This window comes from Acipenser ruthenus, chromosome 9 (genome assembly GCF_902713425.1).
Source record: "Acipenser ruthenus chromosome 9, fAciRut3.2 maternal haplotype, whole genome shotgun sequence".
Lineage (NCBI taxonomy): Eukaryota > Metazoa > Chordata > Actinopteri > Acipenseriformes > Acipenseridae > Acipenser > Acipenser ruthenus.
In genome coordinates, this window is record NC_081197.1 from 27873811 (window position 1) to 27945899 (window position 72089).

Genomic DNA, 72089 nt, shown 5'->3' on the forward strand with positions numbered 1-72089 from the left:
TGATTTGTGCCATCCTCGTGCCTAAATACAAATCTACATTTTTAAATACACGTGAAACACAGACCCGTTTATATCCCGTGGCCACATTGCCACAGTTTTGTTTTTATAAATTTGACTATTTTGTCCTGTAAAGTGCTTTGAGATACACCTGTATGAAGGCCGCTATATAAGTAAACTTTGATTTTGATTTGATTTGATGGATTTATTGATCGATTTATTAAGTGTTACATAGAAGAGGACAACACAGCTTTGTACAACAACACATCACAGAATTCAATAAAATGAATAAATGACAACTTACTCATGTATTATCTTTCTCTGAAATCAGTACTCTTCTGTCTTATAATGATTTAATTTACCTTGTTAAAAATCACATTTTACATCAATTATCTAGCAATGAAGTGCTTCTGTAATACAACTGCAATCTGATGTTTAAAAATCATTCCCCAGCAAAATGCTCCAATAAAATCAACAGGGTTAATCTTACTAGTAGAAATAGATAAATGACATTCTATTGATAGACTGGGTGAGCTGTACTGTCGGTCTGCCAGTGTTAGAGTCATCTGAATATTACTGATCCAATATTGGGCAGTGAGTGAAAAGTATACCCACATGAGCTTTGGAACATTTAACAAGGTCAATATATAGGCAGATTACTAAAAACATAAATACAGTGTATTAGATTAGATTCTACTTACATTGTCTTGTCTTGTAGTTATTGGGTTTCTAGTACCAATATTCCTAGTACCAATGAAAAATCTTTCACTGCCTTTTAATGGACTCCAATTTTGATTATTATTATTATTATTAGTAGTAGTAGTAGTAGTAGTAGTCGTAGTAGTCATAGTAGTCGTAGTATTAGTAGTCCTATTTAAGGTACATAATAAAGCGAACTGCACCAGCTGTCAAAAGACAGCTGGAAATAAATTCTAATTAGCACCCTTGAGGGTGCTAAAAACAATGTACATGAACTAATTTTAACGAAAAAAACAGTAAAACGGACTGTAAATTAAATGTTAAGAATAAAAGGGGGGGGGGGTGGTACAGAGCACGCCCCCTAGAGCCCACTGGTCGACAAAAGCTGTCATGTCGCCAGCGGACTCCGCGTGGGCGTGCTCTAAATTAACCCGTGACCGGACCAGGGCCCTGAACATGGCCCCACAGTCAAAGAGACCCTCCCGGTGATCTTACGCTTCCTGGTCTTGTAAATTGCGAGTTTAGCAAGAGCCAGGAGCAGATTCACCAGGAGGTCTCTCTTCATGGTGGAGCCACGAACAGGGTGCCCAGAAATGAGGAGGATGGGGGAAAAATGCAGCCAGAACTGCAGTAGGAGGTTCCTTGAGAGCAAAAAGAACAGCTGCAGCCTGGCGCACAGAAAATCAATATGAGCCACCGACTCGGACTGACTGCAGAAAGGGCATGCGGCGTCCGAGTCGGTAAAGTGACGCAGGATCTAGTAGTAGTAGTAGTAGTAGTTGTTGTTGTTGTTGTTGTTGTTGTATTTACAGTCCAATAATAGATGTTTTAACAGATGAAGATTCATATATTTGGAATCTCACTTGATTAGTGAAATAAATTTAGTTTCTTGTATTTCTAGGTAAGATTTAACTGCAATAAAGGGTTATTTTTTTGTTTCTGATGAATATAATAGTACATGGCATGCTATATGAACACATACACATTTTATAAAGCTCATATTTTGGATCTGTCAGCAAAAGTGCATTTGACTTGTAAACCAGCATCATAATTAAGGCAGCATTATATGCAATCAACAACTCAAATATAAATTTACCATACCAGTGTAGTTTTAGTCTATCTTCCAGTACATTGATTATGGTTAAAAAAAAAAAAAAAAAAAAATACATTAAAAGGAAATTATGGGGAATCTACAAAACAATTTACATTTAATGTAGCAGTCATATCTGTAAAAATATGGCTTAAATATAGTTGTATTAATAATACATTTTTTAATTAAACGGCTGGAGGTGCATCTAGCAGGAAAGATTGAATCTCCACAAGATTTCACATAGTGCTGTGATTCATGGGCAGTAAATATGCAAAGCTTTATGCCCAAAAGGCAATCAGAGAACAAAGCTGATATGCATGTTGTTATCTGGGGGAATGAAATACCTTCAAGGACCAGAAATAATAATAATACATAACTGGAAGGACAGGAAGACAATGTACTCTTTTTTTGTGAATGTACTCTTTTTACAAATGGGTTATTCAGTGTTGGGCTGACTGTACACAATTTAATAATTAGAAAAGATATCAAGGGTTCAATATATATATTTATATTTTTATAAGCAGACATGAGTATTGACTGGCTTGCTGGAACATGATCCTAAAACAAGCAATAGCACCCTGATTAGAAGCCATTACTGTCTGGTAGGTGTTTGTATGGGGAAGGTTAAGCCAGAGCTGCAGACAAGGATGCAAACAATACATACTCTTTTCATTGACCTTCTCTTTATAACCTCAAATAATCCACTTTTCGTCTCACAGCTCTTGGTCCTCATTTTGGTCTGTGCTCAACTGAGCAAGTGTAACAACTCGGCCAGGATCCTGGCAAAGATGGCGGACAACATGACGCGCTCAAAATGCAGAATTCTTCTGCTGCTACCAACTGCTGTGTGTAGCAAGAAGTCATGCAAGCATTTATTGTGGCTCTTTCAGTCATTCCAATCCAATTGAGGGAAAGTCCTTAATTACTTGATTGAACACCTAGGTTTAATTGCAGAATTAAAAACTGTGGGGTCTATTTGAATTATCCAAACGAAGGAAGATCCTATTACTGACGTACTAAGCTACATAAACTTTTTTTCAGACTTCATTTCCCTTTATTTGTACTGTTATTAATGTTACTGTAGCGATGTTAATAAGTGTGTAAATAAATCACCCCAGGGAGAAAACTGAAGGTTAATTAATATATAGAGTGTCAGTATTTCAATGCGCTACTGTTTATATCTTTAAAATGGGCCCCCTTATTGGAAAAATAACCTGGACCACTCATGACTAAGAAATTATTTAGTTGTGCCATTTTTTAAGTGAAACTGTATATTGATTATTCAAACAGGGTTTTAGATATCATGAGAAAATCCTGGATATGTGTACAATGGTATCAGTCTGTGATAAAATGTGAACAACCAACATTAAACAATCTGTCTGTCTTTCTACCCATCTTACTTGATCTGACTTCTATATAGTTGACTTATGTACCAGCTTTACAGTATCTTCCTTGTTTGAAAGTGGTAAAAGACTTCACAATCATCAAATCACCTCACAATACACTATTTGTTCGCTATGAAACTGCATTGCAGGAATGTCATTTTTTAATGAAAAGACTGCATCAAAGCAGTCTTTGGTACTTTTTTTTTTTTAAAGTGTCTATAAAGATAGCAACACCATTATTATTTATTAAATTCCCTTCCATTAAATTGGATTGGTAACTTTATTGGCTGCATTTTGCTTTTAAGACAATCTGGAGTAAAACAGAATCAAGCCAACTGTATTATGCAACAGCAGTTAATGATTTTGACTACAGTGTTTGCAAAAGCAGTAATTTGTCCATGTCTACTGTTGACACCTTATTTAAATGATATTGGATACACATGTGTTACAGCCCTGTGATTGTATTTGGCTTATTGCCAAACCATGCAAATCAAATTAAACAATACCCAGATGAATCACTGTTTTATCTTCATAACCATAGCTAATATTGGTGGAATGTGGTCAGCTTGTTAAAGTAACTCATCAGTAATTGCTTTTTAATACTGTCAATGATGAGTCACATGCAGATAGTTTCTGTCAAGGATCCCTGAAGAGAATCCTCCAGAGGACAGAGGTAATTGCATCTTTAGAGTTCAAGTGACCTTTGGCCAGAGCCATAATGCCCTCTTTCCTTGTGATAAAACTTTCTGGACATCTGCCACCCAAGAATCCTGCTGCAGAACAACAGTGACGGAGCTGATGCGCCGCAGCACAGACTTTCCATTTCAGAGACATGGAAGCAAGTCTCCTGTTAGGCAGGTCAATGAGGCCTTCCAGTCTGAACCCACAAAGTCTTTACTGAGACAACGCTTCAGAGTTTGATTTAAGAGTTGTTGTTGTTTTCATTTCTATATCGAAGATCGTTTGTATAATTATCCCATATATATATATATATATATATATATATATATATATATATATATCTGGTGCTATAAACCATGAAATTGCATATATTATTGTTAACAATACTTACTATAAAGGTTCAGTATACAGTGTTCCCTCTATTTCACTATCTAACTTACACATACAAAAGTTTAATATAGAAAACAGTGAATTAGTGAAGGGCTCTCATACAGTATAGAACACAACAATCTACTGCCAACATGGCCTAACCACGTGTTAACAATTTTGTGAATGATCAAATCGTAAACTAACGAAAATGCACTGTATTTAACTACACTGTATGTTGCTTTGAATGTTAATCGTCTTTAAGATGTCCATTCAGTATAATCAACATTACTGTAATAGGAAACATGATGCTTTTGTCTAAAATCACAGTTTTTGTATTTAAAGATTATCCTTGCAGTTAAAAAAGTTAAATAATAAACAATTGGACATTACATTGATAAACGCACAAGCTGAAATGTTTGTCATGATCTATGTTATCTCTTTTATAAAGGGAATGCAAGAATAACTTTGCAGATATACAGAGCACCATGAGAGGGTCTGTATTTTCCCAGACAGTTTTCTTCATCCTCTGTTTATTGCTCTTAAAGTAAGGAATTCCTGGTAAAGTAAGTTTCATATAATTGTAAATAAGCGATAACATGAAATGTAAAGTAATTGTTTTGTTATTGGTAGTATTGCGCAAAGTTATCTTTTTTTATCATATCACATCACTATCATATTGTTTACTTCAGCTTTCATATACTTAAATAATACTTGATGTATTTCTATTTTCAATGCTGTTAGTGGTGGGAAATAAACACCCTGGTAAATATTGGAGAGTAATAAATTGTGTTGAACATTAATAAACTAATGCAATTACCAGCAAGGTCATCGAGTCAGCTAATTTAGAAATATCAGTACAGAGCTCTTGAGTAGGCCTCTGGAGGACCACAGTCACTTTATTACAGCAGGAGGGTCAGTAGAAAATGTTACATTATGATTGATCTTTTGATCTAATTGTGGAGCTCTGCCGTTCCTTTTTGTCCAAAAGTGCTTAGCAAGCAAGAGGTAGAACCAGCCCAAACGAATTGAGCACTGTTCCAACAAACCTCAGGGATTGTGGGTAATAACACAGTTAGTGTCGACATATGTGGTCTCAACTGTCTGTGGCTCAAAGATATCAATGTTTATGTGTAAAGCTACAATTTTCAGATTTTGTCAATTATGAATATCAAAAGTCTTGACGTTTAGCTAAGTTCTACAGCTATAGTTATTTTGTTGTTTTTTTGGTAGCCATTTACCATGGTTTTGTTTCAGGAATGTAAGGAAGATTTATTTTTGTACTGGTGTAAAGTATGTACAGAAAGTCATGTCTTTTAATGCAAAAATGTATTGTGTTGAAATATTCTATTCAACAGATACCAGGAACATACAATTATGTGCACTAGATATCAATATAGTCAATAATGTGAACTGCATATTACCAGTAATATTTTTTATCTCAGTTGTTAGATATATATCTCTTTTCTTTGCCATTCAAATATATCTACAGATACTTAAGGAATGTATGGTATATTTATTTTTTGTACTTGTGTAAAGCATGTACTGAAAGTCTTGTCTTTTAATGCAAAAAGGTAGTGTGTTGAAATATTCTATTCAACTGATATTATTATTTTATTATTATTTATTTCTTAGCAGACGCCCTTATCCAGGGCGACTTACAATTGTTACAAGATATCACATTATTTTTACATACAATGTCCCATTTTTACAGTTGGGTTTTTACTGGAGCAATCTAGGTAAAGTACCTTGCTCAAGGGTACAGCAGCAGTGTCTCCCCACCAGGGAATGAATGCACGACCCTCCGGTCAAGCGGCCAGAGCCCTAACCACTACACCACACTGCTGCCCCCTGGTATCAATCAAGTGACTGATACCAGGAACATACAATTATGTGCACTAGGTATCAATACAATCAATAATGTGAACTGCATATTACCAGTAGTATATTTTATCTTCATGTTTAAATAAATATATCTCTTGACAGCTCTAAAAATTAGAAGGCAGCATACCAATATAGGGAAGACACTGTTTTGACAGAGGTCAAGTCTTAATGTGCCCCAAATCACATAATTAAAGAGCAGCCATTAACCTTTGTTACAACCTGTCTCACCCTTTTAACTAATACATTACTTTAACAATGGTACATAAAGGATTCACAATTCTTGGTATGCAATGGAACCTAAGAATATCAGGATAATGGAATGGAATAGAAATCAGCAATCAACATGGAGGTCCCCATTGTTTCATGTTCTATGCAAGTCTGTTTATATAACTGAGTATTGTCTCATGTGAAACTGAAATTTAATGTTATTGAATTAAGAGATAATGGGCAGGATGAACAGGGCTAGAATTTTTGGGGATTCATTTTGGCGTCAAATGTATAAAAAGTGCCTTTAGAGGGGAAAAAAAAACAAACAGTTAATGCACATACAGTACAGAGGGTCCCCTTATTTGGCTAATAGTCACATAGTTCCTGAAAGGTTCAAATGTTTGTTTAAAGTCGAGAGTTCGAGGACAGCAGTATCATAAACCGGTACATGATTCTGTACAATTATCAGAATATATCTTTGCAGTCTCAAAAAAAGGTGTCAAGGATTGGCATTGAACTGCTGGCTCACCCTCTAAGAGGACATGGCTTCTAGCTTCTTGGGGGAATCATTTACCTGAAACTGACAATCAGATCACAACCAAAAGGTTTTTAAACCTGCGTTTTAAAGAACATCTTACAATCTATTTTTTTTTTTGACAAGAATAACACTACAGTATTATTATTTGTTATTTAGCAGACTCCTTTATCCAAGGCAACGTACAGAGACTAGGGTGTGTGAACTATGCATCAGCTGGAGAGTCACTTACAACAATGTCTTACCCGAAAGACGGAGCATGAGGAGGTCAAGTGACTTGCTCAGGGTCACACAGCGAGTCAGTGAGTGAGCCGGGATTTGAACTGGGGACCTCCCGGTTACAAGCCCTTTTCCTTAATCACTGGACCATATCGCCTCCTGTACATAATATGTATATACAGTACATAACATGTACAAATCAAGGCTACAATTTAACTTGGAAATCAAACAGAAAAGAAAGGAGTCTCATACTCTATCAAAACAGTTTCCCACTGAACCATGTAAAATGCAATTCATTGATCTGATACAGTGACTGAAAGCCTACCGTCAAGATCCTGAGATCATTTACCTTGTGATCTCACATTTCTATTCATTTTTCCCCACTGTCCTTAATGAGCCACCATAAAAGTCTAATATTTGCATTTATCAAACGTATAACACAGTTGATGAATTAATAAATACATACCAAGCATTGTCACAGGAAATGCACAGCACAGCTGCCAGAATAAACAAACACTGAATTTAAACTTTCCACAAAGTTTCTGAAAAATAAACAAATTACTGCAACCCTGAAAAGTTTTTGAAGACAGGAAGGATTTTTGATGCACTAGTTGATATACATGATATTAGCTGATTATTTTTGCCTACTTTTAAAATATATTATAAACAATGGCATGAAAATAAAATGTCTATCTGAATTATATATATATATATATATATATATATATATATATATATATATATATATATATATATATATGATTTCCATTACATGATAGTAGATGTTAAAATTTCATGCTGATTTGAACTCGGCTCTCGCTAAGATAAGCACCAACTAAGACGTAGGTTTACAGTAAACTAATGTGATCCATCTGTGTCTCCATCCATTTGAGTTTCCTTCCATATGATGATGTAGATATCCTTCTGCCTGGTGTTGATGACTGAAGTGTAATGCTGGCTCCAGGGATCAGCTTATTTTGCCTCCCTACTGCATCAGCACACACAACGGCTGTGATGCTGGCTACGGGGATCAACCACAATGCGGTCTCCCCAGCGCATCAGCATGACTACCGTCTGGATTGAGCTAAGTGGGGTACATCTCTGGGGTCTTCAAGTGGGCACCTTCCATCCTCTGTGTTTCGTCGACTAGCCCACAACACCTCAAGAGGGCTTGACGGTGATTCTGGTGTCCCAGCATCAACTCCCTCCTGCTGCTTCAGATAAGTTCTTCACTGCAATGCAGCTCTTAGCCACTGAATCCGACATCTCTGAGAAGCTGGCCACAAATCCTCGACAACCCACCTCCACTAGGAAAACCCAGACTCTCCATCCTCGCTGTTCCGCTTCAGCGGCTAGTTGAGCATACCGCAGTTTCTTCCTCTCATACGCCTCATCTAGAGCATCCTCCCATGGCACTGTTAACTCTACCAGGTGAACAAGGCGTGCTGATCCAGACCACAAGACAATGGTGGTTAGTGGTGGCAATCTCAGGTGGAAAAATAAGCCGTTGACCAACATCAGCCAGCATTTTCCAATCCAATGTAAGATATATGTTATATGTCATTTAATATGGGAAGTTCAAAAAGAACAGAATGTTGCATAACACCATGTGACAATTTTTTTTATTTTTTTTTGGTTCCTGGGTAGTAAGTGTTATTTCCTAATTGCTTATGACTCAAAAGTATAGAAAATGGCTATTATTCCCCACAAACTTTGCTTTTTTGACCAGGACAGTGATATTTTGAAATGTACCTATTTTCCAGAACATTCCAGATAGATTCAGTGCTGAGTAAACTTGGAGTAACTTCTAGAACTTTCTAGAACTTTCCAGTAATATAAATAGTAGTATAAATACAGGGGCCTTAAGCCCACCAGTTCAGTTAAGTGGATACATATCTGCATTTTTTTTTGATGGCATCAAGAGGCTGCAAGCATCCGGCAGACACATTTTGCTATGTCTGCGGCCAATTTATCAAGACAAGAGCGAAAAAGTACTCCGTGGAAGCATCTGCTAAGATGTGTGAGGCCTACAAGGCATATTTCGGCATGCCTGTCTGGGATCAAGACAAACCTTGGGCACCTCATTTCACCTGCGAGCACTGCAAAAAAACTCTGGAAGGTAAGATGGACAATTGTTGCTCGGAATTTTATGTTATAAAATTTGTTAAAATTTTTAAAATTGTAAAAGTTTTTAATTTTAAAATGTTTTACAATTTTCAATGTTACTGAAAAAATATATCATATATGAAAAATGTTGCGAGAATCTCTTACACATTAGTCATGGGTGAAATAAATGTTTTTTTGTAGGATGGTACAGAGGGGAAAAGAGAGCCATGAAGTTCGCTATCCCAAGAATTTGGCGGGAACCCACTGACCACTCAAGCAACTGCTACTTCTGCATGGTGGACCCTTCCAAACGTCGAACTGGCAAGAATGCACCTGCTATCACGTATCCGGACCTTCCTTCATCCATCGCCCCGGTGCCACACTGCCATGAGCTCCCCGTACCCACTCCTCCGGAGAGAGAGCAGCCGTCTTTAGAAGAGAGCAGCAAGTCAGAGAGTGAGGAAGACATTGTAGATCCAGATGACAATTTCAGAGGTGGAGCTGAGGAGAGAAACCCATACTACCCCAACCAAAAAGACCTCAACGACTTGATTAGAGATCTTGGTCTCACCAAGTCCAATGCCGAGCTTTTGACGTCTAGGCTCAAGCAGTGGAACTTGTTGGATGAAAGTGTGCAAGTCGCAGATCAGAGGAAGCGTCACCAACCTTTTTCCAGCTTCTTCACCCGTCAAGATGGGCTCTGCTTCTGCCACAATGTGACCAGTCTGTTCGAGGCAATCGGAATCGCCTGTAACCAGAATGAGTGGCGCCTCTTCATTGACAGCTCATCCAGGAGCCTCAAAGCCGTGCTGCTCCATAAAGATAACAAGTACCCGTCTCTTCCCCTGGCTCACTCGGTGCACCTCAAAGAGGATTACCTTGCTGGATGCCTTGAAGTATGATGAGTACGGCTGGGACCCCCGGAAGGTGCTGATGCCACCATTGCACATCAAATTGGGCCTTATGAAACAATTTGTCAGAGCTCTAGATAAGGAGTCGGCAGCCTTCAAGTACCTTCAAGACTTCTTCCCTAAGCTGTCTGAGGCAAAGGTCAAAGCCGGTGTCTTCGTCGGACCACAGATAAAGAAGATCCTGGAGTGCAATGAATTCCCCAAGAAGCTCACTAGTAAGGAGAAAGCGGCTTGGAACAGCTTTGTCGCAGTGGTTCGGGGCTTCCTGGGCAATCACAAGGCCAAAAACTATGTGGAGCTGGTTGAGACTCTGGTGAAGAACTACGGCACAATGGGCTGTAGGATGTCCCTCAAAGTCCATATCCTTGATGCTCATCTTGATAAATTCAAGGAGAACATGGGAGCGTACTCGGAGGAGCAAGGTGAGCGCTTCCACCAGGATATACTGGCCTTTGAACGCCGCTACCAAGGACAGTATAACGAGAACATGATGGGAGACTACATTTGGGGGCTGATTCGTGAAAGTGATTTACAGTATAATCGTAAATCTCGAAAAACTACTCACTTCTAAATCTTTTGTAGTCATTTTTGTATTACTTTAGTATAAATACATGTTAATTTGGATTCATATGTTGTTTTTTTCTGACTTTATGTGAACGAAAAGACACAAATTCGCCCGTTTTCTCATTGGAAATAGGTCAATTTCAAAATATCACTGTCCTGGTCACAAAAGCAAAGTTTGTGGGGAATAATAGCCATTTTCTATACTTTTGAGGCATAAGCAATTAGGAAATAACACTTACTACCCAGGAACAAAAATTGTGTTACATAGTGTAATTTACTGGAAGTAAAAAAAAAAAGTCAATGACTATTAGAACTGTTTAATTGTATACATTATTGTTATAGAGGGCTTTTAATTAATCTGGTTGTTAAAGCCTCTCTGGTAGGTATTTCCATACCTTTTTTGTTTGTTTGTTATAGATTGCAATAATTTGGCAGATCGCAGTAGACATGTTTCAATTCAAATTATTATAAAATACAATTGGGGCATCAAAAATGGTAAACAAATTAACAGTGTGGTATAGGGTCGATAGATTTTTTTAGAAACATTATGTAACATTTCTACAAATTGTTTACTTTTAAAATGTAAGAAAAAAAAAAGAATAGTTTATTGTAACCTTTAAGTGAGGTTCATGGGGCAGGAGCTAGGGCTCCTCCTGCCATTTCCGTCCCGCCAAAATGTCAATCTCCCTATTTAAACCCCAAGTCACGCCTTATTCTCTGTCTTGCCTTTTCATTATGCTCCGTGTACAGATCCAAGATTTAAAATGAATACAGCTTAGACCATGAATCAAAACAAATCCATTGCGTTATGAGTATTTGCTACTTTCGGTTTACAGACTAAAACATTTTGCGATCTAAAACCGCATTATTTAACTTACCAAACTAAACACTAAGAAAAATAAGTATACCTGTGCCCCCCTCTCACCCATCATCCCTCCAGCTAAGGTAGCTCATAAGAGTTGGGGAGAGACACCTGGCCCCCTTACATGTTTATTTATATTTTTCTTTTTACAGCATTCCAGTCACCCCCTCGAGGGAAGTGAAGCTCACTACTTGCCTTGCAAAGTTAGCAAGGAATACACTTGCAAGTCGGATAGACCTCTGGACTTCTCAATCTTTTTCAATTCTCCTGCTATCCTATTTTTTCATTTCCTCTTGAGGGGAGTGGCGCTCGCTTCCCAGCCTTGGAGGTCGGTCGGTCCGGCCTCACCTCCAAGAGGGTGGCTCTCCGTAAGCCAAGGGGAGACCCTGTCCTCTTTTCTAGTCACAAGCACTTTTCTCCAATTTCAGCTCCAGAGGAGCTTCCATCACACAGCCCTTGCTCCTCTCCTATGAAAAAAAAGTATAATCAAGAGATACATTGATGCAGGAATATAAAAAAAAGTAGCCATCTAAAACATTCTGTTTAATAAACTGCTAATTGGTAGTTTGTAGTAAAGCAACAGGAAATTCACTACATGGTGGATATTAAGTAATGGGATCATTGTTAAATTATTGCTTATTACTGTACTTATATTGAGTCTAAACTGAAATTTAGTATGACTGCAGGACTAAAATGCAGGTAAACAGACAAGGCATGCAAAACTACAGGTCCTAATTATTATATATAACATATTTTAGGTATAAACAAACTGCATACATTGCCTGATAGTGCATCTTACTGATACTTAAGGCTTGAAGAGGTCCTTTATTTTGGCAATGCTCCAAAACAGGTTAGAATATTAACACTCCAGCAGTTCTTACAAATAGATCAAACATGTTGCTTGCAACCGAAACATTAATATACCAAACCAGTTTAGTTATGATTTTTTTGTCGTTCTTTAAAAAAAGAAATCAATAGCCTTATCAAATTTTATAATGAGTATATTTTTCCCCAACAACACAATTGGAGTTCAGTATACCATTTTCATTACTTTTCTACATCTCATTGATTTTGATTTACATTTCAAACTGCGATTGAGTGTGAGAGAATCGGCTTATATTTACTGGAAGAAAAGTTACATTTTTAAAAGATGAGATGTCTATTGATTGAAAATATGTTTGCTGAAACCTTTCTTCCAGCTTTTTGTTGCATCGTGGGCTAAGACTCATGCTAAAAGTATTTTGGAAGGAAGCTTTGATAACGTCCCATGTACTTCATACCAAAAAGCGTTTAATGTTTAGGGGGAATATAATAGAGTCATGTCAGTTTTGTTGATTGATTTAATTGTTTACTGATCATGGTTGACATGCACAACACCTGAAATGTTAATAACATTTTGTTAAGTTCAGTTTAAAAAGGGTCAATATATATTGACATTTTTAAATTCAAGGTCTTGCATAAAAAGATTTACAGTAAAAAAAAAAAAGGTAAATCGGCTCTTCACAAAAGCAAAACATGTTTGTTTGTTAGTGTTTTCTAGTTATTTGATGTAGAATTCCTTTGGGTTGTATTTTATTCACCTATAAAAATATTGTTTCTAGCACCTCTATTTGTTTGTTGTTTTAAAATAAGCAAAAACAAACAAAATATACAGTAAACTGTATTTCAATAGATGTTTTACATTGCCAAATATTCTTGAATGTGTGGCACTACAATGTATATAATTTATCGTGATGACCCAAAATGGAAGTCTGCATTGGATTTCTAGTTCACAGCACAAAGCCACAACATTATCCCTTGAAGTGACCTGTTTCGACAAATAAAATAATAAATAATAATAATAAAATGGTCTCACTGTGCTGCAGGGACTGACCCTACAGGTTACCTTGCTCCATTTTGAGGTTTCTCCTCTAATCAGTACTTTCTGTTTTCTACATGTTAACCACTCCCTAATCCATGTACATGCATTTCCTTGAATCCCTACTGCGTTCAGTTTGAGAATTAATCTTTTATGCAGGACTTTGTCAAAAAACATGTAGAGAGCTTCAGTACTCCCAAGATTGTGTGCGTGTGCATGTGTTAGTATTGGGGGGCTTTTTAAGGCTTGAGAAGCTTAAGTATTTTGGGACCCCATTTATACAAATTTAAAGAACTATTTAAAACAGGAGTATGGGACATGGCAGAAATGCATTGGACAGGTAGAGAATACAGTGAGAATTGCATATGTGGTGTGTCAAATGGTTTGCACTTGGTTCTTAGCTACAGAAACTAAGAAAAATGAAGCAAAAAAGATTACTATAATGCTTTAATGCAACATCTGTTTTAAAAATGTAAAGTTCTTCAGTGAAATCTATATCTTTTTGTAAACCAATAAACATATTTATTATTAAATATTTTTTACAACATGTCCTTACTTGTTTCTATCTATTATATGTAAAGCATCATTGGGCCATATTAAAAGGTTAAGGTTCAACAGGGCTTTGGAAAAATGAAAATAAACTTTTAACTCTCTTTAAAACCGCTGGGGAGAAGAAAAAAAAAATAATAAAAAAGGTTTCCTAAAACGACCTTAACAAAACAATACAGTTTGTTAATATGACCCAGTGTGAAATTTCAGGACCAGAGTATGTATACAATTAATTTGTACCTATTGTTTGTACCTCAAGTATGAAAGGACCAGGTGGTTTTATTCACCTAACTACCTGCTGTGGAAGCCTCCACACCTCCAGCAGCCTTGACAACACTTCAACTCATCCTCTCATGCCGGCTCCAATAACTCAACAACTCTTTCAACAGGATTCTCTTCGAAAATCTCCCTTTCAACATAACAAAATATTTCTAACTAATGTACAGGATGCTCCTTAAATATCTTCTGTTTAAATATGTCCTTAATCTAGACTTATGAGGCCAATAAAATATAAATATTTCAATGTCTTTAGCCCCTGGTATTAATCAGAAAAATTAGTTTAGGATTATTTTTTTGTTACTGCTTCTTTACTGCTTAAAAAAAACCCAAAAAACAAAAAAACACACACACATCCAGACACAAACCCTATTCTATACAGTGGAAAACCAGGACACTACCCCCTGGGCCATTCAAACGCTTACAGCAACAACAAAACAGCAACCTAAAGCATAAGATATGAGCCAGACCCTTTAGTGATGTTCAGTTTGTGTGTCCCCATAGCCCTTTTCACTGGACAAATCGACAACCTATCATACCAAGTAATCCATAACATCAATCCCAAAATCAACTTGTTTATCACATATTTCATTGATGATGTTCATTAAAAAAATAAATGAATACAATTTAAAAAAAAATCTACAAACAATGACAATGTATCTATTTAAAATTAAACCTAAATACAGGTTTAAAAAAATCCAGAGAAATGTTCTGTTGTGTAATATTTAATCCAGAAAATGTGTGCTAAAATGGTCACAAGTAAATGTAATGGCTATAAACTATGATTTATGGAGCAAAATCAGATGCTGAAGAAATGATCTGGGGCCTAATCTGATTTATGGTTTTAATTTTGTTTGGTCTTGGAGTTACATGGGATTTGTGGTACAGTGGAGAGCAGTCGTATGAATAACGGTCCGCAATAAACTTAAAACACCTCTGTCAATAACAACATGTGTTTAAAAAATAAATACTTTATTATATGATGAGACATTTCTTTATTTGTATAACCAGAAACTACATCATGAACAAAATTACTATTAGTAATCCACAGATAGCAGTCATGTAAAAATGTACCAGGAACACATGATTTTTCTTTTATGCTTCAGTTTCAGCTGTTATTCTCTGACCAGTTAGAAAATGTGCTTACACTACAGTTCTACATTTATGCAGTTCTTTGTTTTTTGCAGACCTTGCTATAAAATACAACTATGCGTTAATAAGTTACATAAATAATTATCATTTAAGGTTCAACATAATTATAACATTCTAAAAAATTGCAATGCAGTAAATATATATATATATATATATATATATATATATTTAATTCTAAAAGCAGTGTGACCCTGAAATCGCTGTAATTGTCTGGGATTTAAAGTGAAGACCCAGACTGGTGTTTTGTTTTATATATATATTATTATTATTATTATTATTATTATTATTATTAAGCAGACACCTTTATCCAAAGCGAAATAAAAGTATATAAATTACAGGCAATAAAAATGCAAAGCAAACACATATATATATATATATATATATATATATATATATATATATATATATATATATATATATATATATATATACAATAAATATAAAAGAGAACAATACTAATCTCTCTATATATATCTATATATGTTTCAGAGAAGGTAGAACTGCAGTGTACAAAAAAGAAGGTTGATAAGAAGAAAAAAATATTTAAAAAATAAATTTAAAATAAAATACACAAAAAGTTAAAATTTAAAAAAAAATTCATTTCAGGACGTTTCAGGCAAAAGCCCATCTTCAGCTGTGTAGAAAGAAAAGTAACACAGTGCAGTATTTACTTTTTGTGTACATTATTTTTATTTTATTTTTGAAATATTTTTTCTTCATATATATATATATATATATATATATATATATATATATATATATATATATAACTACCACCGTCCGTGTGGTTTGTTTCCTTCCTGGGTATATTATTAAGCACAGTTCATTAAACCAAACAGTCCCGGTTCAATAGACAAAACAAAACACCAGTCTGGGTCTTCACTTTAAATCCCAGACAATTACAGCGATTTCAGGGTCACACTGCTTTTAGAACTAAATGGCGTTTCTGTACCTGAAATTAAGCAACCAGCCTCACTCAAATAAAACACAGTCCATGAAAAGAATGCGGTTGCTTAAAAGAACACGTAAAATAACAGTCCACAAAGCGCAGGCTTTAATTAATTCAGCGCGTGCACACTATACGCGCTGGTATAAAACTTTGCCTGTTTAAACGTATTCAGTTTGGCAACAATTAATACAGCTGTAGAAAATGGGTTGAACGCTGCATACAGCAGGCAAGTAAGCAGGTGAGTAACAGTCCATTTAATACGGTGACTTTCTTTTAAAACAGGTACAAACAGAACGCTGTCTTTCTTTTCAAAGAAACCAAGCACAAATGGATCCCGCAAGTCTGCGGTTTGGGTTACTCACTGAGATCTGTTTGGCGAGTGCACCAGCTTCACTTCATTCCAGGCTGCAGATGCGTTGCAGCTTCCTCCGGCCAGACCAAAATATAAGCCCTACTCGCTTTTTTATTTTGCAGTCACTCCACACAGGTACCTTCGGTTCTGGAATAAAGTAATCCTTTCTGGTCACCAACACCTTTTTAATCTCTGTTCCTGTACTTCTGCACAACGAAGCACGCTGCTCTTGTCTCTGTTCCACACCACTTAAACAGTGGCTGTACAATCTGTACTCAGCTAATGAAACGGACCGACAACACCACTCAGTCTTTCAAAACTGCTGCTACACAAAAAGTACCTTTCACAATTACCTCCCCCTTTTCTAATTGCTGACCTGCCTTTTAAAACCCCCTGGATTCCCGCGGACATGTCACCTGACTACTGACCTTCGGAATCATGGGAGTTGAAGTTTCTTTATTTATTATTTCGTTTTGCCAACGTAACGCCCGTCTTTCTAGTTTTGAGCTTTGGGGGAAGATATCAGCATCCCCACGTTCCTGATACCTTCCTCGTGCGCTCAACACTGACGGTCTGTTACAATATATACAGTGCCATGAAAAAGTATTTGCCCCCTGACTGATTTTCTGCATTTTTGCACATTTTTCACATTGTATTTGTTCAGATTTTTTGTGGGTTGTAGTAGTATATAGAGGGAGTCTGAGAGAAAAAATGACACCAAAGTTTGAAAACTGTGAAAAGGTTATTGCCCCCCCTAGTTAACTCAACCCAATTAAAGGGATAATTAGGGTCAGCTGTTTGAGTACTTTGGTTAACAACCAGGCCTGATTTGTGCCAGCCCTACCCAATATAAATCTGACTAACTTAGGCCCTTACCATCAGAGTGAAGTTGTCAGCACACAGGTTCTAGAGGCACATCATGCCACGAACAAAAGAAATTCCAAAAAGTTGTTGATGCCTATCAGTCTGGAAAGGGTTACAAAGCCATTTCTAAGGCTCTGGGGCTCCACCAAACCACAGTCAGAGCCATATTGTCCAAATGGAGAAAGTTTGGGACAGTAGTGAATCTTCCCAGGAGTGGCTGTCCTGCCAAAATCTGTCTAAGAGCAAGGCGTAAAATCGTCCAGGAAGTCACAAAGAACCCTAGAACAACATCCAGGGATCTGCAGGCCTCTCTTGCCTCGGCTATGGTCAGTGTTCATGACTCCACCATCAGAAAGACACTGGGCAGAAATGGGATTCATGGCAGAGTAGCAAGGCGGAAGCCATTGCTCACTAAGAGGAACATGAATGCTCATCTCAAGTTTGCCAAAAAGCACCTGGATGATCCTCAAGAGTTCTGGAACAATATTCTATGGACAGATGAGTCAAAAGTGGAACTTTTTGGCCGACATGGGCCCCGTTATGTCTCGTGAAAACCAAACACTGCATTCCACAGTAAGAACCTCATACCAACGGTCAAGCATGGTGGTGGTAGTGTCATGGTTTGGGGACGCCTTGCCATCATTGAAGGAACCATGAATTCTGCTCTGTATCAGAGAATTCTACAAGAGAATGTCAGGCCATCCGCCCCTGAGCTGAAGCTGAAGCGCAGCTGGGTAATGCAGCAAGACAATGATCTGAAACACACAAGCAAGTCTACATCAGAATGGTTGAAGAACAAGAAATTTAAAGTTTTGGAATGGCCTAGTCAAAGTCCAGACCTAAACCCCATTGAGATGTTGTGGCAGGACCTGAAACGAGCAGTTCACGCTCGAAAACCCACAAGTGTCACCGAGTTGAAGCAGTTCTGCATGGAGGAGTGGGCCAAAATTCCTCCACAGCACTGTGAGAGACTAATCAATAACTACAGGAAGCGTTTGGTTGCAGTTATTGCTGCTAAAGGTAGCGTAACCAGTTAGAGTCTAAGGGGGCGATTACTTTTCACACTGGGGCATTGGGTGTTGCATAACTTTCTTTAATAAATAAATGAAATATGTATCAAATTTTTGTGTTATTTGTTCACTTAGGGTCCCTTTTATCTAATATTTAGGTTTTTGGTTGAAGATCTGATAACATTCAGTGTAAAAAATATGCAAAAATGCAGAAAATCAGACAGGGGGCAAATACTTTTGCACGGCACTGTATATATATATATATATATATATATATATATATATATATATATATATATATATAGGAATTTAGAAATATCGGTTAAATAAGTTAGTTTTGAGAAGACAGTGGAAAGCAGTAAAAGACTGAACAGTCCTGAGGAGAACTGGTAGCTGATTCCAGGGTGACGAGGGAAGAGAAGGAGCGAGCACGGGAGGAAGGAGTGAAGAGAAGGCATAACAAGTGGGTCAGTAGAGGATGAGCAGAGAGGGCAAGAGGGAATATAAAGAGACACGAGGGATTGGAGATAGGAAGGGATATGCTTCAATCAGGGTATGTTCACACAGAGTCTGTTATGGGGGTTGGTTCTGCACTCAGTAAGATTTAGTTGGTTTGAAGTGTAGCATGAACAAAGTTTCCATGGCAAATTAACCAAATAAAGTTTGTTTGGCAGCTCCTGTGCTTTCCTCCAGCACCCACCATTCCTTGCTTCAATAGTGATAAAAAGACAATCCCCCAATCACTGTGAAAATTGTATGCCAGCCTCTGTTCTACTGATTGGCTGTGTATAATAGGTTGGGTGGGCTGCCAAACAAAATACTGTCTCTTGGTAACTGCAACATCACTGGGTGCCTGTTCCAAAGTAGTTGGCAAAGGAGACGTATACAATACATACAGACGATGATGCTGGGTAGCTGTTTGAAAGGGTTTGTCGAAACACATTTATGCCAGACCCCAGAAATGGGATGATTCAATAGTAACTACGGGAGTGAGTGCCCAAATTAGCAGGTTATGGTAGCGTTCAGATACAAGAGGGAACATCTTGTTTCAATAGACTAAATAGAGCTTATTGGTGCTGGGTACTATTGAAAACCTAATAATAACGTATACTATAAAGTATTTACTATCCGCTTGCCTAATATGAATGGATCACATTGCATTTACTCAAATAGTGTTTTTTTTTTTTTTCCACACAAATTAAAGAGCGCAATTCTAGTAGCAGCAATACAAAAATAAACGTTATCCTTAATACAGGTACATTACATGGCACTTAAACAAAAACATACCAAAAAAAACAAAAAATAAAAAAACAGAATAGGAATTGCATTAAAAACCGCTGTGAATTATGCTGTGCAAACATCTTAAAAGGTACTTTAACAGTAAAAAAAAAAAAAAATTGAAAATGTAAAACAGTTACAACTCATTATTTTGCCGAGTGGGTTGAATAAATGTTTTTCCCTTAATTTGACAATAAACATGCTACTTAGTTGAATATACGGTATGTATTAACATATTGGATTACTAAATTCTAATCTAAATTAGGCTTTATATACTGTTCCTTGTCATTTCCAATACTGCCTGTCACTTCTTGGACCAGCTTATATAGAAAGCAATTTTAAATACACCACACCTGAATGCCTTCACTTTGTATTCCACTTTTAGCCAGTGTGGAGCCAAGTGAAAAAGGGGATGTGTTAACAGAAGATGCCATGGAAAAAATTAAATTAATCATGTTCTCGCTGAAGTTGCTGTGGACTAGTTTGCTTATGTAGGGCCCCGATCAAATCAATTATTTAGAAAGGGGTTCTTTGGAGCTGGTGGGTTATGACATAGAAAGCATTGGAGAGTACTTTATCTTTGAGAGATACACGGAAATTGCATAAACAAAAAGCTTTCTGTTACATGCAAAAACAAAGCAGAGCATTTTAACAGTGGGGGTCTCTAGTTGGTCCTTACCTAAGAAATACCTTGATGCACTTTCCATTCTGTTGAAAGGAAAAAAGGTACTTTGTAAGTGTTGTAGATTTTTATTTTCCTTCATGTTTGTGCTCATGAGCAGGTAAAAAGCCTGGTCCCCATTTTTCATGGATCTGCAACACTGAAAGAAGTGTTCTCTGAAAGGCACAAGCATTGAAGCTACAGCCAAACCTCACACTATAAGGGGTTTATTTGCACTGCAGGACCAATGCAGGAATTTTATATGATTTACTTACAAAGCTTGAAAGATTACAACTTTAAAACGGTAAAAATAAAATAAATATGTAGTACATTACACAGGTTTCCCACTTGAAAGTGTTCCCCCCACAGATGCAGTCTCAAAATTTAAACTACACAATCAAATAATGAAGAGGGGGGAAAAAAAAAACACAGAAAGCAACAAGCAACGGAGGCTGCAGAGAAGCACAGTATTATGGAGTACCAGATAAGTATCAGTAGGTAAGTACAGTGAAATAAAATCAGTGTTGGTTCTTTTTTAGATGTAATACAGTACTAAACTAGCCAAGAACACTTTCCCTTAGGATGCCCACTGAAATTTTATCCCTGAAAAAATCCATTGGTAATCTATATATATGACTTGCATCTTCTAGTAAACCAGCTACATTCAGAGATGAACAATTAACCATCACCTGTTCTCCAATAGCACATTGCTCATTTATATAGCCGAACATACATGAGTCCATATAGTCATCGCTGCGCCGTCCGTCCATCAGCAGTTACCACTAACAATGTCACCACAATACCTTTAGTACATATATATATATATATATATATATATATATATACATATATATACATATATATATATATATATATATATATATATGTTTACATACAGTGCCTTGAAAAAGTCTTCACACCCTTGAACATTTTTCACATTCTACTGCCTAAAAATACAATTCAAAATGCATTAAAGTAGTAGTTTGTTTCACTGTTCTACACATCATCATCTACACTTTTAACGTGAAAGAACAATTATAGAAATATTCAAAAAGTAATTAAATAAAAAAAAAAGTCATAGCAAATCCAAATTAGCTCAGGTACAACAAATTGCCTTAACAAGGCACACAAGTTAAATAGAGCCCACCTGTGTTCAATCACAGTAGTTCAACTGATTTGAATACTCCTGGATGAAGAATCAAGCTGTTTCTGTTGTATGAAGTGAATTTAAAGCAAATGGCAAAACATGCTGAACAAGGAGCTGCCAAAAGAACTCCGGGATAAAATTATTGAAAGGTACAGATTGGGGGAAGGCTGTAAGAAACTTTCAATGTCTTTGAATATCCCTTGGGGTACTGTCAGGTCCATCATTGTAAAGTGGAAACAGTTTGGCACCACCAAGACACTGCCTCAATCAGGCTGTCCCTCCAAAGTCAGTATCTGTGGAAAACTGCTGAGGGAGGTCACTTAGGTTACTTTAAAATAACTACAGAGGTCTCTCGCTGAGATTGGGGAAAATGTTGACTGTTCAACAACTTCAAGAATATCTATCTATCTATCTATCTATCTATCTATCTATCCACATACATACATACATACACACATATATTTATTTTATTATATTATATATGTATATAATTACCACCGATCTACAATACCTTTAATAAAATTACACTAAACAACTTTAAACTTGGTAACAATTCATAGGACCAAGGTTCAAAACCTTATTGAAAAGCAGTCTGGGTCAAATGTACTGTAAGAAACCTTTTTTCCTCCCTCTACTTTATAAAACAAACCACACAGGACAATTAGATATTTCATTTCATTTTTTTGAAATAGCTGCTAAATAACAGTACAAGTATTTGTGTCTTCACTTATTTACATCATTTTACATGACATTGCTAAGAAATAAATAATAATGACATTGCTTCTTACACAGGAAAATATGCTATTTATCAGACTTTTACCATATTTTAACACCTGTGTGTGTGTTTCTAAAACAGATACAAATATTTCAAAATAACAAGATGATACATGAAATAGTCATTTGAATGTAGTTAGCCCACATGGACCTTAAACATGAGAAATAAGACACATTAAGAAATATTGTCTACAGGTAACTATAAGGCTGGTTCAATTACTGAAATATGTATTAAGCATTATCTATTTTTTGTATTTATAAAATGTAAATTTCAAGGAACAGCCCAGCAAATAATAAATAAATAAATAAATAAATATACATAAAGAGAAAAATGCTTTTCAAGGAAAAGCCTACTGGATCACATGGAACCAAAACGCTTGCAAAAAAACTTGCTTCCCCATCCATCAGTATTAATCTCACACATTACAAAGGCTCCATCCATTTATCTTGTCGACACAAATTAGAAATTCAAGAGTTTTAACAAATGAGCCTGCAAATGTAAACTTATTAGGCAATATATTGTTTACTACACACTGTGCTGTGGCCTCTGCAAACCTGTCCCTTCAGTTTTTCTTATTTTGTGTTATTGATGGAAGCTAACTAATCACATTTTTAATGTTGTCTTTGGGGAGAGCTGTTTGAGTGAGCATAAGAAATAAACTACACCACATAAATCCACCCTATTAAATGCTTAAGATTATGTCTCTTTTACGATAAAGTAAGAACCTGACTGTTACATTTGTCAAGCTTCTGTTGCAGACACCTAAAAACTGGGATTAATTAAAATAATACGTCAAAATTGGCAAATTGTACAGAGTATGTCAAGGCAGAAAACTGAGACTATAAAATGTGGTCATCCCCTGTGAACTTTATTTTCATTGCATTCTCCAAACTACTTCCTTTCTTCAAAGTATAAACACAGTTTAAATGTATTTTTCTATACTTAAAATAAGCAAACAAATTAATAAAACAAAGCTTAAAAGATACCTGCTAAATTACAGAACACCGTTGAGTCTAAAATATTGCAAATGTTGAAAAAATACATTAAATTTAAGCACATTTTCTTGACTAGTGCACTTCTAAAACAAACCATGTGAACAATTGTTAATGAACAGTTACAAAATCAACAGGTTAAGTAATTAGTCATACCATGATCATAACCATAGGAGTTTGTGTAATTATTACACTACTTACAAATGTTCACTTTTTTTTTTTTTACACACATACTGTGTGCAAGTATCACTGGATACACCAGCAGCAATAAGGCATAGCACATTAACTGAGGATTAAATATTTCATCCCAAGTTCCAGACATTTTTAAACAGATATGAGACTTTTCATATGGGCTTCTTATGGAATAATATTATGTCTATCAATGCAGTGCATAATTATGCAGGGATTGAGTTCTAGATGCATTGAAGTTGGTACCAGCTAGTAAATCCATTGTCTTGATTTGGATGCAAAGTAGAACAAAAATTGCCATGAAATTAGCAAAACTGCACAAGTGGAGGTACATATAACACAAACATGAGAAAAATAAAGTGGAGAGTCAATTTCTGCAAATATACACTATGGTATTCAAAATTTACATCTTACCTTCCTTTCCAATATTGTATCATTCTAATAAAATAAATACAAAAATACCAAACAACTTAACTACCTTGAAGCTACCTTCTTACAGTAAACAAACTTCATCTAACTAAACCAAAGTTTAAAGCAGAAGCATTTGTTACTGCTTTTATTTTACCTCCCATGCTATTTTCACTATACAGTAAGTAAAAAAAAAAAAAAAAAAAATACTGCAAGTAAAAGCTTTTGCTGTTCTTTGTACAGAGTTGGTATAAAACAAAATAAAAATAAATAAATAAATAAATAAATAAAAATTAAGTGCAATGGCTGTGTCTCTTCCCATTTATTAATTGTGTTTGCCTGCAACGTGGACCTAATTTAGCAAGTGAATGTGCCAGCATTAAAAGCTGGTGGGCAGGGAAAGTAATCCCAAGGGAGGGTTGAGGGTACTTTGTGTTTAAAAGCTACATGTAGGGAAGTACAAGCCAAGGCAAATTTGGGGGAGTCTTAATGATAAACAGTGAAAATCCAGCTAATCAAATTTTTCACAATTAGTTGAACAACAACTGTGACAGGCATGGTGCTGAGCATTTTCATTTCTGGGCTCTGATTTGGTTATCCGTCCTATTTTATGCAAATGTGATGCGACGGGAGATGCTGGGAGCACTCATGCAGGCCGATCACTCACAACAGGGGCTGCAGTCTGCACAGCTGAGGGGCCCAGATTAAATGGAGTGAATGCTGATGGATAAATGACAACACTGCTGAAAGGCTCATAAACAGATTTCAGAAAGTTTGCCCAAACCCCCAGCTGTCAAAAGTACAAATATAATTACCACCAATAACAAATGCTGAGAGGATAAAAGTGTAAAAACGTGACATTTCAAATTATTTTTTCCCCATTTTATGTATCTTCAAAAATACATTTTTTTTAAATTTTTTTTTTGACAAAATCCGTGACACTTACAAAAAACCAGGACACCAGAGTCATTTCGTACATACATACATACATACATACATACCATACATAAATCAATCAATCAATCAATCAATCAATCAATCAATCAATCAATCATATACTTTGACATTTAATGTCCCAAGAAGTCTTACAGATTTCCCAGGGCAGCTGCCTGAAAAGAGAACAATCTAGGCAAAACCAGGACGGGTGGCAACCCTAATGACACATGAGAAAAGTTATAACATTGATACCAAGTTAAGTTAGTTGTACTGGTTAAAAGGATAAAGACCCAACCCACTCCACTGCAAATAATTTCAACATATTGGAGTAAACAATGAACTACTCAGCTCAAGTAATGTAATTGGTCTTATTTACATGTAATAAAACATACTATATATGTAAAATATTAATACAGCTATACAAACCACCACATTTTAAAATAAGAGGTGTACTTGATATTGATTGGAATACAAAAGTGCACTGTGCATCAAATTCATGCTAAAGCTATGCAAGACTTAAGTTTTGTCACCATTCTTCTTGAACAACGTTTTAAAACCTGTGGCTTAAAGTAGACAACAAGCCCAGAAGTTGTTTCTTGTATACGAGGTAATTTTCAGGGGGATCCCATCAGGGCAAGTCATGCAAGCAAGGTTTGAATCTTGTTGGCCGAGCTGCCAATCTTGGAGGTCCATAGATAGTGGCCTACAGGGGTAAAACCCAATACATTTATTATAAAAATAAATAAATAAATACATTGAATATTAGAAGCCCTTTTCTAGGACCTGGTCCTCAAAACTCCATGTCAGGAACGTTTTGAGGGGATAATCTGATTAATACAGCTAGCAATATTTTAAAGTGCATGTAGTGTACATTTAGCTGTTCTAATCACTTCATTAAGGCCATTTCCACATTCTTAGAAGAGCAGGTACTCTGCAGGACAAAAGCTTGCAGATCAAAAACTGCAGAATAACACCACAGAATAGAAGTATGGGGTGTGCAAATGGGCAGATGTTTAGGTCTGTGGAAATCTTAATTGGGTTACACTTTGGGTGATGATAAGTTACATAAATATTTCAGGATTGCTACCATGCTCCTTCAGAGACTTGTTACAGCATTTCAATTTGTTTTTTGTTTTCACCTTATTTTAAATCTTACACACTTTTGCATTTTACAAAATAAAATCTACAAGTTCCTACCTTTATAAAAATGTTAAAGGTTAATTTTAGGTTCCACTTTTCATTTGCCCAAGAGCTCCATGGCTTAACTGAAAATCAAAACATCAAGTGTTAGAAAGGTAAAAATACACACTGAAGAAAACTTTATTTGATTTTTTTTTTAAAGAAAGATTTAGTCTTAATTAAGATGGGACATTGGGAGCTGGGCCCAAGAGAAAATGTGTCTATTTGCATAATTTGAGGGGAAAAAAAAAGAGAGAGCCGAGTTCAAATCAGCATGAAGTTTTAACATCTACTCTTGTGTAATGGAAATCTAAATTACAAGTGTGAATTACATTCTGTTTACGACATAAACAATCAAATACGGGCGAGGCCTGGGAGTTATTATAGTGTATAATAATTTGGGGCATTGGTCTTGGTTTATGTGTCAAATAGTTCTGCAAAGTGTAAAGTAAATAGATAAATCACCTGCTTTATTTTTATGAAAAATGTGCTTGGCATTTTTTCTTGTGGCAACAGGTCAGCTGTAGCAGGTTCTTCCCTCTGGTATCCAGTTCCAGTTTGAACCTCCTCTAGGCACATACTTACTGCTCTGAATGACATCCAGCTTGCGTAGATGTGTGTGTCACCATAGCTCAGTTACAGTGGCAGGGTAAAATGGATTTCAGCTCTTTTTGTGACCATGGGGGTGGGGGGTTTGGAATGGTCTTCATTTTTTTTTTTTTTTTTTTGCTGTTAATCTTTTCAATTGTCTTTTTTTGTTATTGCTTTGTTTTGTCTTTTATGTTATAGACCATTCCAGTTCTTTATTTTTTACATGTCAAAAAAAAATATATATAATAATAATAGTAGTCAAAAGAGACTTGGAAGCAGATCAGTCATACAGTTCATCATTAAAATCCAATACGTAAAATACGTACACAAAACTCAACCAAAACTATGCAAAGTAACATCTCCCCCCCCCCCCCCCCCCCTCAAATACCTAACATACGTTTGTGGTCGTCTCAGAACGCATGAACATTCATAAAAGTTATCCAATGTAACCTCATTCCATAATAACATGGAACCAAACTCTCAATAAAACAAATCTGGTCACTAGTAATAGACCAAATCGGTAAAAAGAAAAAAAGGAATCTTTAAAGGTCATGTAACATTGTACATTACAGAAGAATAAAAAAAGAAAAGCTTTACATGTGTGCCTCCTACAGTATTTACAATCATTTCTTAAAACATAACTCACACAAGATGTACTTCTGCTTGCATTTTTATAAACTTAAATCTTCATTCATTTCTAGTAAAACACACTACTAGTTGTTAAAAAGTATTTCGAAACAAGTCAGGTAAGCAGTCTGGTGTAGGTGCGGACAGCCATGCTTCAGGGTCTGGTAAATTATCTTCTCCATGCCCGAGATTCATTGTCATCCTCCTCTTCATCATCATCTTGAAGTAAAGCATCATCTAGCAAGGACTCTGACTGAAACTGTAATAAAACAAACTAATAAATACAGAGCTACATTTTTCTTGCATAATACTCACAATTGTACCTGACAAACATAGAATACAGCTGTTACCAAGTATGAAGCCAATCTCAAATCATTAGGTCTTTATCATCCAGAAACATGAATATTCATCAACAAAACAATTGTTTTTCATCTTTTTATTAAAATACAAGGTAATAAAGTTAGGTATGTAGACTTTGTTAAATCTTTTTAGGGGTTCAGTCACTCTCCTGGAGTTTTCAGGAGTGCAAAATACCACTTATAAAAGAATTGCAGAAACTTAATGAACTGAAATACATCTCAATGTTTGCCTAATAGTCTTGCAACATGAAAAACACCTAAAACAATGAAGACCATCACTGGTTTAAACTCTTCATCATAATGTAATGGCAATATACCATGAAACTGCATAACATTACCAAGATTGTTTTACATGATTTGGAAAAGTGACCTCATAGTAAAGCATTAGCATACAACACCAAAGATGTGATTCCCAAAAACTTGGTTTGAAAAGCAATGAGTTTTATTTAAAAATAAATAAATACAAAAAGAAGAGCAGCACATGATAAAATTGTCTAAAAGCCATATTCAAAAAAGAAAAAATGAAGACTCAAAACAGTAATATACATGATTTTTCTTGTGACACAAAATACTAACCTCCTCTTCATCGGGTTCTGCTTCCTCAGGATCAGCATTAGTAAGGGTGGTGACAGGCTTGTGCCATGCCAGTTTAAGGTCCTGACCTTTAAACCGAGCCCCATGAACGGCAGCCTAAAACAGGTCAAATTGATCAAAATTAATTAATTACTAAAAAAAATTTAGCAATCATCTCCAAACTATCACCCCACCCCTTCCCCCTGCCAAAAAAATAAGTAATATAGCAATATGTTATTTGAAAAAATGTAATTGGATCAGGTGTGTGACAGAGGTTATGGCCTAATAATGAGAGAAATCCAACTCTTTCACAGGTGCTATAACGTGCTAGAGTTGAAGTGAAGGATTAACAAAAAAAATGCTACCCCATTGTAAAGGACCATGCAAGCTTCAAATCACTGACAGACCACTAGTGTGTGAGAAAAAAAAAAGCAGGGACTTGGCAACCAGTGTTGGGAATGTGAAGACTAAATCGCAGTACACCAACTGTACAGATTTCATTAAACATTGTACCAAAATCTACCAAAGCAGCCTCATTTGAAACTCATACAGTAAAAAAGTGTGTACATGTTTTAATTTGATCACAACTATTGTGCTTATGTTTACAATTACAGAAAGGACAATCCAGTATATTCCATTGCTGACTTTAGTGTATTTTGAAGCTTCTGACATCCTTTTCCAACAGAATATGTACTTACAGCCTCCGCTTCTGCCCTTGTCCTGTAGGTAATGACAGCATTAAGAGACAAGTCGTCAATCTGCCAGTCTTCAATTTCACCAAATTGCTTTGAAGAGAATAAAAAGAATGATAACACATTTCATCTTCAGCACAGAGAGAAAGAAATGCCTTCCTGACATTAATTGTATGCATCTGATTTCCATAGTAAAATTGGCTTGCACACCTGTGCTGTTCCATTGAGGTGTTCTTGGATCGATCCACCACTCAATCACATTTGGTAAATCTAACATTTCACCTCCAAAATGAATCTTTGTTCTGACCCTTCAGCAGCAGAATCCTTCATGCTTTTATTAGAAGCAGGTGTAATAGGTTTTTGCATTTTACCAGTCCCATTATCTTCGGACTACAGTTTGTTCCAAAATTCCTCATAGAATTTTAACATACCAAAAACCACATTGAACATGACCCAAGAGTAGGTGCATCTGTTCTGTGTATAATATATTCTCATATTATGTAAAAGGTCACAAAGTAATTGAAAATGTTACAGACCACATTCCTTTCTCCCCAAACTATGCAAGCTTCCATATAAAACAGTGGATGCACCATGATTTATTAAACAGTAGGACACAAACATGTATTTTATGGAAATTAATACATTTAATACATAGTATTGCTGTCAATTGTATTAATAAAACTATCACTTGTGATATACTGTACATAAATATAAATTGAGCACTAGAATGTCTCACTAACCTGTTCTCACTGCTATCACACAGTCTACTAATTTGTCATTTATAAATATGCACATTCTATTTCTAATTGTTTTAATTTCATACACAAAACTAGAAATGGTAGTTTGTGAACAAACAAAAAAAGTAGCATAATCTATGCGGAATGTCATTGGAGATTGAAGAGTTGGAAAAAGATTAAATAGAAATGGGGGAAAAAAACTGTATCATTGATATGTTCACATCTGTAATGGTACTTTATTGAAAGAATCATAGAATACAGCTTGTAAAAATACTGTACCAAAGTCTGTATCATTAACAATAGACGCGCCAAGCCGGTTAATTTGATCGTTTAGAGTTTTCCAATTTAAATTACTCTGCATTCCGGAATGTAATGCACATGCCCGTTTGTGACTTTTCCTAAATATATGTATTCGACATACTGACGGTGTTTGAGCCGCATATTCGCAAGAAACTGATAATTATAAGTTTACCTAGAAGCGCCAAAACCGGTCATTTTAACTGGTTTAGCCAGTTAGCCATGGAGCTTCAGCAAACACATATGGTTCAGAAAAGGGCAGAGACAGATGTCCTTTCTGGCAGTGCTGCAGCTGCTGCACCCACACGCAAGAGGAATCAGTGCCAGGTTGCAAAATGCAATGACAACAAAACTTTGTCTGCGCTGGCCATGGAAGGGCAGTGTGCGGTAAATGCTCAGGAAAAGTGGAGAAGCGTGTATTGTGTGTGGACTGTACAGGTTAGAAATCTAAATATTAGTAGGCTAAATAAATGTTATGTAAATAGTTTAATGTAAGGTATTTGTTTTGAAGTAGTGCATTATATACTATTTTCAAAAAAAAGAAGACCCTTTGTTATTTTTACAAACAAATAAAATGTTTATACAAATTTGTATGTACAGAGACCCGTTACAAAATAGTTACTAGTGAAATGTTTATTTAATTTATGTTTTAAGTTTTTCTTGTTTTGTACTGCTCCTGTGTGTTTTGTTTTCTATTTAAATATGGTGTTTCTGCTATGCAAATGTTTGATTTGATGTTCATAAATAAAACTTTCGAGTTTTATACAATCGTTTGTCTTTCATTATCATATTACAGCTGGTTAAAATGACTGGTTTGGTGCTTGTAGGTAGTTCGGAATTCTGCCGCTTCTAAAGTGTTAATAGTTATAGGTTAAAACTAGTGATGGGCACCAATATCGATATTTTGATAGGCTATCAATATTGTTAAATATCGATAATTTCCATATCGTGACATCGTGCATTTTGAAAAAAAAAAAATCTCATACGCTCGCAGAGCCATACCAAATCATTGTAGGTCTCGTAGACATAGAAACTCCACACAGAGACACACTAAAGTATTACTTAACCATTTTATTCCATTGATTGGCGTTTAGGTAACAAACACTATTTGCATGCTATTGGCCCACCGTAAAGTGTTACCGGTGTCGTGACAAATTTTGCATTATTTTGAGATATGCAAATGCATCAGCGTTTCAATGAATATTGTCCGTGTGATTACTTACGCTGTGCTTTTAAATGTGAACTTTCGGTATTATAAAACGAGATGTTCTTTTTAAACAGCAAAACAATGTAAAATCAAAACACACCTCAAAATAATGCAACATTTGTATGACATCATACTTAATACTTTGAGGTTTCGTGAGTCAGCATTTATATGCAGAGCAGCTTAAGATTCAATTACTTCCAGAATGGCTACAAAATTAACAACCCCAAAGTCTGCGAGCAGTAAAGTACGGAAATATTTCAGTTTTGAGGTGGATGATGGAATTGTAAAAGATAACAAGACCTTGTTTTTCTCCATGGATATTATGAAGCAAAGCATCACTAAGTTATGCTTTTCATATTACTGATATCGAAATACATGCACAATATCGAAATAAAACTACTGGGCCGGTTACATACAGATGTGCTCAAATTTGTTGGTACCCCTCCACAAAAAACGAAGAATGCACAGTTTTCTCTGAAATAACTTGAAACTGACAAAAGTAATTGGCATCCACCATTGTTTATTCCATATTTAATAGAAATCAGACTTTGCTTTTGATTTTTTATTCAACATAATATTGTAAATAATAAAACAAATGAAAATGGCATGGACAAAAATGATGGGACCGCTAACCTAATATTTTGTTGCACAACCTTTAGAGGCAATCACTGCAATCAAACGTTTTCTGTAGCTCTCAATGAGACTTCTGCACCTGTTAACAGGTAGTTTGGCCCACTTCCTGAGCAAACTGCTCCAGCTGTCTCAGGTTTGATGGGTGCCTTCTCCAGACTGCAAGTTTCAGCTCTTTCCATAGATGTTCGATAGGATTCAGATCAGGACTCATAGAAGGCCACTTCAGAATAGTCCAATGTTTTGTTCTTATCCATTCTTGGGTGCTTTTAGCTGTGTGTTTTGGGTCATTATCCTGTTAGAGGACCCATGACCTGCGACTGAGACAGAGCTTTCTGACACTGGGCAGTACGTTTCGCTCCAGAATGCCTTGATAGTCTTGAGATTTCATTGTGCCCTGCACAGATTCAAGGCACCCTGTGCCAGGCTCAGCAAAGCAGCCCCAAAACATAACCGAGCCTCCTCCATGTTTCACTGTAGGTATGGTGTTCTTTTCTTTGAAAGCTTCATTTTTTTCGTCTGTGAACATAGAGCTGATGTGACTTGCCAAAAAGCTCCAGTTTTGACTCCTCTGTCCAAAGGACATTCTCCCAGAAGGATTGTGGCTTGTCAATTTGCATTTTAGCAAATTCCAGTCTGGCTTTTTTATGTTTTTCTTTCAAAAGTGGAGTCCTCCTGGGTCTTCTTCCATGGAGCCCTCTTTCGCTCAAAAAGCGACGGATGGTGCGATCAGAAACTGATGTACCTTCACCTTGGAGTTCAGCTTGTATCTCTTTGGCAGTTATCCTTGGTTCTTTTTCTACCATTCGCACTATCCTTCTGTTCAATCTGGGGTCGATTTTCCTCTTGCGGCCACGCCCAGGGAGGTTGGCTACAGTTCCCTGGACCTTAAACTTCTTAATATTTGCAACTGTTGTCACAGGAACATCAAGCTGCTTGGAGATGGTCTTGTAGCCTTTACCTTCACCATGCTTGTCTATTATTTTCTTTCTGATCTCCTCAGACAACTCTCTCCTTTGCTTTCTCTGGTCCATGTGGTGGTGCACACAATGATACCAAACAGCACAGTGACTACTTTTCTCCATTTAAATAGGCTGAATGACTGCTTACAAGATTGGAGACATGTGTGATACTAATTAAAAAAAAAAGAAAACTAATTAGTTTGAAATATCACTATAATCCAATTATTTATTATCTTTTCTAAGGGGTACCAACAAATGTGTCCAGGCCATTTTAGAATATCTTTGTAGAATAAGCAATAATTCATCTCTTTTCACAGCTGCTTTGCTTTATTCTATGACATACCAAAGGCATGCAAGGCTGAAAATTAATTTACAAACCATTTTTTAAAAACATAACCTGTCGCACGTTACAACATATTTGTGGAACATTCAGAACCTGAGACTGCGTACCGAAGTGCTGTGTTGGTGGTACTCATTTCCGCGACATGGCAAATCTTTTACAAATGTTTTAAATCCTCCTTATTTTAACTGTAATGCGTTTTAAATATCGCAAGCGTTAGGAGTCTCCAATAGAAATGTAGGAATGTGCTGTCATTCAGTAGTTGGGGGCAGGTTTAAAGTATTGAGAACGAATCAATGATAGATGAAAGTCAGGAAGGCGGGAAATGTATTTATTATTATTTTTGTAGTAGGTTTTATTTTTTAATGCGACTAGGGTAAAGTCAACGTGAATTGATTAACCATTTCCACCGTTTTTCCGGTGCTTTCCAGTGTTTATTGGCTATCCACCGATTTAATTTCTTTTGTATCGGGGTGTTTTATCGGGTTTTATCGGTTAAAACCGAAAATCAGAAGCCCTAATTATAATTCAGTTTTAGCGTTGCTGTGACCATATGGTAACAGCTTGGTTGCGGGTTTGCTTGTGAAAAAATGAGTATCATTTGTACACATACATTTTCAAATCTTGAATACAGTATTTTAATTTTCTGATTTTCATGTTAAATGGCTGAAGTAACATATTGAAAGGCTTTGTTTAGCCACTTTCTTTTGAGAAGTGGGCTCTCATTGGTTACCATACACAGTTAGAAACATCTGAAAATAAAAACCATCATGAAAAAATATATAAATATATTGGGCCAGATAAAATTGCATCTGGGCCAGTAAAAACACTAGCTCAGTGGCCCAAGGGGTCAGTAGTTAAAAATCTAAATGTAGAGCCCTGAAAAGCATCTAAATACTTACTGCAAAATAAGGAAGCAAGTCCTCTCTATCAGGTTCAGTAAAACCAGAGATCTCTAAAGCTCTTGGACGGTGGTCCACCACAGCATACAGAGGGGCCCCTCTACCCCTTCCACGCATTCCTCTGCCACGGCTTCTAAGTGCCCCACGTCCCCGGGCATGGCCCCCCCTACCACGACCAGATGACAAGATTCCTCTTTTGGCAGCCTGAAATATAAATAAAGTAATCATAAACCAAGACTGCCATGGTATAATTATGATTTGGATTTGATCTCTCATAAAAATGGTTTAAATGTGCACATTTACAGTCAACTCACAAATTGCAGTGTCAAGCTACAATATTACTTGCTTGCAGTCCGATATGCAAATGTACAATGGTGCTTGAGCGGTTTAAAAAAAAAAAAAAATGTTAACCAAAAGTTAACAGTGCCATCTTCTGTTACTTTTAAAAACTACAACTGTAGTATAGCTGTGCTTAACTTTCCTATAAAAATATTCATCCTCTTTCCCAACCCCCAGCCTCACACACCTCTAGCTGAAGTTCTGTGTACTTTCTCCTCAGTTGTGCAACATCTTCCCCAGCTTGCATCTTCTTATATAAATCTAACTCTGAATCCAGCAGCTCTTTTTGCATCTGAGGGGGATAAAGTTATTAATAGATTTGATTTGATTTAATTTAATTTAGAACAAAACAGTAAGTCTTTCTAATTATGTACCTGAGCCCTGGTTTTCATGGTTTTGTGAGGAATGCCACTTGAGATTGCTTTCAGTTCATCTTTCAGTTTGGTTATGCTGTTTGTCAGAGTTTTCAGAGTTTTCATGATTTCAGCCTTGTCCTCCGGTTTCATGGTTTTGTTTTTCTCCAGTTTTGAGATTAATATCTATACACAAAGCAAACACATTGCTTGTAGATTCCTTCTATATGAACAGACCACAATACACACACATCTATTTATTGTTTGTAAACAAAAAGCGGATACAATTAAGGTTTTCAGATGGTTCAAACAAATATGGCCACAAAATATTCTGTACTGTATTAAATAGCATCTACAGTAGATGATTTTTTGTATTTAATAAAAGCAAGTATTTTTGAAATATCCAAATATTTATTTTCTATTACTAGATTACATTTTGCAGTTTAACCAGCACACTGGTGATGACAGATTAAGTTGTACTGTACAAAACTAGAAGGGTGTTTGGCAAAGACAGCAAATCACACCAACGTGAGCTTGCAAATGACTACAGATGTTGAATTTCTAACAGCCAGTGGAAGCTAGGTGTATGTTTTTGCTGTTTTTGGGTGAACCCTTTGCTGCAACAATCAGGTCATTGAAACATCCATAAATCCAGACAAGAAAACACATAAAAGCAGTAGGTGTGTGTGCTAAAAGCACATTTTAAAGCTTGATATTAAGGAAACTGTTTTATTGCTGACAACATATGAATAATCAATTTTCAATGCATACAAATAAATAATTACCTTTTGTGTTTCAATGTGTTTTCCCACTATTTCCTGCTTCTTTTTTCTTACATCTTGTTGAAGCCTTAGTGCTTCCTGCAATAGTAAATCGCATTAGCATCATTTCACTAAGACATTCCCTCTCTTAACAATCAACAATTCAAACACAAGTCTCAACCCTTTGGAGATCACATACATAGTTAAGGAAAATGAAACTACACCCGCAGTCACTTAATCTCACCCACCTGTTTCTTTTTCAGGGTTTCGCTGTGGTCTGCAACACCAGTGTTCACAAAAGGCATAGTTTTCTGTATTGCCTTCAGGGCAGCAGGGTTGTAAACAGTTTTTGTAAGGCCCATAGAAGTAGACAGCACCTGCAAAAGAGCAAACTACTTTACAGATATCGTTTCACTATTGCTATTTTATACATTGCAATTTTCACAAAACACACAGTCTAAAAAGAAATTCACTGCAAATTACCTATTCATCTTAACAACTATACACCCCCATTTTTTGCTTCAGCCACTAAGGTATCTTTTGTTGGCATCACCTTGAAAAACATGGAAATTACATCTTGAAGGTTTTATTGCTGGAAAACATATTTTTGAATGATCTACATCAACAGCTTTTGGAAAAGAATCCAATATCAATGCCCATACAGATTAAACCGAATTGGACAAGTGTTCCCAAAATACTGCCTGGTTACTCAGTATTGCCAAGCATGTTTAATAGCACATTTTATGAGTAGTCTTAAACTTGAAATACTCAATTATAAGAAAAGATGGAATTGAATAAAATGTTTGTGAAATGGAGTTTTGTCCAGTTTTACCTTGCATTAGTCCTTAGCCACAATATAAATAGAGATTATATATAAGTTTAGAAAAAAGAACATCTGTGCACTGCAATGTTTAACCCCAATGAGGTGCTGACCATATAAGGCCATTGTATATTAAAACAAAAGAAAGTCTGTTTGGGCTTACGCTCACTTCTTAAAAATCGATCCACCAACCTTGATTTATAGATTGAAGTCCAAAAGACCAATTGGTCGCACACTCAAAATCAGGACAATTGTGAACCTGACCAAAACTGTTGTCGAAACGCGTACAGACCTGCTAATCTTGACTTTTTTTTTGAGTAACGCTCTTTCACGCGGACATCTCGGGGGGGGTCCGGGGGGCTTCCCCCCAGAATTGTTTTAGGGTGTAAAACAGCTAAATGCTAAAAAAAAAAAAAAAAAAAAGATTAGCTATGATTGTTTCAGTTTAAATTTAATTTTGTTTACCTTAGTATAGATGAAACATTTTTAATTTATACCAATTGAAAATTAAGTGAAAATAGCCATTTTTGTAGTATGTTTGTATTTTATTTACTGTCAAACATAAATTGAAATGTATAAGCTTCTAAAATAGAGAAACAAAGCACTTTCAAAAAAGGAAAAAAAAAACTCAGCACCAAATGTAATAGCTATCCACAAAGTGAGTTGTTTGAAACAGAAAGGAATCCAACAGGTCAAACTGATCTTGAATGTTTAGCTTCATAGGTGGCTGACTTGGCTTTCCTGAGGAAGGTGTCACTAAAGGTTTGTGTGTGACACACCTGCTGCTTCGCTGACATCATGACTTTGTGCGTTACCAGTGAACTTAGCATGTCTCTGCTCAGACTGGCTCTGTGTTGGGTTTTGTTTTTGGTCACCAAGCTGAACACTCTTTCACAGTCAGCATTACTGTGGAAGATGACCAAAATGCCTAGTGCTGTAACATTACAGTAATGCCCGATTCTTTTGTTCTGGACAGAAATATAAGTTTCCTTCTACAGGATTCCTGCTGATCCAGACAGGAGGGTAAAATAGATTTCAGCGACTAAAAGAGAATAAAATAAACAAAAAAGACTGGACCCATTCGTTTGTAGCGAACGCTTCATAAAAAGTTAATATCAGTAAACATATATTGGCAGTTCTGATATTACGTTATTATTATTAGTCGTAGTAGTATTAAGTCCCACTTTAAAACGCTTACTTGTATGGCCGTTTTTTTCATAAATATTTAGCTGTCCCGTTAAACAGGATTACACTTATGCGGGTCGGTGATTCCCAGTCCTTACATAAATATTTTACCGTTAACAAAATCCATAATGCTACATTAATGATCTTACTGAACTTCAATATAAAATCAAAAACTAGCCGTTTATGACTTGTTTAAAGTACAATGAAACGGCATTTATCTACAATGTAATTGTACGCTACTTCAAAGTAAACAGAAGCCTTACATACCTTAACTATATGCTGTGCTCATTTTTATAAAATCAAATTTTACTGACATCCCTGTATGGTAACAGGCGTTTGTGAAAAACGGGACAATGAGCCAAAAACAGAATATTAAAACTTAAACATTGTACTATATTTTATAATAAATGTTTGTACTTGCTCCCTTGCCATTCTTGTAAAATCCTCATTCAGCTGTAATTTATTTTCATGCGATGCAGTTATTTAAACCGAGAACGATTTTTTTTTTTTTTTTTTAAACACAAGTGTTTTTTTTCCCCCCAGACAAAAATGAATGCATAACTAATGCATTAATTAAAAAACAAAAAGGTACCGTAGCCAGTTTGAAATAAATCATTTCCTCAAGTCACAGTACTTCACACTCTCTCCAGTGTGTCCGAAACTGGCAGTTGAAACACAAGCGAGTCAGCTCAACAAAGCCTGATAGGCTGCAGTAGAATGTCAACCCACAATATTGTGTATCATTTCTGATTAAAGCATACCCGCGTATTACCAACTCAAAATGCGTAGCGGATACGCAAAATGCATAGAGGTTAGCAGGTCTGTGCGTAGTTCTGCTTTAACTAATAAAATGAAGAAAATCTTTTTTAAAAGACTACATTAAATCTCGTCCTGATTTTGAGTGTGCGACCAATTGGTCTTTTGGACTTCAATCTATAAATCAAGGTTGGTGGATCGATTTGAGAAGTGAGCGTAAGCACCAAACAGACTTTCTTTTGTATAAAAAATAAATTTAGAATGATCAATTATTTGTATTTATTCACGCCCGCGCCCTCGCGCCCCCCCCCCCAAATTGGAATGTCCAATTATGTTTTTTTCTCCTCACTGCAGAGGGTCCCCACACAGCACAAACGTTCTGAGGGCGTGTGAGCGTCTTCCGATCTCACAAGCTTAAAGCCAGAAACGCTCTTTTACGTCAAACAATCAAGAGCAGAGGTGGGCGGACTACCGATCCCGAAGAACAGAGATCAGCCCTGCTTTTTATCCACTCTGAATATGCTCGGTGTCTGGCCAGTAGGGTTCACAGTTGCGTGATGCAGAGAAGTAGTCTCTGCCGGTTTCCCATCACCCAGCAAAGTTTGGCCTCTTTGCACACCCCGGACACAAACTGGCGCCGTCCAAGCTGTATGACTCATCCTGCGCTCCCAGCAGCAGCGCTATAACTGGATGAGCCACTCGGGGAAGCCTATCCACAATATTTTTTAATTAACATCTTATACCCCTTCTCCACAGGCACATCCGACCTGTGAGGGCTCAGTACGGTACAGGTGGTTCACTGGCTATTTGTCGAGCAGAGAAAGAACCTCACCATGAAACTCCAGCCTCACAAGAAATCTGAATCTGGCTGCGAGCCAAGCCGAGCCAGGAGCGGGGTTAAAGATTTTCATCATTACGTGGCATCAATCAGTACACTCCAGAAAGAAAAACAACAAACATGGCAGACAGTGTGATGAGAAAAAGTATAGCTTTGGGACGCTTAGGAAGTGCAGGCTCTAGTTTCTCTATGGGCATATAGAAGGGAAGATCTGGAGTCGTGCATCAGAAATGAGAAAGTTTATGCCCATAAACTGTGGGTATGGTACACAACTCACACTCAAAAACACAAAATTCTACCAAATCTCATCCTTGACCTAATATAAAGATACAGCTGAACCATTGGTGTATTAATTTTTGAACACCATTTGTTTGCGCATCTTTTGGCAAACTGAGTTAATTAACCCTTAGCGGTCCATTTATTCAGCGCATCTCAGGCGCGTCAGGTCCAATTTATTTTCACATGCGGTTTATTTTAGATGCGCTGTTTAAAAGTATTTTTTTCACAGTGAAACGGGTTTAAAAGGCACTGCATATCAACAGGACACTCAGTACTGCATCTCCAGCCCCGCCCACCACTCGTTCGATGTATTTTTCACATACCTCTTCATAGTAGTGCATACCGATAAATCATCTCCTGATCATTTATTTTATCACCGATCTGCTCATTAATGTGATCCAAGTCATTATTTTATTACTATAACATCTAAAAAAAGCTCTGCAAATGTCTATGATATTCTTTTGAGCGCTGGATGCAGAAGCAGCTATCTATGTGCATGTTATCTATGTGGTGCCGGGGCTATCTGTATTCGACATAGGACCGCAAAGGGTTAATAACAACTGTCTTTTGTTGCATGTGACGTCAGCAGCACGGCACGGCTCGGCTCTGCTGTGGAAAAACAACCCAGGCTCCCCTTAACCGCACCATGAGAGCTCGGTACGGCCCTGGCGCGCCTCGGTTGTACAGTGGAAAAGAGGCATTAAATACACGTGCTTCTCAGCTCCACTGATATTTCTGGCTTATCGCCAACAGTCATTGTGTAACTTCTTACCAGTACACATTATACCGAATGAAACAGTTAAGCATGTGATGCACTTGGATATCCCCCTGTGGTGGAATAAAATTGGGAGGACAAAAAGACTTGTTCCTATGGTAGAATTTTTTGCATATTTTTCTGAATGGAAACCCCACCCCCCCACTGCAATAAAATCAAATCAGGCAAAAAGTTAGGCGTAATATAAATAGCTGAACCAGAACGGATAAACGTTCTCTTACCTTTTGATTTGCGACTGCTGACGGTTTAGAACAAAAACCCAACCTTTCTTTCACAGAAAGTTTACTGGTGTTCTATAAAAAACAAAAATGATTTTTAAAGACATCTGTTTTCATACAAAAACTTAATTATACAAATGTATGGCAAGCAATAGACAAAATAAGCTGTTAGTTGCATTCAGCTTACAACTACAAAAAACAAGTCTGGTGTGCAGAATTATATTGTTGTAACTATTTCCCATTTCCATTTTTGAACCAGGAGTATGATTAAAAAGTAGATCATGACCTGCATCTACCTCAGGTCAAGCGAGTCCCAAAACAAAACCTTCAACAGGATGAAACACAGAGGTGTCAGTACCATGATAAAGTGGAAACCTTGACTTATCTACAGTATGTGGAATAACTCACGCAATAAGCCATGTCAATTTTATCAAATATGTGCAAGAAATAGTGATTTAAACTAATCACAGGCAAACATACATACTCCCATAAGTTTGGCATTCCCTGCTCGTATTAAATATTTTTAAATGATTGTAAATACCTGAGTGGAGACTGTGTTTGAAGGTTGTGGCTGAGCTGGCTCTGTAGTGGCTGTTGGTATAGGACCCAATCGATCTTTTACAGACTGTTTGAGTGCTGACGCACTGGGTTGCTGTGCTGAAGTCCGATGCACCTTGAGAAACAAACACAAATAATATTAAACAATACTAATTGTATCATACAGCTTCATAGTGTCACTTACTGCACTATGTAGGGCTACCTGCTGCTGTTGTTTTAACAAATGTTCTTGCAAAGTTGAATCTATTTTGCCTTAAATTGCTCAGGTAATCAATTGTCAGTACTATGAAAAAGTAGGCCACATTGACCTATATCTACAGTATGTAGAATAACTTGTAACAAATGCTCATGAAAAGTTAACGAACAGCCAGCTTAAAATGTTGAATACAGGAGCACTTTAACATCATGAACTACAGTGTTTTTTATTAGCATTTTATATCTGACGATACTGTTTAAGATGTATTAACTGAAATTACCTGTTGTGTTGTAGGCTGCAGTTGGGGTGCAATGTCTTCTTGATGCCAGAATACCTTGATGAAGCGATTGTTAAGCACAGCTTCAGTGCTGGACATAGCTCTCTTAGCCTCTTCGTGACTGGAAAACTGAATAAGGGCACCTTCAGGATTACTCTTATAAGCCACCTGGGGGGGAGAAGAGAAAAAAGAAAACAGAAATTTTAGAAAGAACATGGCAGAATTTTGGCACACTCACTAATGGTATTTTGTTAGGATTAGTCAGTTTAGCACGGTTTACATGCATCTAGACAGCAAATATTTCATGCAACAGCAAACTGGGTTCTATGAAAATTATTATAGGTAACCTATGTAAAGTATCTACAGCAGTGTTACTTAAATGTGGCCACCTGCGTGATTTTGTGCAACCACAGCTGCCCCCCAGCAACTCCTCTCTTAATCAGCCTTTATCTTGAAACTGCGCTGCTATGTTATTGTTTTGGATTGCATTCTAATTCCTCATCTTGCTTCCGTTACCTGCTATCCCCCAGCATTAACATCCGTATAATCACTGCATGCCGATTGGTCGCGCTATCACTCTGATCAGATTTAATTTTGGCATGCTTCACAAATCTCTACTGGTATCGTTTTGTGTCTGTGCTCATTGGTTGAGCAACTGTCAGAGGATTCCCCAATCGCAGTGCTTATCTTTTTTGAGAAATCGTCAGATACTGGCACGAATAAGGTGAAGAAAAAAAGGCTTCTGTAGACGGACATGAAAACGGTATGGAATATTTACTTTAGTGCAGGAACAAATATATATGTATTCAAAGGCAAAAATCCTTGTCCGTGTCTGCCATAAATTAAATTGTTGATATAGCAATACGTATCACAACCTGTTTGCGTGAACTTTTCTAAAATGGCAAGTGAAAAAACTGTTCTGTCTACTATGTGGGATTAATATTTAACTTCCAGGTACCTCCGTATTCAATATCAAAATAATCTGAAGACCCCTGGTTCATCTGATGTGGAATGACCCATTCTATATTGTAGTCATATGGTAATTTCAGTGTATGCACTGTAAAGGACACTGGCGCCACCAAAAGGTAGCAGAGGGTTGTGAACACAAGATAGTCTGTTGTTCTGGCATGTTATTCACAAGGATGTAACAGAACCAGATCAGTCAATATTGGTATCCTTTGACAAGGATTATGGAATTGGCTTATGTTAGCGCTAGCTTTTTGAACAACCGTGTAGGTGTGCTGTGAATGTCATTTGCTATATTTCATACATTAAACAAGATTTTACTACCACACACTTCTAAATAACTTTACATCTGTTCAAAATATAAAAGGTATAGTTTCAGTTTGACAAGGACCATCAATATGCAAAACATTGGGTTCACAATGTAGGCTGCTGACAGTTTGCATTCAGTGTATGTGTTTTCAGATTTCACACTATCATTACTGCTGTTAATTATATAATGTACATTTTGGGTAATCGGGATGCTGTGTTATTGTCCAATGCAAAACATGTTTTTTTATTTAGTAAATGTTTTACTTTATTGTATTTTCAAACAAAATATCAAATGCAAGGCATTTTCTAATAGGTTTCTTTTATTTTGCTGAATTGCTGATGTAGGAAGCTATATAAAAATAAGATTCTGAACAAACATTCTTGAAAACAAAGTGCACTAGGACCTCGAGAAACACCTAAAGTACCAAGTTGCATATTACAGTAATTTGCTCAACTTGTGCGCACACATGTATACATTATTTTACCTGGTCAATGCCCCCTAGGCAACCCCACTATTTAAATACAATGTAAGGGAAGTATCACGTTTAATTCTTACCTGGAGATTAACAATAGTGCCAAACTTGCAGAAGTGTTCATTAAGCTTGCGGATGTTATTGAGCTCCAAAGGAATCTTCCTTATTTCTAGCTTTGCATTTTCAGCTCCAAACTGCATCTTCTTCTGGAATCCTAGGTTATTAGGGTTACTGAAATTTTGCCTGGTTAAGTGATCAAAATAAAATCAATCACCAATTTTAGGGGGGAAAAAACACTGACAAAACTCTCTGTAGTGTTATATGTATTACCTTTAGTATTACCGAGGATCTTAATCATTTAGAAATTAATCATAAAACTAGATAAAAGCAAGAAAACTATTACATCATTATTCCGTTATAAAATAAATCACATCCAATATTCTGCAGAAGCAAAGTATTTCTCTTAGATTTGAGCAACAAAGATTTTAAATGGGTTTATCCAGAAATCATGCAAGAGAAATATTGTCATAATGCTTTCCAGGAAGCAGACGTTAAATCATATTTTAAATTGTTTTTAGAGCTTACTTGTCAAACCAGGGTTTCTTAGAAAGCATCCCACTGTCTACTGCCCCTGTTGCTCTTTTTCTGGACTCTGATTCCACCACTATTCTCATGCTGTTGTTAGCAGGGTTTTCTGTGTAGCAAGAAAGGTGTCAATATTGTAAAAACAACATGTTAAATACACAATCCATTTTATAAACCAGTGATGGCATAGGATGAAGCAATTGTGGGAGGTTAGATTGTTGATCCTGTAGATCAGGTGGCCAGGAAGCCAATATTGCAAAATGGAGGAAAGAAAAAAAACTCTGAAAAACATAAACAAGATGGTCCAGGAACAGAGCAGGAAAGTATTTCCAAATGGAAGAGCGTACAATTACTTTAGCAACAAGGACCTTCTTGCAGAGAGTCAAGGGAGAAAGAATGCATATCATGAATTTAACCTTTGGCCATCTGAGTATCATGATTTTAACCAGTATGTTTTATTTTTTCTTGTCCAATACCCACAATTGACAGAGAATCACAGATTACAGCTGTGTAATGTGTGTGAGTTTCCATAACACTGAAGATATGAAGCTGCAAGCTGAAATGGTTTATGAAATGTTACCAGTTGCAGTTTCAATGACAGACTTGCACATTTCATACAAGATACCCTTTCAGGGATACACCAAAAAAAACACTCTGGCACAGAGGATCTGGACAAACAAATGCTTTGAAGGAGCTATTCATGTTCATACCTCTTGGTGGAAGATCCTCTTCCCCCAATGTCAGCCCTATTAGGTTTGGTCTTTGCGCATGTGCTCTGTGTCTATACACAGGTCTTGAAGTGCTGGTTATGCTTGGTGCTTCAGGATTATATACATCAGGTTCATATGTTTCTAAAAGGAAAAGAAAGTGTTCATGGGAGTGGGAGTGCAAATAATATTAATAGTGTCACTGAATTTGCTACACATTTCCCATTGCTGCCTGCTGTGTTGTATATATTCCTTCAGTATACTTTACTGGAGCCAGGGAACATAATAAGAATTTTCATGTGTCAATAAAATGTGAGTACAACTTGTCAAACTATATAGACAGTTACATTAGCTTTAACTAAGTAGCGAAACACTTGTGTGGCTTAGAAAATGCTGTTGACCCAATCTATAATAATTATTAGTCACTCACAATATGTTATTGTGAGCCTGCTTCAAAATCTCAATTTTGTTTTTAAAATGTTGCACTATTGTGCATTTTAGAAGCTTAAATCTTTTTCAGATATGCCACCGTCCAAAGCAATTACAATTATTCACTCCACAGTGTACACACACACACACACACTATGGTCAAGAGAGATTTCATATTTTAGATAAAATACCATTCCAAAACTATTGTCCTTTACTTCTATAAAAAAATTAATATTGCGTGACATATAATTATTCATATGGATAAAATGGCAAGTAAATAAAATAAAAATACAGAATTTGCAATAACTCAACCGGTTAAGATACTTGGCAGATACTGCCTGTAAAGCATGACAAGTCACACATTTTGTGATCATCATGAATACATAATGAGGTACCCCAGGCACTGCAAGTGTTGCACAGATCTTTACTTTGATTCAAAATCCAAGGCTGTGACATTTAAAACAAGTGTTCATGTGAAGACCTTGTACGCTCTTCCTGATTTAAGTTCAAGTCTTATGTAATTTTTTTTTTTTTTTTTTAAAGATATTACAAGAATATGTACAGTTCAGCAGTCAACAATAAATGTTTTTTAAATGTATGTAGCTTGTGTGTCTTAAAACCAAAAACCCACTAACAGCAATATTAGTGATTAAAAACCTGATAAAAGGAGAAAAATAATAATAAAAAAAGAATAGACAGGTTCTAAATACAAGATGAGTTGACACTGTGTGTACCATGCTTGTGAAAGTTTGGAGAACAGTTATCAAATAACATCTCAAGTAGTTATACCTGAAGTGAAGAGAGGGGGCTGAGCTTGAGGTGGTGGATGACGAATCACCGAGGTCACAATTGGAGGTACAGAACCTGTAATGGAGTTTGGGGGTGCATCCAAACCAGAGGGCTGGAGAGGTTGGAGAGGAGGAAGAGATGGTGGAGGCCCTGTCAACAGTTAGAAAACCGATGAACACTTAAAACTACTTGGTGATTGCATTGAAAAGAACTAAACCTATAACTTAGAAAACAAAACAATTATAGGACACCATTTGTCATTCTTACTTAGGGGTGAATATCATCAATAGAAAAAAGGCCTTTATTATATCATTTCATAAAAGCATACAGTAATTCCTGTTCAGATGTGTAAACTACGAGATACACATTTATTTTGTGAACAAAAAATATATTTTTCCAAGATATAGCCTTCATTATTGTAAGTGCAAGTATAACAGACAAGGTCTTTACCAATGTCTTCGATTTCAGCCAGACACCAGGTGGACATGGCTACAAGGTCTAGTGGATGAAAGCAATCTTAAATTGCTTCCACAAACTTGACCTGGTATGCAAATATTAAAAAAAAAAAAAAAAAACAACCTTGAGTGAATAGGTGGAACCCTAATCTAACTAATGTCACATTAATAATTGGATTCAGTAAAACGTGCTGGTAAAAAAATACAAATCTAGAACTAAACCCCCATTTACCTGTTACCAGTGGAAGGCTTGGAGGTAAAGGACTAGGAGGGGGCCCTGGCAGTCTTAAATTTATAGGAGGTGGTGTCATCATGGTGGGAGGTGGTGGAAGGCCAGGAGGGGGAGGTCCTTCAACAGGAGGGGGCTGTGCTGGAAATGGCAGCATGCCTGGGAGATTGACATCTTCCACAACCACTGGGTCACTTCCATGGTCAAACAGACACATATCTCCTCTCATGCAGAAGCCCTTTTCTAAAAAGAAACAAAATAAAGGTGTTTAGCAGTTTATTAGATATTAACATCCAGTGATATCTGGTATCATGGGATAAGTTTGGAAACATGAATTCAGAGCTCTAAATAATAATTGTAACGCAGGAAAATTAAGATGTGCTTGTAGTTGTGTTAAGCCAAACTGGCTTCATCAGTTTTGTCAAATTTTAGTTCATTTATATTGGATTGAGCCACTAAATTGGTTCCTGTGGATCTACAGCCCCCAGTGGTCACAGGATGTTATTATACAGTGCAGTCCATTTATAAGAATCACTGATATAAGAATCAACCGCATATACTGATCAAAACCACTGGGATCAAATCATTCCTATACTAACCAATGTAAAATAATCAGCTTATAAAAGAATCATTTCGTGGCAAACTGACTACATGCAATATGGTACTTTATCAAGGGCAATGACGTGTACAGCCAATAAAAGCTGTTTTTGAATCTGATCACATCTTGCGTGCACGTACACAGCGTGGATAGTGCAATGATGCTAATAATCAAACGTGACTGTGCCACTGCATTGTGCAGGTATGTTTTTTGTGTTCTCTGTTGAGTGAAAACGTGTTTCAATAAAGTTAATACACATTCATTGAATACATACTGAGTACAGCAGTGTTGTGTGATATGCATGTAGACGGCGCGGTGTGGCGCGAGGAGGAGGAGGAGGAGGGGAGGGGAGGGGATTGCAGCGCTTTGCATCTCTGTTTAATGAAAAACTGAGATTTGCATCGCAACAGAAAATAAGCCATAGATGTTTAAATGCAGTGGTATTCCTGACAGTAAAATACTGTACTGTCATTTTAATTCAAAAGCCATTACACGTAACACCGCACGGCAGTTAAACTAGGCACCCTCACGAGACGATCGCTTCAAGTATACTTTGGTAAAATATGATTCTGCAGCCTTGAGTAAATACAAGTCATAACCGTGATCGTATAACAAGCTGCTTACCCATGAGGACTTATTTTGATGTATTCTCCTCAGTGATTGAGCACCATTGACATCTGTATACTGTATTTAAACTGCTGATGACACACTTTTGCTAAGTTTTAAACTGGTGTTGGTTTTATTTTTCTTACACTGCGGTGGTGAAACAACTGCTAATAAAACAAACAAAATAAACCTAGCTCTAGCACGAATTAACAGTACTTTGTGTGGAACAAACACTAGATCTCTTACTCAAGTTTTGTTTCTTTTTGTTACTTCTGCTTCCTTACGCCTCTATACCCCCATCATAAAGCTATCGGCTAAGCCATTTCTATCGAGGTGTCATTAACCCTTTGCAGTCCATTTATTAAGTGCGTGTCAGGTCCAATTTATTTTCACATGCGCAGTTAATTTTAGACGCGCGGTTTAAAAGTATTTTTTTTCCCCCACAGTCAAACGGGTTTAAAAGGCCCTGCATATCAACAAAGCACTCACTAGGCATCTCCAGCCCCGCCCCACCCTTTCGTTCGCTATAGCTTTCACATATGCTAAGAAATAAATAATAATAATAATAATAATAATAATAATAATAATAATAATAATAATAATAATAATAATAATAATAGTACATACCGATCAATCATCTCCTGATCACTCGGTTTATCACCAAACGCCTCAATAATGCGATCCAAGTCATTATTTTATTACTATAACATCTGAAAAAAGGTCTGCAAATGTCCGTGATATTCTCTGAGCACTGATGCAGTAGCAGCCAGCTTGTTTCCTTATGGCCACCGTTATCTGATGCCAGGGGCAAGTATGACTATTCATAAGATACGCCCTTTTTTTTTTTTTTCCTGGCTTGTCTCGGCTCCTTTGCTCCCACTCGGCCATTGAATGGTTTTCTCAGCTTTTTCCGGAGAAAAAACGACTAGAAACCCGTTTTTTGCGTCTTTTTGATGATTTCGGACAGGGTCCGACATTGGACCGGATAGGAATAATTGCAATGTCGGACCAGGTCCGACATAGGACCGCAAAGGGTTAAGGTTTTTTTTTTTTTTTTAATTTAGTCATTGCCAATTATTTTGTATTACTTTCTCCCCAATTTGGAATGGCCAATTATTTTTAAGCTCAGCTCACCGCTACCACCCCTGCACTGACTCGGGAGGGCGAAGATGAACAGACGTTGTCCTCCGAAGCGTGTGCCGTCAGCCGACCGGTTTTTTGTTTATTTTTTTTTTACACTGCGGACTCACCATGCAGCCACCCAAGAGCTACAATGTCGGAGGACAACGCAGCTCTCGGGCAGCTTACAGGCAAGCCCGCAGGCACCCGGCCAGACTACAGAGGTCGCTGGTGCGCGGTGAGCCGAGGACACCCTGGCCGACCGACCCTCCCTCCCCCCGGGCGGCGCTCGGCCAATTGAGCGCCGCCCCCTGGAAGCTCCCACCCTCGGTCGGCAAAGGAATAGCCTGGACTCTAACTCGCGACGTCCAGACTATAGGGCACATCCTGCACTCCACGTGGAGCGCCTTTACTGGATGCGCCACTCGGGAGCCTACATTAACTTTAACAAGCAGTTAACCAAGTGACTATTATCCATACTTCGTTAACACTAGAAACGCCGGATTTTTGAACTACCTAGAACCGCCGCGTGGGTCACTTTGACCCATACATTTTTAAACTGCTTTGTTATGAAAATGAAAGGCATACTATCGGATACAACTGAAAAGGTTTATTCACGAACATCATATCTAACATTTTCATCGCAGAAACACAGTATTTAAATGGAAAATTAAACATAAAAGGCTTTATTTTTAAAATGAGCGCATATACAGCACGACTACAGTGAAAAAATATAATAAAATACAATTTTCAAAAGAAACGGGTATATGTACACACAACTATAAAACCAAAATCATTGTTTCTAATACTACATAAAAAGAAAATATAACACTACTTCAGGTATGACGGCTGCATTGTACTCTATGGAGGAGCGTACGCGTCTGCCAGTTGACTGCCTGCATCCAGGAGCTGTGTTGGAAACAGACGCAGTTCCATTGAACACTATTGTGTAAACTGGTACATACAAACGTGTAAAACCGAAATGTTTTTTTTTTCCTAAAAGTAATATAAAAAAAAGAATATATAACAAGTTTCATATTAGGCACATAAATGGTTATCCTACCTGTCATTTCAGTTTGCTGTATGCATCTGAGTGCAGCTTGCCGTATACCAATCGAAATGACTACTTTCAAGATTAAATATTTCCTTCTGATATATTCCCAGTTACATTTGTGAAACAAAAACAAAGGACTGTTGTCTCCCTTGTACATTGAAAAATAAGCAACTAGGCTTTCACTGAGTTTGCATCTTGACAAATCCACAATCATAGCAATCGCTGTCTGTCAGTCTACAAACAAAGAAAGGCTTGAAATAAAAAAATTTTAAAAAACACATCTTGTTTGCTGCATTTACAAAAAAACTAGAATATCTTGCGTTATATTAAAAAAAAAAAAGACATATATTGTAATGGCGGTTCTAGGTAGAACTGTTTATAACTATAATTTTTGGCTATTCTGGCTATCAAACGCCATCTGGATATTTAATTCATATATTTAGGAAAAGTCAAAAACGGACACACACACATACGATTTACAACTGAAGAGTACTTAACATTTTAAATCCAAAATGGGCCAAACTGACCCGCTGTGGATTTTTCCTGGGCGTGCATATATGCGGGAACTCGTGACATCTAGGTCAACCCAATACACTGCAGCCAGGGAACAAGCTTGTATCATTCTCATACTAAGGCTGGGACCAAATCAAAACTGTGACAACTCGCTAATTGCACTTAGCAAAACGGTACTTGATAGCGTTTTCTTTTTATGAGTAGAAGAAATAAGATACTTACAAAAAAAAAAAAAAACACGATTAAATAGAGTTTGGTTAAGTGCGATTAGCGGGTGGTCAAAGTTTTGATTTGGTCACAGCCCAAGTTTGATTCTGCACCACAGTAATCATATCAGTCCACTTTTAAGAATCATCCGCTTGTAAGAATCAAAACTCGGGACGGATGTGATTCTTATAAACGGACTGCACTTTATATGTCAAAACAAGCGCAACAGAGTTCATCTCAATCCCTACAAGTACAGTGTCTTGAAGATCTGTCAAGAGAATGGGACATGACAATACACGCACCCTTTTTTTTCTAACTGACAAATAAACTCAATACAGTGTTACTGCATTACTTATACCAATGCATTGTACAATTACAAATTACACATTGTACAAATAGACATACATTTCTTGTATTGATTATTTTCCTGGTACCCCCATTGTCACCTCGATCAGTTGTAAGCAGCAAATCACGTCTGAGAAGAACTGCAGCTCATGTGATAGACAGATAGAGACAGAGATCTATATATCTATCTATACACATATATACATACAGTGCTCCCTCGCTAGAACACGGGTCTCGGGGGTCACACAATATGAGCGTTATAAACGGGGGAGGGGGTCGGGGGCGCTGCGGGACACACAAGACATATCTGGCAAATACTAAATAAAATAACTCCCTCTCTATAATGCATATATAGTGAAGCAAAAACGTAACTTTCCGTGAATTAACTATGCATAAAGCACCATGTAATCAACGCTATATTTTTTACAGAAAAAACATTCCCACTCATGGATCATTTTAATTAATAGTTTTTAAACTATAAATAGCCTGGCTAAACGGCCATTCCCAACAACAACATAGGAGGCTTGTTGCTAGGGAGCTGACGTCACTGCCTTGTGGCTTTTGCTAGTGCATTACTGCCACAAGGGAACACCTTGTTGGCTAAAATAAAAAAAAGCAAGTAGATATTTAATTAGCTTCATGTTATTGTGCAATACGTATGTATATGATAACAATACAATATTAATGCTTTGTTTTTAATTGTTTTGTACATTGTTGTTTGTGATGTGTAGTACGAAATAAAACTAAACAGTAATTCTAAGTGCCTATGTATATTGCAGCTAAGGCATACGCAGTTAGACGGTAAAAAAATCGGGAGCCAACTCCAGGACTGCGATATATCCGAATCCACAGTATAGCGAGGGGCGATATAACGAGGGGTGGGTGTATTTAATTTATTATGTCTACACAGGGTAATTTAACAAATGTGACATTCTCAATTGCATTTATTTTTTTGGGTTGCATTTTGTAACAAAAGGTTTCCGTTTGGGTTCACATGCCGAGTGTTTCTGTATGCCTACAGCACTAGTAGCACCAGCACCTTTCATCACCAAACCATATTGAGGGCGATCAGAATCAATTAGGTAGGTCTTGTCATAACACTTGATTTATGTTACTATATTAAAGTATTAAGGGATATTAATATGAACCGTCTACATAGAGAAAAGTGATGAGCTCTTAAATTCTACCAGCTTGCTGGGAAATTCCTAAACGCTGTAACCCTAGGCAATACCCTAGTTTTCTGTCTTGTTCAGTCCTGTATGGGTCTTTCTACATCCTTTATTCTAACCGAGCTGTAGTAAATACTGTGACTTTCAATTAGGAAATGCAGCAGTTGGAAGATTAAAGGTAAGGTCAGAAAACGTATTCAGTCTCCATCTGCATACAAATATGGCAGAGGCCGAAACAATAAGCTTATCAAACTGTTTATTTTATTAAAACAGTTTTTTTTTTTTTTCTGTGTATCAATTACTTCTTATCGAAAAAAACAGTTAACTATGTGCCACACTGTGACATTTTAGCTGATGGACTTTTAATTCCAATTCGTCCTGCAATCAGTCAATAATCAGTCAACTGGTTCATCATGACACTTAATAAAATGGTTAAGATATTTACCGTCATAATCCCTGCAGCGTTTCTTTGGTGGTGGTCCTCTCCCATATGAGCCATGATCTATTTGATCTTCATGGAATTCTGACCAGCTTTCGCTAGTGTTGTTGCCATGGTGAGTTGGTGCTATAACAGTGATAGTACTGCTGAGTGATGGGACAGGATAGTGATCAGATGAAACCAATGATGCTGAAGTATAATTGTTCTCTGAAGGCTCGGTTCTTTCTGTTCTGTCTAGGTCATATTTGGATTTACCAGTGTCCCTTTCTAAAAAAATAAAATAAATAAATAAAAGACATTGCATCCAAAACGTAAGAGGGTTATATAAAAACATAACTTTTTTTTTTTAAACTCAGTTGTTTGTAGTTTTTACACATTAAGAAAGCTGATGCCTAATAAATCCATGAAAATATTTGCTCTCAATATAGCAATTTAACAAATACCTTTTTGAAAGAGTCTGCTGTGTGAAACAGAATGCTAATCTGCAAAAGAATGTCTAAAATTGAAAAAAAATGTCTAAAACATTCTTTATAAAAGCAGCCAAGATGGTACCTCTGCTTGTTCTGCTTCGGCTTCTTGTTCTGCTTCTGTCCCGGTCACGAGGCCTGTCTTTGCTGCGGCTGCGACTCCTGCTGTAACTGCGGCTGCGACCCCTCCTCCTGTTATATCTGTCCCTGTAGGAGTCTCTCCTTGGAGGATTTCGCTCGTAATCCCTTTTTCGAGAGCGGTCGTCCTTTTTTCGGTCATCCCGAATTCTATAGGGGGGAAAAGAAAACGCAAAACTGTCAAGTGTGGATAAAACAAAAAAACAAACAAAAAAAAAAAGGCCTTTTTGCACACATACAAGAACAGAGAAGAAAAATCTCGAATGACAGTACAGCAATATCGATATTCTGCTTGTCACTCATACAGGATAAAATTGCCCTCGCAGTTGCTCAGTGAAGTGTCGGCATTGGTATGGTCTTACCTGCTGTCTCTGTACCGTGAACTGGACTGCTGGGGGCTGTGATTTATTCTTCTGGGGAATTTTTTTGTGTCCCTCTCTTCTTCCTTGTTTACCTGCTATTCAAAAGCAAGATATAACAATTTCAAATTAGCGTTTTGGAACACCATTGACTTACAACATTGTCATAATATTCTGCATCCTTTGGACTGCAAATGTTCTTTAAACATCTGTCTTGGTAAATCATTAGGTTCCACATTTCCCACAGTACCTTATTCTTTAAAGAGAACTGTAAACTAACATAATGTCAACCACGTTTCATCACAACTGGATGAGAGGTTCTCTAGATACCTGCAAACATGTTTAATTGTGTCAAGCATACATATAGTACAGACTAACCGGCGTCTTCACCGTATCCCAGTCGCATAAATATTAATTCACAGTGGTGGATAATAAATACACAGCTATGAATATAAACACACAGCACTGCCACAAAAAGGTGACGTCTGAGCTGTTCTCAGACACAGGAGTTTTTCCTGACTCGCCACTTCCCTTGCACGGCACGGTTTGCTAACCTCACAAAGACCAGTGTGCAACAACGATTACATTAAAGAGAGGATACTGATTGAAAATGAGTTGAATCCGCAAAATATACTTGAAATGGCGGAATAATCCACCTATAATGATATTCTATGGGGGATATACTGCAATGTTCTGCAGCATTTAAAAAAAAAAATTGCTATCAGTCTGTACCAATGACACCGGCTGTTCAATTTCTATATGGTCGATAAGTGTACGCTATTTAAATAACTGTTTTTTATATCTGTTTTTGAGCTGTCTCTTGCTTGGTTTACAGTAAACATTAATTTATACTACAGACAAGCATAGTTACCTCATCTTTTTTTACATCATCTTTCTCTGGGTGTTGAAAAGGTTCTGTTCTTACAGTCGTCGATGAAGGCTGCTCAAACTGAGGTAGATAACTCTTTGAATTCACAGCATTGAAAAGCTTGTCAACAAAAATCTGGGTATCTAGAAACACAAATCCACAACACTAATTTATAATCTTCCACAACAGGGTTTATTATCATTGATCAACACATGAAACTTACAAATGAATTAAATATATAACAATTATATGTGGGGGAAAAAAGTTCAATACGATTCAATAAACAAACATCCTATACGATTAATCTGCATAGTACAGTTGCTTTGAATTATAATCGTCTTAAAAGTCCTATTAAATCACTAAAAAGATTAAGCAGTAACGTTACCTTTCTGAAGAAATACATCCAACTGGTCTATGCATAATGCTTTAAGTTCTTTCTCGGTTTTATCCTTTTTAACTAAGGCAACAACATATTTAGCAAGAGCAGATGGATCAGCATCACATCTGGGAATACAAAGAATGAAATACTGATTAGTTTTGGATGAGTAGACGGTAGTATAGTTAGAAAACACTGAGATTTAGACTATGAGCAAATGAGTATAAACGTGTGCAGGTATTTTCACATTTAAAAAGGCTATCAATTATTTCTTGATGCAATACAATGTCATCAAGAACTAGTTTACAACATAAAAATGTAGAACATGTGTTATAAAATGAGTAATAAATGGAATATTAGTAGATATAAAAGTATCCCTTTAACCTGTATTATTATTTATTTCTTAGCAGACACCTTTATCCAGGGCGACTTACAATTGTTACAAAATATCACATTATTTTTACATACAATTACCCATTTATACAATTGGGTTTTTACTGGAGCAATCTAGGTAAAGTACCTTGCTCACGGGTCCAGCAGTAGTGTCCCCCACCGGGGATTGAACCCACGACCCTCCGGTCAAGAGTCCAGAGCCCTAACCACTACTCCACACTGCTGCCCCCATGTTTGTTGTTTTTACTACTGGGACCCCAATGAGTGAATCCAAGACTCAAACAAAGTATATATTCGTGAAGGTGACTAAATATCTGAAGGAATAACACCCTGGCATGTGACAACATTGATGATGTCAAAGAAAACAGTCCAGCTCATCCCAGGGGTGCTCAATAGCACAGATCCAGGAATTGTGCTAGCCATTGGATGTGTGAGAAGGCTGGATCATGTTCCTCTCACTGACTGGCTGCCACAATTCTCAGATATTCACAACATTTGTAAGGAAGTTTCTAGCAACCTTTAACGCATTGCTGTGTCTCTTCTGGTTCACTTAACACATCCTCTGTTTTAAAGGGCTGAATTCGTTGCTTTTTCATGAATAATACTGGACAGCATAGCATTCACCAAAATGGATAAGCTTTTGGTATAAGTATGTCAGGACATGACTAAAATAAAACCATAAGCCAAGTTGAAGAAACTGCCCAACTTAACCTTTGGGTTATCAAAAAATGTATTTGCCTCGAGTTAACATACACGTTTGTACACCTACCTACACCTGCTAACAAACTCAGCATCATAATTCTTATGAGAATTTATAGTACAGTACATATAAAATAAATCTACAGTACATGTGAAGGCATTCAACGTGTGACGAGAAAAACTATGCAACTGACTTTACCATCAGTGTTTGATCATGTAGCTGGAAACGTTTTTATTTTTGTTATGGGAAAACATCAGATACATTTAGTTTAATGTCGGTTCTGAGGAAAAGATATCTGCCAGCGTTGGTTGTTTACGTTACGATTAATAACTCTGTTAAAGGGAATTGTATTAAAATATTAAATGAATGGTGAGAGTTGACGTTTTCAGCGATATCTGGTCGCAGCACGAATTAAACATGTGTGGAAAGCTATTCAATTGTCAATTCGCTAGCCATTCTTCCGATTTACAAATAATTTGGACGACATGATGGTGGCAGAGTCATCTTTGGCTACTATGTCCCATGCCATGCTGAGCATAGCAAACAGAACATCTAGTCTGTAAATCAATGTTTTGTTATGAGGAAAGACTGTTCTAGTACAAAGCGTAGCAGCGCTAAACAGTAGCACTACTAAACTACTGTGCAGTCTGTTAAAATCAATACAGTGCAAGGTGGATGTACACACACCTCGGTATTTATCACAATTTGTGCTACAAGTCACACTCAAAAGCGGTGGATGAATAATCTCTGCACACCAAATGTATGAAGTTCCATATTAGTACAGTACTTACATGGGTTCTAGGGTCTTTGAGAGCCACGACTTCAGAGCCTCAAGGTTTTCTATTATCATTTTAGAAACTGATCAGCCCTCTAAAATGTTTTCAGGGCTGAGCCCCAGCAACGTTGAATCAAATGCAACAGAATATAACTAATTTGTTTCCCAAAAGCAAGTTGCAATGAGGGGACCGAAATGTGCAAAAAGGCCCGACAGCACCTGTGCAGAGAGAAACGTGGGATCGTGTGACCTGTAACGATATATATGTATCTATATTTTTTCTAGAACCGCTGCTGTCAAGCACTTAAATGTAGCTTTTGCCGTATGAGATAAACTAAATCAACAAAAGTAGAAATGACTACGAACAGACTTTTTTTTTACCCTTTCCTGACTGCTTACTCCACGAAAATGGCGGCTGTTAGTCTCGTTGGAAAATGAAAACTCGCGAGACGTATTTTTTTTTTCGTGAAAACGTCACTGTTGATTTTCGAACAAGCCGATCGTTCCAATAACTCATGCAATTGCGCGCGCACACTAACTCCACCCCTACAATGACGCAATGGTATAGACGTAACATTGTAAAAACGAAACCTACAAACCGTGCTGTTTTAGTTCAACCAACTAGAGAAGGGAGCGTGAGACTAGGGAAAATTGGATTTAGTCCCATGTGTTGAATAATGCACATGAGTTTTAATCCTTTATAGGGCACACATAAAATCTGATTGCTACAATTTTTCTTTGCTGATTTTATCAAAATAAGGTAGACTGCATATCTTATTTTTACATTTTGCAAAAAAATGAAGAAAACAAAAGTAGGTGCCAAATGTGTCCCCTAGCTCAAAAAGGGTTCCGAACCTCAAGTTGGAGGTATAGTTGTATATGTATGTAAACTAGCAATAAAACAGAACACTTTCAGTGCCAAAATGTTTATTCCGAAAGGACTATTTAAACACATATGCATGCAATAGTGCTTTGCAATACAAACAATATTTAACTTGTATGTACAATAACATTGTATATTAAACCTTGAACCATAAATCTATAGGGTATATATTTTTTGTTTTCAATAAAATATAAAATAATGTGAGTGGAGAATTCTTTTTTTTTTTTTTTTTTTTTTTTTTTGGTTTTGAGGCATAAAATCAAATACCAACAGTAACACATTCATCTCTCCCAGTTTATGCCATGGAATAACTCGCTGAACATGGAATAAATCATTACCGAGTGAGAGGTTAAAAAAAACATGTATTGAAGGAATATAAAAATGCGATAACTAATTCACGACAGTATACTCCTTTCTATACTTTTTAAAGTCAGTTCACTTTAAACATCTTGAAACTGCAAACAAAATAATATTTGTACCGTTAACTAATACTGAAATGACCTTGCTCAATACATAATCGCATCTATCAAAGACGGACGGTGTATTTGTTTGTGAACGTAAAAAATGTAATTTATTTACAAAAATACACAAAGCATAATTGATGAATGATTTAAAAATAATAAAATAATATAAAATATAGTTTTTATTGCATAATACCTACAAATAAATCCACCATACCAAATCGAGTGTATTCGTAGAACTGCACAACAACCCTGACCAGGCTAGGAGACAGATTTGGCCCCTACATACTACGAAATATTTTATGAACATAGCTTTATGACATTCAGAAATACACATCATATTTGAAATCTATATACTTTTATCTATTAAGATTTATTTTTTTATCTTGATTACCTTGAACAATATGTACGTAAACACTAATATAACGCGACACTTCATGTTAATTTTCAAATTGATCACAAAATGGCAGAGACGAAAATGTAAGAACAGTTATTTTGCTAAATGTCGCCATCTATAGGTAGTTTACAGGGTCAAACACTGGATAGATATGGTACTTTGCCTGAAGGCAGGAGTGTTTGATTGGACACATTGAACATGTGACTTTTATACCTCTGAAAACAAGGTGCCGTATCTGTCATTTAAACTGATTTAATACAATAATTTTGAACGACCTAAAAGGCCTAATTTGAGAAACTAATTGACCATATATGTATATGCACGTCATAGGAAATAAACATAAATGTGTTTTTAAAAATGCATAACAGCAGACAGTATTTGTACTTTTCATTGGACACAATGTTGTTCTCCGATTTATTGACTGTTACTTAATTCACCAAATTTGTAACTGCCATTTGCTAAGACAAACAAGTTCAATAACCTTACAAGAGTTGTAGTCGATGTTTTTAACCAGCAATATTTAGAACAATACATTGGTAAATGACAGTTTTGTAAGTAGAGGGTGTAAGGTTTGGGGAGGGGGCTGGAGGCTCAGGATGAGGGATGGGAGATGGCAGAAAATCAACCATTACAAAAAATAGTCTAGATCTATTGTGTCTTTTTTCCTTATTATTCCTGTTATACTTATTGTTTTGTTTATTTTCCATTCAGATGTAACACTTCAATAAATCCATTTAGTAAAAAAAAATATTCCTGTTAACTATGTGTGTGTGTATATATATATATATATATATATATATATATATATATATATATATATATATATATATATATATACAGTGCCTTGCGAAAGTATTCGGCCCCCTTGAACTTTGCGACCTTTTGCCACATTTCAGGCTTCAAACATAAAGATATGAAACTGTAATTTTTTGTGAAGAATCAACAACAAGTGGGACACAATCATGAAGTTGAACGAAATTTATTGGATATTTCAAACTTTTTTTACAAATAAAAAACTGAAAAATTGGGCGTGCAAAATTATTCAGCCCCCTTAAGTTAATACTTTGTAGCGCCACCTTTTGCTGCGATTACAGCTGTAAGTCGCTTGGGGTATGTCTCTATCAGTTTTGCACATCGAGAGACTGAAATCTTTGCCCATTCCTCCTTGCAAAACAGCTCGAGCTCAGTGAGGTTGGATGGAGAGCATTTGTGAACAGCAGTTTTCAGTTCTTTCCACAGATTCTCGATTGGATTCAGGTCTGGACTTTGACTTGGCCATTCTAACACCTGGATATGTTTATTTGTGAACCATTCCATTGTAGATTTTGCTTTATGTCTTGGATCATTGTCTTGTTGGAAGACAAATCTCCGTCCCAGTCTCAGGTCTTTTGCAGACTCCATCAGGTTTTCTTCCAGAATGGTCCTGTATTTGGCTCCATCCATCTTCCCATCAATTTTAACCATCTTCCCTGTCCCTGCTGAAGAAAAGCAGGCCCAAACCATGATGCTGCCACCACCATGTTTGACAGTGGGGATGGTGTGTTCAGGGTGATGAGCTGTGTTGCTTTTACGCCAAACATAACGTTTTGCATTGTTGCCAAAAAGTTCGATTTTGGTTTCATCTGACCAGAGCACCTTCTTCCACATGTTTGGTGTGTCTCCCAGGTGGCTTGTGGCAAACTGTAAACGACACTTTTTACGGATATCTTTAAGAAATGGCTTTCTTCTTGCCACTCTTCCATAAAGGCCAGATTTGTGCAGTATACGACTGATTGTTGTCCTATGGACAGAGTCTCCCACCTCAGCTGTAGATCTCTGCAGTTCATCCAGAGTGATCATGGGCCTCTTGGCTGCATCTCTGATCAGCCTTCTCCTTGTATGAGCTGAAAGTTTAGAGGGACGGCCAGGTCTTGGTAGATTTGCAGTGGTCTGATACTCCTTCCATTTCAATATTATCGCTTGCACAGTGCTCCTTGGGATGTTTAAAGCTTGGGAAATCTTTTTGTATCCAAATCCGGCTTTAAACTTCTCCACAACAGTATCTCGGACCTGCCTGGTGTGTTCCTTGTTCTTCATGATGCTCTCTGCGCTTTAAACGGACCTCTGAGACTATCACAGTGCAGGTGCATTTATACGGAGACTTGATTACACACAGGTGGATTCTATTTATCATCATTAGTCATTTAGGTCAACATTGGATCATTCAGAGATCCTCACTGAACTTCTGGAGAGAGTTTGCTGCACTGAAAGTAAAGGGGCTGAATAATTTTGCACGCCCAATTTTTCAGTTTTTTATTTGTTAAAAAAGTTTGAAATATCCAATAAATTTCGTTCCACTTCATGATTGTGTCCCACTTGTTGTTGATTCTTCACAAAAAATTACAGTTTCATATCTTTATGTTTGAAGCCTGAAATGTGGCAAAAGGTCGCAAAGTTCAAGGGGGCCGAATACTTTCGCAAGGCACTGTATATATGTTTTAATATACTCTTTAATCTATTAAACTTTTATTCATCAATGTATGTATTTGTAATAATTCTAAATGGAATCTTTTTGTGTTCTGTTACCTTCTTTTATAATATTGTTTTTGTATGTGTCTCTCTATTTTTATTCTGTGTGCAGTGCCTTGAACCTTGTGGTATGAAAGGTGCTCTATAAATAAAGATTATGATATTAGTATTAACTGGAACAGGTTATATGCTGGTTTGATTTTAGCCATGGGAACTGAGCAAGCCAGATGGGTTGCATAGCCTAATGTTACATATCTTATATTATTATGATGCCCCAGATTATATGCATATTCCTTTAAATAAATGTGCTACTTAAACTAAATAATGAATAACTAGCAACTTTATCATGGTGTAAATTGTATTTTAGCTGTGGATATATGTTTTCAGTGAGTAGTAGCAATCTGTGCCTCCCTCCCGGTGTTATGTTCCTATAGCCAGTTTTCAGTGAGCATTTGTCAGCAGATTAATTATGTCATGCATGACGTCATTACACCCAATAATTCTGGGTCGAGACTAGCCAAGAATTGGTTAAATTAATGGCAGTCTTGACCGCACACGTAAATGTGGCAGAAAAAAAAGAAAAGGGACCAAATTGCTGATGTGTTTCCTTTTCAAGCCGAAATGTTTTCTCCTATTTTCCATCCTAAAAAAACGAATAAAGAGAGAAGGACCGCAGAATGGGAGGGAGCATCACTAAGACAAGGCTGGGGTCTGCTGGGAGAGCGCTCGGATGGTAACAAACGCCAGTCAAAGGGAGTTGGAATGCAGTGTGACCGAGAGGCGAGGTTACTGGGCCATCCAGGACAGATGCTACTCCAGCCCCTCTCAATATACCGGACATGTGGTACTCAAGCGCGGACATACTGTGGGGCCAACATAATGACCCGTCACTAGTGCACGCTTGGGGGCAGGTCCGGTCTATTGAAGGTAAGGATGTTGATGGCACTGGTGCGCTAGTGTATCCACGCTTCAGTATCAAAGGGCAATTACTGTATAGGGTAAATATAGCCGCGGGCACAGGACAGCCTGTAACACAATTATTGGTTCCCCCGTCTGGTCGGACCGAGGTCATGAGGCTGGCGCATGATATCCCTTTTTTGGGGCACCTCGGAGCTGACAAAACAAGGGAGCGGATATTGGCTTGATTCTATTGGGTAGGTCTTCATACTGATGTGTCGAAATATGTAGCCACATGCCCAGACTGCCAGCGAGTAGGACCAGGTCGAGTGTGCCCTGCCCCTTTGGCTCCACTGCTGATTATTTCCACACCGTTTGAAAGCATTGCAATGGACATAGTGGGCCCTTTGCTACCTTCTGACTCTGGGTATATGCATATATTAGTAATGGTAGATTATGCAATGCGATACCCAGAGGCAGTTCCACTGAGGTCCACTAGTGCCGCTGCACAGAGTTAGTGCAGATTATGGCTAGAGTAGGGATCCCAAAGGAGATTTTGACTGATCATGGGACCAACTTCTTGTCTAACACATTACAGCAGGTATATAAAATATTAAAAATACGTCCCATCAGGATGTCTGTTTATCATCCACAGATGGACGGTTTGGTGGAACGATTTAATCAGACCTTGAAGCAGATACTAAGATGTTTTGTAACACAAGAGCAAAAACATTGGGTATCGCTTCTTCCCTACCTCCTTTTTGCAGTGAGAGAGGTGCCACAGAGCTCAAAAGGGTTCTCCCTCTTTGAGCTCTTTTACGGACGACAGCCTCGCGGCATCCTCGATCTGTTGAGAGATGGGTGGGAGGAGCACAAAGGCTTGTCCAAAAACATAGTGAAGTATGTGCTCCTACTGAGAGATCGCCTGGATTTGGTCGGTCATTTGGCCCAGGACAACCTCAAATTGTCTCAGTACCGGCAACAGCAGCATTACAATAAAAATGCATTAATTTGAACCTTTTGACCAGGAGACAAGGTCATGCTGATGCTTCCCTCCTCAGAATTGAAATTATGTGCTAAATAGCAGGGGCCATATGAAGTGATTCGGGCTATAGGAAAGGTGAATTATGAAATTAGGCAGCCCGATCGCCGTAATGAACGTGAAATGTATCATGTAAATTTATTAAAGCCCTGGCAGGCAAGGGATATCTTATTTATAGCCCCAGGCAATGTAGAGGATGATTTAGGCCCCTGTCCAGCGACTCCTAGCACTAAAATAATTTTGAATGGGGGAACAATTGGTTACAGATCAGCAACGGGAGCTGTGTAAGCTTATTGAGGAGTTCAGTGATGTTTTTTCTAACTTGCCCGGCAGAACTCCAAAACCAAGACTCGGGTGAGGTCGCTACTGGGATTAGCCGGTTATTACAACCGCTTTATCCCCGAGTATGCCACAGTGGTTAACCCTTTATAGTTGACCTCACCAAAAAGAGTGCTCCAAATTTAATCAAGTGGTCAGCTGAGTGTCAGGGGGCGTTTGATACTGTTAAGCGAAGACTCTGCCAGGCCCCCACTCTCATCACACCAGATTTCACCAAGAGATTCATCCTCCACACCGATGCGCCGGATGTGGGTTTGGGTGCAATCTTGTCCCAAAAGGTTGACGGAGTAGAACACATGATATTGTACATCAGCAAAAAGATGCTCCCTCGGGAGCGCAACTACTCCGTAGTCGAAAAGGAGTGTTTGGCCATTAAATGGGCTACTCATTCCTTACGATACTACCTGCTGGGTGTGGCAATGTGCCCCACCCGTGTGTATTTTTGTGTTTTATGTTGTATGTTGCGTGTGTTAATGTTGGTGTATTGTAGTTGGTACATGGGATATAATGTGGGTAATGAGCATGAGTGTTTAAAATGTGTAATTGTATTTAGGCACGGGGATTGCACTTCACTTCACGTGCATTTAAAGTATGTAATATGTGAGCACAGGGTTGCACAGAATTAGTTCACGTGCTGGGATTCAAGTGAATAATTAATTAGTAATTGAATCCCGGCACAACAGTATATATAGATGCACAAAGCACTCACTCGGGGTTGTGTTCGTGAGTGGAGAACAGGTGTGGAGAGGAGAATAAAAAAGTAAGAACATAAATAATTGCTACAAGTGCTGGAAGCACCAGCACCTTACTTGCTTAGTGTTCGTCCACTGTCTGTCTTGTTCGTCTATTTATTTTGGCCCAAAGTGCCGGGTTTTTCTGTTTTGTTCAACCTTTTTATTTACAATAAACCGGCGCAAGCAAGCGCATTTACCATTTCATCCGTCCTGTTTGTGTTATTCATTTCCTGGTTCTGACGTCACCACTCAGCCAGCCCACAGACCACACCCCACTCAAGTGGTTAAGCACAATGAAGGATAGCAATGCTCGAATAACTCGGTGGTATCTCACATTGCAGCCCTTCACGTACCACATGGTACATCGTGCAGGGAAAGACCACCAAAATGCAGATTATTTTTCCCGGGAGGGGGGAGTAATGGGAAAGGTAGATTTAGCCAAGTGTTCCTTTGGCTCCACTCTGAGTGGTGGGATATGTGACAGAAAGACAGTGATTCTTGGTGGTAAATCTCCCTCTCGACCTGTGAGGATGCTAAGTAACGGGAACAGAGTACTCTGGACTACTTGGCCTGACACTTCATTCCAAGAGGTAAAAGGAAGTCAGTCATGTAGAAAAGAGACGGAGTTTCGGTACAATAACTTATTGACCCGGAGGGGAAATGATGTGGCAGCTGCAGATCATAAAAAGCAGCTGCAATCGTTTACCAAGGGGTCACGAGTGACGGTATAAATATTGTTGAGTGTATTCACTAGACGGCTAACACATTCCGGAGCTATCGCCAGAGGCCAGCACAAATCCGGAACAGCACTTCACTTGTACCACTGTAAAACTGTATTGCACCACAATCACTAATTCACTCACTAACCGGACTTGTGTATGTGTTTTGTGTTTAATGTGGGGATACAAGACAAACCTTTTCACCTGGATTACAATCTGTTCTTTAATCACCTGCACCTGTACACTATTAACCACTTTGCCACATCTTGGTATTCATTTCTATAATTATCACTGCAGTAGGCATTTCACAAAAAAAGTATGCATTTACGTTTTAATTGTGTAGAAAAATACAATAAAACTAAAACCGATAGTCTACTGTGTTTCATCCTAGATGACACCTAATACCGGGTTAGCACATTGTGAGCTGTAAAACACCCATACACTGTAAAGTCATTCCTCTGTCTGTGATTTAGCTCAGGGGACCTCTCGAGTGAGAAAAGAGTCACCCATTGCCTTTATCAGGGTGCACAAAGCTGGTACCAGACCAGACCAGAAACCATGAAGATGCTAATTACAGGACAGGAGCAAGAAGTTCAACACTTGAACCATGCTTTGGAATAGATCTGAGTTGCCAGAAGCTGTTCATAATCCCTAAAATGTACAGAATGTTATGGGAAGTTATCCAGGCTGGGAAGAAGCAACACAGCAAGGTCCAATACATCTCACAGTCATAACTTAGATAAACGTGATACTGGTGTGGTCAGATGCCTCTCCCACTGAAGACTGCTCATAAGCAAATACACATACCTTTTCTAAATTAATTACTTGCATTATACGACAGGTAGTGGCAGTAGCTGAAATCATTTTTTGTATGTAACTGCATTGTTGCCAGTGCTTTTTGGCAAACTGACTTCATCAGTATGCACACAGGAACGAGTATAATAATACTGGATATACTGCCTTTAAGAATAAAGATTTGCAATTAAAGATAACATACCTGCCAACATTTAAAAAAAAAAAAAAAAAAAACTAATCAAAGTAGATTTTTATGCATAACTGTGTATTATTGTTTGGGTGTCATTTACTGTCACTCACCCTTCTTGTAAACAAGATTATTATTAAAGTCATTCTCTAGAGTCCAGTGATTGTATAATAGCAGTACCTCAAATGTTCATTTGCTTATCAACTGTTAAATTGTTACTCACCCCTGTAATTACGCAAAATGTGTTAAATGAATGCATTCCTTCAGAAAGTAGACTCGAGAGTATCTGTGAACAATGCCAAACTAACCCGCAACTCCTAAACCTGCATCCCACTTCTGTCAAACTTAAATTATTATACTTAACAGTTATTTCTCTACTTTGTTATATTTAAATCAGTAGTAATAACTAGCATATGTCTCAGTGGTTTGAAAAGATTATTCATTTTTAATATAGTTATTTTAGTTATTTGGCGTTTATACAAATTTTCACAAATAAACTGTTACATCCTCGTCGTGTGGCGGTGTGCACAACATAGCCTCCAGTAGTAACTCGTAACTCCTGCATCATCTGACCTGACGCAAATAAAGATTTGCTTTAATTTTCCAAAGTAATGCAACATGCTATAAGTAAAATTCTACAGCCAATGAACCAACCTATATATATATATATATATATATATATATATATATATATATATATATATATATATATATATATATATATATATAAACCACTATGCTTTTTCAAGATACGAATTCTGCCCCGGTAAGGCTTGTTCACTTCCTGGTTGTGCGTACCACGCCTACACGTAAGTACGTCACAAAGAGATTTTTTTGCAACTGAAGTTTTTCTTCGGCGTCTCCAGATGTTTATGTTTTTTTTTTCACCCTTAGAATATAAGTACGCTATATGAAAAATATTTACTTTAATGAAGGAATGAACGAATAATAATAATAATAAACGGGAATACGTATATTTGTGTGTGGATAGGGAGGTGCCACATCGCTTCCAGTTTTTTTTTTTTTGTTGTGTCAGGGAAATCGACAAGATGGAACATCACCAACAACACCAGGCAGTGAGCAGATACCAAGTGGTAAGCAAATCTACGAGGGCATTATAGCAGATGTTTTTGTGTGTTGTGTATGCCGTATCGTATTCCAAACCAAAGTTATTAGTGAAAGTCGTTACTTACTACTATATTAGATTCGGAAAGTCTGATACTGACTGTTACAGTTTGTTTTTTTTACTTAAAATAATTTGTGGATGTTTGATATAATAAACACCTCTACATTGGTTGGTTGTATTAGTGTATCATTAATGCATTTATTATATTGTGATTTTCAAACTATTTGGTGTGTGTATGCCCGTACCGGTATGTATTTTCTGTCATAAGTGTTCTTGTCAAATGTCTTTTGTTTACTCTGCTTGACTATGTTTGCTGTTGTAGTTTCCCGTTAAACTGTCATTGCACACAAGGCACTGATTCATTTGCCATGGTGTTATGTCTTGTTAGACGGGTAGTTGCCTGTAATTGAAGAAAACCGCACACCTGAAATCCTGGGGACAGGTGACTGGTGATTAGTGTCATGTTCATAGCCACAGACAATATGGATTGCTAGAATTAGTGTATTTACATTTTAATTACATTTAAAATAATTGTCACTGGTAGTTTTGTTGAACATCCTCATCACCACCCCTAACTCTCTGTGTTTGTTCAATTAACTGAGTGTTAAAGCTTCCTTGATTGTAAATCACAAATCACTTTCTTATGGGAGGTTAAATAATAACAATGTCAAATATATGAACACCAGTGACCAGTGTAAATAAAATGAGAATGTGTTGCCTTTAAATAACACTGTCTGTCCCTTAGTTAGAACTCATTGTAATTTGATCAATGTTCCATAGGCAAATCTCATACTACTGTAGACTGCACAGATTCTCACAGAAATTGTGGTATTTGATTGAAGTAAAGCTCTATAATCAATCCTGTCTGTTTATGTTGAGGTACTGAACCACAGACATACTGTTTCTCTAATTTTAACTTTAGAAGGACAGTGAAGAAAAAAGGAACAAACTATTGGAGAAAAATAAAATGGGGCTATTCCATATCAAATCCCCCCCACGCAAAGTATTGGATTTAACACCCCACCATCTCTGATTTTCACCAAACTCAGTGCTCGGGGATTTTCAAGGCAAAAACTCAACATATGCGTTCTCAGCCTAACCAAAAGTTATAAATGTGGTTGATTTTGGACCCCCCTCCCCAACCTTTCATCAATCAAACTACATATACAGTAGTCTGTCGTGAATGCGGTGGGACCAGAGTAAGGGCAGAGATGTAAAAAGTCAGATAAATGAATCCTGTTTTAAATACCATTAGACACAGCTGTAACAATGACTACATTCACACAATTATTATTTTGAGATTCAGCTTTTATTAGTGAGCTCCCCTAAATCCCTTGTTTAGAAAGATACAGGGTATTAATACTTGTGACAGGGTAGCTGTCTGCCTTGTTGGTGCGTGCATTCGCTGCTGAGTGACAGGCAAGAGATTGAGACGGAGGTTGAAGTTGATATGCCCCGCAGGCAAACAGGATTTATTTACATATCAACACTGAACAGCTCATGTGACACTACCAGTAGCGCACGAAGCACATACAAACACAGTGTACGAAAACTTTGGTGGGATCTGCAATCTCTGAACTAACTCTGTTCAATAATAAACAAACTCCGGCTTCTCGCCTGGCTGTCAGCAGTTTTGACTTGCTTACTCACTCTTCGATATCCAAACCTGGTTCTGGATCTGGTTCTCTCTCTCTCTCTCTCTCTCCCTCTTTCTCACACACGCGTCGGCAAAATTCAGCTTTTTAATTCAGACACTTTTAATTTAGAACAGCTTGAACGAAGTAAGACTATAAAAAAACATAATTAAAAATAAAAGAAAGAAAAAAGTAAAATGCAATGTACAGTACCTATGTACTGTAGGAAGAGAAAGATATCTGCCAGCATGTGGGGTTTCTTGTCTGTAATCTACATACAACAGTATAGATGTCTTAGAGCAATATTCGCTTAACAATATTTATGATTCTCAACTCTACACATCTGCAATGTGTAAACAAAGGCTGTCATTACTATATTGTGTGAATAATACTTTTAAAAAGTATTATAAATTAATTAAAAATTAGAGAGCTAGATTTGATTATTGTACCTCAGAGATAAGAGCAAAGTTACCTATCTACTGGGCTACTTATATTGGTCAGAAGTCAAGATGATGTATCATTTTCCTGCACTTATAAGCACAGTGCACTTAGGCAAGTGTGCATACAGAATGTGTATAAGGTAGCCATGGTTTTGAATTCATTCTGTCTATATTGCGTTCAGGTAGTTTTTATCTTGTTTGTTTATTTGTATATCTAGGTGCCTAGAAATACATTTATAATTTATTTGCAACAGGGATCAATAGGAAACGTTTGTAATGTGCAACAAGGTTTTATGATAAATGCAAGTATGGATTAAAGTAAGACTAGTGCAGAATAAATTATCCTTAGGCCCTGTCCATATTAGCACAGCCGTGCTCAAGAACCAAGCTCAAAATATGGGTTACTTGAAACCTGGCCAACAGGGTTACAGTAGAGCGTCCAGGCTGCAGTTATGAAACCGGGTTTGTTTAATCTGGTTGTGGTTGAAACACACTGCATAGTGGGTTAGTGGAGGAGCAACCCTTTGTAATGTAGAGGGGGAAAAAAACGTGGCTGTCTCCATCAAGGATGCTATTTTGTTTTGTCCCTGTTGGCTATGAATTTAATATTTAAATTTAGAAGCCAGCTGCATCAGGAAAGGAGACTGTATCCAGCAGCAGCACAATAGCTTTGTTCTGCAGCATCACATCGCTGCTTGAGTGACAATTTTATATTCAAATTGTTGAGTCTGCCCACAACAGGCACTGGGGCAGTTTACAAGCAAAAGCTGAAAAGTGTGACACCAGATCTCTCGCGCTTTTATGGTCATGACAGTTCTGCTTCCACATTTACATGAGAGTTTATTTTAGAGAGAGAATTTAGTCGTCCAAATGCAAATGACCTCATTAATAATAAAATAATGGGAGGGTTTATTTAAAAATCACCGAACGCGCTGAAAAGAGATGCTGCGCGATAAAGGATATCATTCAAATAATGCACAGGGGTTTACATGAGGCTTTACACGCTAGGCAGAGATGAAGAGAAGGTTACCCCCCATCTGTCTAAAATGAAAAGGGCTTGCAGTTAAAACGGTTCATGCTGCCAAGAAGAAGAAAATAATAATAGTTATTACTATTATTGTTTAGAATTAGTTGTTCTAGAAATGGTAGAAGTAGCATGTGTACAAAAACCAACAGCACTCACCAATTCCCATTACTGCTTTTCTTATGCTTCTTAGGCTACTGATGTCCTTTCACACACCCATATATATTAGTCTTCGCCAACTGCGTAACTGTTAATGTGTTAAACAAAAGGATTATGCGTTCAATAATCACACATATGCGTTAATGTGGAACAAATATATTAAAAACAACTCATGATGTGTTGGTTTCAAACACAGGTACTTTGTTGAAATATTAAAATTAATTATGCAGAAAAGGTGGAAACTTACACAAACGCTGTTAATATAATAAATACATAATTTGTGTGTATTTGCTAATTAGTTATAAGGGTATATAAAATCATAGGCCTACTTACAACGTAGTTGCGACAAAAATGGATGGATGGAGAAGACGCAGACAAACACTGGCTAGATTAAGTCTTGTATGGGAAGAACTCCTTCAGTCCCATGCAATGGGTTTGCAGGAAAGGAATTGTATTGTGCGCAGAAATTTGGCGTGCAACGCAACCACCTCTTGGTGCTGTTGATCAGACGATGCTCCTGGATCAGCAGCTACAGCAGCTACAGCATTCAAACCAACTTTAATTTAAAGAAGAACAGTTATGAATTGCTTCACAGCTTTTGTTTTACATGTGAATCCTAAGAATAATATGTGAAAAACAAAACATTTCGCATATGCGCACACACTTAGCCCGACATGCGTAAAATGGCTTGATATCCTCAACTATTTGTTTTTTCACAAATTATTATTTACATGTGAACCCTAAGTATTCTTAGTCTTCACATGTAAAACAGAAGCTGTGAAACAATTCACATTTTGCATCCTTTAAATTAAAGTTGGTTTGAGCGCTGTAGCTGCTGTGGTTGAGGAGATAAAGCCATTTTACGCGTGTCAAGTAGGCTGTGTGCGTATATGCGGTATGTTATTGTTTTATTTATTTATTTGTTTGATTCACATGTAAAGGAGAGCTTGTGAAACAATTCACAATTGGTCTTCTTCACATTAAAGTTGGTTTGGACGCTCTAGCTACTGTGGTTGAGGAGATAAAGCCCTTTAACGCGTGGCTGAGGCTAAGTGTGCGTATGTGCGGTATGTTATTATTTTCCATAAATTATTCTTAGGATTTACATGTAAAACAGACTGTGAAACAATTTACAACTGGTCTCCTTTAAATTAAAGTTGGTTTGAGCACTCTAGCTTCTGTGGTTGGCGAGATACAGCCATTTTCATTCATGTCGGGTTAGCTTGAGTCGAATATCAAATGAATATCAAACGTCAAGCTAACTTTACCACGGTAGCATATTTTAGTTTAGAAAAGTAAATGATGGCTTGCGCAGTTACCATATTGTATTGATGGGGGCTGGTATTTCACAGGACGTCTGGAATGATGAGGATTCCAGCAAATGGTCCGATGCCACTGCCACAGGCCGGTCACCCATTAACCGGTGCATTTCCGAAATTGGGACCTCGAGCTTTGACCGCAGGACTGCAGGCGTTTTCTCTCCTGCAGGAACAGATATTTCAGTTTCTTGAATTTATCTCGTACCTGCAGGAGCATTCTATTTATACCAAGTTCAACCAGAGCACCGGTAATACTGGTGAAAATGGTGGCATTTATTTGGCGAGGTCAATCCAGTTCATCCATAACCCCAAGGTCTGCAATAATTTGGAGGGGGAAACGAGTCTCCTCATCCGTCCAGCAGACCTGGTGTTGCGTGCTGTCAGAAGGGGTGGAAGCTTGAAACATCCTGGTCATAACAATCTAGTAGTTCTCATGCATCGTTCATAATACACTGAAATGAATAAATAATGGTATAAATCAACATCTCTATATGCAATTTATATATAATTTAGCCACGACCCTCATCAGGAGAAGCGGATTGATAATAATGGATGGATGGATATTTAACTGATTTGTATTAGTAAGACTGGGATAAGTAAAATCTTACTTACGCTACAGAGGAGGACAGAAAGACCGTATCCCAGAGAAGAGCGTTCTTTTACATAGGGGAAGTGGAGGAGGTATCGTGTTATTTCATGAAAGTCTATCGTTAAGTATTTTGCATGACTGTGGAGTTTGTTGCTATGGGACTAATGAGGCCAATTAGCGCGCACTTTACCATACTTTACCAAAGTGTAATGACACTTGAGTCACACACTTTTTATGCCGTGCACTTTTGGAACGCGCACAATCATGCGTCATTTGTGCGTGGCACAAATAGTAGCGCGATTAAAACTTGCATGTAAACACCGCCACTGATGGTTAATATAGTAAAAGCTTAATTCCAATTAAAGTTTAACTTGCCTCGTACTTGTTTACCTCCTGCATCTTTCAATCCACATGG

The 72089-nt window shown here is 37.2% G+C and overlaps 2 protein-coding genes across 5 annotated transcripts in view; one reads left to right on the plus strand and one right to left on the minus strand.

Moving 5' to 3' along the window:
• Nucleotides 1–22275: 22275 nt before the first annotated feature.
• Nucleotides 22276–56901, minus strand: LOC117405262 (RNA-binding protein 26-like). Of its 3 annotated transcripts, XM_059029812.1 has the most exons (24): nt 56438–56900; nt 54563–54681; nt 54181–54320; nt 53313–53407; nt 52898–53100; nt 52352–52612; nt 46299–46538; nt 45612–45761; nt 44397–44537; nt 43687–43795; nt 43185–43344; nt 41357–41521; nt 40864–40995; nt 40326–40397; nt 35700–35828; nt 35476–35550; nt 34712–34876; nt 34525–34629; nt 33999–34202; nt 28930–29016; nt 28235–28348; nt 26547–27558; nt 26100–26167; nt 22278–25605 (listed from the first exon to the last, which is right to left on the minus strand). In XM_059029812.1, the coding sequence occupies exons 1-22, from the start codon at nt 56494–56496 to the stop codon at nt 27469–27471; spliced, it is 3015 nt and encodes a 1004-aa protein (XP_058885795.1). In that variant the 5' UTR covers nt 56497–56900; the 3' UTR covers nt 22278–25605; nt 26100–26167; nt 26547–27468. The 3 variants fall into 3 exon arrangements, with proteins under 3 accessions (XP_033864079.2, XP_033864078.2, XP_058885795.1); XM_034008188.3 differs by having other exon boundaries at nt 22276–25605; nt 26100–27558; nt 52352–52471; nt 56438–56901; XM_034008187.3 differs by having other exon boundaries at nt 22277–25605; nt 26100–27558.
• A 9233-nt stretch (nt 56902–66134) lies between these two features.
• Nucleotides 66135–72089, plus strand: part of LOC117405209 (NEDD4 family-interacting protein 2-like) — a 22825-nt gene continuing 16870 nt past the window's right edge. The window contains exons 1-2 of one of the 2 annotated variants that reach the window (XM_034008081.3): nt 66135–66192; nt 66420–66477. In XM_034008081.3, the coding sequence (XP_033863972.1) occupies nt 66433–66477 (45 nt within the window). In that variant the 5' untranslated portion in view covers nt 66135–66192; nt 66420–66432. Of the gene's footprint in view, nt 66197–66419; nt 66478–72089 lie in introns of both variants that reach the window. The other variant, XM_059029813.1, reaches the window with a different exon arrangement.

Bases quoted from the DNA above. Each gene is read 5' to 3' on its own strand.
- LOC117405262 (XM_034008187.3), bottom strand. From the start codon at position 56,496: ATGATAATAGAAAACCTTGAGGCTCTGAAGTCGTGGCTCTCAAAGACC. The intron at 52,613-52,897 runs GTACCATCTTGG...TTATTTTTTTAG, and splicing joins CCGAAGCAGAACAAGCAGAG to AAAGGGACACTGGTAAATCC. The intron at 41,522-43,184 runs GTAAGAATTAAA...TCTCCCCCCCAG, and splicing joins GCACTATTGTTAATCTCCAG to GTGGCTTATAAGAGTAATCC.